The sequence below is a fragment of the Myotis daubentonii genome, chromosome 6 (assembly GCF_963259705.1).
Source record: "Myotis daubentonii chromosome 6, mMyoDau2.1, whole genome shotgun sequence".
Classification (NCBI taxonomy): domain Eukaryota; kingdom Metazoa; phylum Chordata; class Mammalia; order Chiroptera; family Vespertilionidae; genus Myotis; species Myotis daubentonii.
In genome coordinates, this window is record NC_081845.1 from 11,554,815 (window position 1) to 11,612,579 (window position 57,765).

General features: G+C 38.7%; 3 protein-coding genes across 10 annotated transcripts; 2 read left to right on the forward strand and 1 right to left on the reverse strand.

The window, feature by feature from the left end:
* Positions 1-9,996: 9,996 nt before the first annotated feature.
* LOC132236815 (amine sulfotransferase-like) lies at positions 9,997-24,376 on the forward strand. 3 transcript variants are annotated; one of them, XM_059700126.1, is made up of 7 exons: positions 9,997-10,118; positions 12,841-12,992; positions 14,821-15,029; positions 15,922-16,048; positions 16,847-16,941; positions 19,523-19,709; positions 22,198-24,370. In XM_059700126.1, the coding sequence occupies exons 2-7, from the start codon at positions 12,851-12,853 to the stop codon at positions 22,317-22,319; spliced, it is 882 nt and encodes a 293-aa protein (XP_059556109.1). In that variant the 5' UTR covers positions 9,997-10,118; positions 12,841-12,850; the 3' UTR covers positions 22,320-24,370. The 3 variants fall into 3 exon arrangements, with proteins under 3 accessions (XP_059556109.1, XP_059556111.1, XP_059556110.1); XM_059700128.1 differs by having other exon boundaries at positions 10,048-10,118; positions 12,912-12,992; positions 22,198-24,376; XM_059700127.1 differs by having other exon boundaries at positions 10,055-10,133; positions 22,198-24,373.
* A 3,414-nt stretch (positions 24,377-27,790) lies between these two features.
* On the forward strand, positions 27,791-39,390 carry RSPH4A (radial spoke head component 4A). 2 transcript variants are annotated; one of them, XM_059700140.1, is made up of 6 exons: positions 27,791-28,527; positions 29,724-29,958; positions 33,951-34,688; positions 35,841-35,988; positions 37,285-37,402; positions 39,043-39,390. In XM_059700140.1, the coding sequence occupies exons 1-6, from the start codon at positions 27,791-27,793 to the stop codon at positions 39,269-39,271; spliced, it is 2,205 nt and encodes a 734-aa protein (XP_059556123.1). In that variant the 3' UTR covers positions 39,272-39,390. The 2 variants fall into 2 exon arrangements, with proteins under 2 accessions (XP_059556123.1, XP_059556124.1); XM_059700141.1 differs by lacking the exon at positions 35,841-35,988 and having other exon boundaries at positions 39,043-39,065.
* On the reverse strand, positions 39,133-56,320 carry ZUP1 (zinc finger containing ubiquitin peptidase 1). Of its 5 annotated transcripts, none has more exons than XM_059700135.1 (10): positions 54,207-54,782; positions 52,462-52,572; positions 50,367-50,485; positions 48,870-49,038; positions 46,800-46,988; positions 46,218-46,383; positions 43,170-43,321; positions 41,907-42,127; positions 41,628-41,691; positions 39,133-39,242 (listed from the first exon to the last, which is right to left on the reverse strand). In XM_059700135.1, exons 1-9 carry the CDS (start codon positions 54,766-54,768, stop codon positions 41,644-41,646), a joined length of 1,737 nt encoding a protein of 578 aa, XP_059556118.1. In that variant the 5' UTR covers positions 54,769-54,782; the 3' UTR covers positions 39,133-39,242; positions 41,628-41,643. The 5 variants fall into 5 exon arrangements, with proteins under 5 accessions (XP_059556118.1, XP_059556117.1, XP_059556121.1 ...); XM_059700134.1 differs by lacking the exon at positions 39,133-39,242 and adding an exon at positions 39,818-40,945; XM_059700138.1 differs by lacking the exon at positions 39,133-39,242 and adding an exon at positions 56,167-56,320 and having other exon boundaries at positions 41,118-41,691; positions 50,367-50,458; positions 52,450-52,572.
* Between the last annotated feature and the right edge of the window lie 1,445 nt (positions 56,321-57,765).

Sequence of the window (57,765 nt, forward strand, 5' to 3'; positions counted from 1 at the left end):
AGTCCTGGGCTCTCCTGATCTGCACACTGGAGTCTCATGGTCACCTGCCCCTCAAGATTCTCTCTCTCTCTCTCTCTCTCTCTCTCTCTCTCTCTCTCTCTCACACACACACACACACACACACACACACACACACACACACACACACTCCGTAAAGCTCTGTAAATGCAGTTCCTCTACTAAGGCACAACTCGCCCCTCACCTCCCTCCTGGAATCAACCTATCAGACTTGGAAATCCTAGGCGCTGGGTCCTGGCTCCCCTCCTTTGTGCTCAGGGGCCCTACCCTTTCTCGGGTTTCCAACCACGACTGGTCGGCTGCAGGTCGGATTGGCTGAGCTAGGAAGAGGAGCAGAGGCTTCGCCAAATCACAAATCTAGGATTTTCCTTTCCTGGTCTACTCCCTAGAATCCTGGCAACAGATGTGCGCCATTGCTTCTCCCAGGGAAACCCTGCCCGGGGTTGCTATGGAGACAGGACGCTGCAACTTGCAGAGCAAGTAGGACCCAGAAATCGCTTAGCAGCCCTCAGCAAAGCGACTGTCCTGTGCTGACTCTCCACATCTGCAAAATCCCTTTCATCCAGAAGTTGTTTTTGTTGTTTTTTTTTTGATTCCCTCTATGGAAGACTCCACTGCCCTGGAGCCAGAAAAAGAAAACGAGGAATCGCGGGAAGAAGGGAGGCCCTGGGACGAAATGACAGCAGCTTCTACCCAAGATCCTCAGCCTGGATTATCTGAGCACCCGGAGTCAGAGCAGGGGCCTGACACTGGACCCCAGCCAGAGAGCAGCCCACCTCGGGCCCGCCGTCCAGAGGCAGCCCACCTGTGCATGACCTCCAGGGACCAGGTGCATCGCCATGTGTGCCTCCTCGGGAGCCCTCCCCTCCTCCTCAGGCTCTGTCGGGACAGCACTTGGCTGCACAGTGAAGCTCAGACAAGACCGCGAGCGGGATTCCTGAAGCCAGGACACCTCACCCTGACCACTTGCAACAATCATCTGATGAAGGAGAATCAATGCCTCATCAAACAGGCCAGTCAAAGGGGAACACCTTTCAACAGCTTCAGCAAACCGAGGGTCACCTGTGTGAGCTGAGGGACGCGAACGGTAACTCTAAACAGGAAGACCTGAGATGTGACATTTCTCAGGAGGGAGACTCAGACAGTAAACGTCACCTGGATGAGCCTGAGCCTGAGCCTGAGCCTGAGCCTGAGCCTGAGCCTGAAGCGGCCCCCAGCATGCTTGAGCTTGCCGTTCAGAGCGCTAAGGCTTACCTACTGAAGACCAGTAGCAAGTTAGGCTTAAATCTGTAAGTCCTGGAGGGAAAAAGAGAGGAAAGTATGGCAAAGAAAAGGGGGTGTGAGTATCTCTGGGTGAGAGTGTGTTTCTTTGGGGAAATATCTTTGAAAAGTCTGTATTAGTATGAGTTGGTGGCTTAATAACTCTTTGCACCACAGGCCTCAAAATAGGTCATTGGTGGGGATTCTTCTAGTTTCTTTAGAGACCCTTGGCGCAGAGAAACAGAGCCTAGGAATTATGGAATCTTGGGTGTGAAAGAGACCAAAGAGATGGTGAAGTCCCAGCGTTCCTTCAAGAAGCTTGTAACAGTAGCTTTCTGGCAGTGATGGGGAGCACCTGGCTCTACTGTCAGCATCAGCTCCCATGGCTTGGTTTTGAATTCTCACCAGGCCAGTTCTGGGTGACCCGTTATCTGTTTTTCTGAAACTATCCTGATGTGAGCGCTGAAAGCTCTGCATCTGAAGAAACTCCTAGTCTAGGCAAACCAGGGGAATTAGCCACCATAATTTAAGGTCTAAAGAATAAAAAACGTTCATATTTAATGTGTGCAATCTTTCACAAAACTCAAGATTGACCATTTAAAATGTTACTTACAAATTACTGTCTTAAACTACAATTTCCTTAAGCTTTAGGGATGTGATCTGCTGCTCAGTATTGGACTCTACTTGAATTTCTCATATAAACTCTCATCATAATGCTCTGGGTTAAATAACAAGCAGAAATTTACAAACTTTGTGAAAAGTCCAAAAGAGCTCCTTATACATACTCGAGATCTCATTAACTATTTAAAACCTAATACAAAAACAAAAAAATGGGAAAGGTTTTTTTACTGATTTTTTATAGTGGACATTGTTTAAGTATCTAACTTTTATTTTATTTCCAAATGCTCAGTCTCTGAGGTAATAAATGAATATCTTAATATTCACTGTTTTCTTCTAAGTACTTTAGAGCCAGTAGTTAAAAACTCCTTTCTAAAAATAAACTCCACGCTCCTGTATGCGGACCCTATTTAACATACATTGAGATAACAATAAACAAAAGCAAAAACCTAATTTTGACGATGTAAGAAGCAAGTGCAGTTGCTGATTGGGAGGTATATCATTTACACAAATACAAAGCAGCATATTTGTGATCTCAGAAAGGCCCACTCTACACTGAGGAAGAATGATTTTCAGGGCCGACCTGAGGACAAAGTGGTTGCAAATAATTTCTTGAGAGAAATGATGTATATGGGACACATCAAGCAAAGGTTCTCAGGTAGGACTTAGCAATTATATTAAAGTGATTTGCAGTAGATTTACCTCACTGGGGCAGAAATTATCATTGAACTAATTATTAGAAATGAAATTGGAGAGATTAAATGCTTAACTGTCAAAGAGAAAATTTATGCAAGTTTCCTTATTGGTCAGAGGATTTTCTATCTAACCTGAGAGCACATTGACAGACAATTCAGTTCTTAAATTCACATTGTAAGTCTGGTATTTGAAAAGGCACACTTGTATAAAACTACAGGCCCAGTGCATGAAATTTGTGCATGGAGGACAGTGGTGTCCCTCAGCCCCGCCTGCACCCTCTCCAATCTGGGACCCCTTAGGGGATGTCTGACTTTCTTAACAGATATGTTCTCTTCTGTTTCATTTCCTAAGCCAATTATCTACTTCAGTGTACTTTAAACCTATTAGAAATACATTTCATATTGCAACTCCGGCCCACATGCAACTGAAAAAGAAGTGTCATAAAATATTATTCACCTTTATTAGAATGTAACACATCTAATACAGTATTTTTGTTCTATTAAAAACACTGTCCTAGCTTTTTATTTCATAACTGTATTAGTGAAGCTGCCTCTGACCTCCCATTAATTCATTACATCCTATATAATAAAAGCCTAGGTGGTGTGTGCGTGATGTTGTCACATGATGGCCGCCACAAGATGGCCAGCAGGGGAGGGCAGTTGCGGGGGGGACCAGGCCTGCACAGGAGGACAGTTAGGGGTGACCAGGCTGCCAGGGGAGGGGAGTTCGGGGCAATGGGGCCTGCAGGGAGCAGTTAGGCACTGAGCAGGCTGGCAGGGGAGTGGTTAGGGGGTGAGCAGGCTGGCAGGCAGAAGCAGTTAGGGGCAATCAGGCAGGCAGGCAAGCGGTTGGGAGCTATCAGTCCTGGATTGTGAGAGGGATGTCCAACTGCCGGCAGTCGGACATCTGAGGGGTCCCAGATTGGAGAGGGTGCAGGCTGGTCTGAGGGACACTCCCCACTCACCCCCCTAGTGCATGAATTTGTGCACCAGGCCTCTAGTTATTTCATAAAGTCTAATTCAGGAAAAAACAAAAGATTACTTAGCAATGCAGGTAGCAACTTCCTTCAACTACAGTTGTACAAATGCTGCCCAGCATTTGCATCTGTAGCAGCAAAACTGCTTCAATTAGAACAATTCTGATGGGCATCTTAGCTCCTTAGCTGTGTGTGTGTGTGTGTGTGTGTGTGTGTGTGTGTGTGTGTTTGTGTTTGGTTACTGCTTTGCGGTCCAACTTTTCCCTCTGCCCATTCATGCTTCCTTCACTCTGGCACAGGTATTGTTCCTGAGAGCATTTTGCATGTCTGCATACAAATCTGTCTGTTTCTTGAGAGAATCTAACTTAAAATATTTCACAAAATGATTTTAATGAAAGCAGCATGGTGACCCAATGGCAGAACAGCAATGGTGCAGAACTGTCTGAGAGCAGAGTTTGGTGGGATAGCTCTTGACTCATGCCCTTGGCTATTCATAGACTCCAAGTGTTGGCTAGGGAAGTGGTTCTGGGTGGGAGTTGGAAATGTGTAGGAGCATTTTTTGCTTGCACAATATCAGGGTGGGCAGAAAACAGAGACACTAGGCATTTTCTAGTGTAAGAACAGTTCATGAAAAACTTCTGACTCCTGCTTGCATTTCTAATGTTTCTCTGGACATTCCTGGCTGTCAAAACCCCATATAGCTACATTAGAAAACAGTGTTGTGGGAAAACAGAGGTGTGGTGGGTATGATAAGGTTTAGAACTTTTTCCAGAATATAAAGAAACTAGAGGCCTGTTGCACAAAAAGATTTGTGCAATAGGCCTTCCCTTCCCCTGGCTGCTGGCACCTGTTCTCCTCTGGCACCCTGCACCCAGGCCTTTACTCTGGCCAGAGCCGCCTTCAGCCTTCGCTGCTCTGGCCGGAGCCGCCTTCAGCGCCTTTGCTGCTCTGCTTCGTGCCTGTATGCAAATTAACCATCTTTGTTGGCGGTTAATTTGCATATCTCACTGATTAGCCAATGGGAGGCATAGTGAAGGTACGGTTAATTACCCTGTTTGTCTATTATTAGATTAGATTCTATTAAGCTCCTGTAACAGGTGAAGTGCTGAGAGAATCTGAGAAGAGACCTCGGGTTGGGTTAAGGAGGCTCCTGAATAGGAAGAACTTGAGACACTTGGGAAAGCAAGACCCACATCACCAGCAGCAGTTGCCAGTTTCATGCAACAGACACCCGTGCTAGAGTCCAGGGGGAATGAGAGGCATCTTGGTGGAGGTCTGCAAAGCTCAAGGAAACAGAACATCAGCCAGATGAGAAGAGCCTCCCCTCACCAACATGTGGACACTGAACTTCCCTGTCATAGGCCCATTTGGGAAGGAGAAATTAGAAGATCTGTTGAGTGCTATAATGTAAATCAGTGAGCTAAATATAGATGCCTTAACAAGCCAAATTAATTAGGAGTCTTTATTATGCCAGCAGGTGTGGGGCGCGGTTACGGTGTTTTGGCCAGGTTCCAGCCTCAGACTAATGAAAGGACAGGGTCCTCTCATTGACACGTGCCTGTCCCAGCTGGAGGGCAGGGCCCTCCCAGCACAATTATAGCCAACAGCTGTGGTTGTAAGCTTGAAACTATGGTCCAAACATGTAGCCCCATGTGCCTTGTGATAGAGTTCAGGTGCATGTAGTTGAGTGAGGTTGAAACTTACGAGAATGCTGTAAACAACGTGATCACACCCCTACTTTGCCTCGTGGCATCTGCTATAAAATAAAGACACGGCTTGTGGGCGCTGTCATTGTCTCCTCATCAGGGAGCAGCGCCCCACCGAGACCCAGCTATTATTCTCTTGTCTGTCTTTCCTTAATCCTTTCACCCCCCGACTCGGGATCACCCATGGTCTTGTTGGTGTGGCACAAGTGGGCTTAGAGGAATATTGCTTCTCAAATTCTGAGCAAAATATGGCGGAAGTTTTCCCTCTTAATGTCTTTCTAGCCCTTTGTCTCCCAAATAAGGGTTTTTCCGGACCTTCTGCAGACTTTACAAAGAGCTCTGTGTAAGTTATTTTTGCGGGCAGCTTGTAACCTTAAGCATAGTACATTTCAGATAACTAATAAATACATGGCATGAGACTATGGGAGTATTATTATCCCCTTATGTTAGATGGAAGATCAGACAGCGAAGTTTATCTTCCCTATTATTCAATCAAGCTAAAAAGCAACTTTAATTTACAGTATAAGGGACCGTCTCAAAATAACAGAGTTGACTCATAGAACAAGGGATCATCTACAAATAGCAGAGAATTTTAAACAGTAATTTTACAAAATAGAGATTATTATGCTTCAGAGAGGGGAGAAACAGCCCTGACAGGAAGTTTCAATTGTCATTAAATTTACTCGTCACTGTTTAACACTGAAAGAGACATGTAATCTTTCATCTATAGGCTTAAATTATTTTTATAGTTGGAAGGAGGATTTGAGAATAAGATGAGATTGGTTATAGATAATAGCATATAATCTCCCCCCGCCCCCCCCCCACACACAAACTGCTGAGCAATAGAGTGTAATCCTTTTACTAGATTGCAGAAGAATTAAGACAGTATAATTAAAACCTTGGCTTGAGTTTGAATCAGTGCTAGGATGTGGCTTCTAGGGAACAAATCCTTTAGTTAATGGATAAGCATAGAGAATACCCTATGAAAGATACCTGAGAATATGGAAATCACGTAGGTCCTGCAGTTACACTTCAAGAATATTAAGTGATAGTTAAATATAAAAAAGATAGTGTTGAAGCAAGTATGATTTTTTCTTTTTCCCATTCCATATTTTTTATGATGCAAAATTCAGCACATGCTCAAAGCTTGTGTTGTGGTTGTGAATGGGAGAAATGAGATTTATGTGAATTTTATTCTGAATTACCATATGATACAAACACATTTTTCCCATTTAATAAGAATTTTTTGTTCCTATGGAGTTAGTCCATTTTGCTAAAGACAGCGTGTATTTCTCAGATTGTTTTTTCTAATGAATCCTATGTAATAAAAGGCTAATATGCAAATCAAATAGCAGAATGACTGGTGGCTATGATGCACACTGACCACCAGGGGGCAGACGCTCAACACAGGAGCTGCCCCCTGGTGGTCAGTGTGCTCCCACAGGGGGAGGACCCCTCAACCAGAAGCTGGGCTCACAGCTGGCAAGTGCAACAGCAATGGTGGATTGCGGGAGCCTCTCCAACCTCCATAGCATTGCTAAGGATCCCCTGGGGGATGTCCCCCTGCCAGCTTAGCAGGGAGCGGGCCTAAATTGGCAGTCAGACATCCTTCATTGGGTCCCGGACTGTGAGAGGGTGCAGGCAGAGCTGAGGGACACCGCCCCCCCAATCCCCAAGTGCATGAATGTCGTGCACTGGGCCTCTGGTATCTAAATAGTATTAAATTTCCATACCTCTTTTAATCATGAAAAGGACACCATTGCCATCTATCAACCAAATTCAGTAAATTGTCTTGAAAATATACTCACGAGTGCCATCTAGTGGTTAAAGGATCGGTTGCATTTTTAACTGTCACTATTGTTCTGCAGCTGAGCCCAGCTCCAGAGAGAGACAAAGAGGGCAAAAAAACTAAAACAAACAAAAAACAGAAAAACTTACCTCCCATTCTGGCCACCTCTTCAAATTTTGTCTCCCCTCTACAAAACGCCTGCCTTTGTTTACTCTGCGTGTCAGCGAGTTGTGGGGTTTGTTGTTGTTGTTTTGGTGTTGATCCAGACTTTGTAGATGTTTCCAAAAATGCCAGAACTTCAGTGACAGAGTTTGGTGTTCGCTGTGGCAGGCAGCAGAATCTGGATTTTCAGTTACAATTTTTGGCGACTCTTCTGGGACTGTGTGGACCCCGGTAAGGTCCCCAGGGCCTGGGCTGAGGGTCCCAGCTGCTTGTGGTGGGCTGACCCCAGGACAGGGTCTACAGGGATTTCCCAGCAGCTGTTGAGAGTTCTTTATCTCGAGACTCTCCCTGCTCTCCCTCTCAAGGCATCAGCGGCCTGAAACACTCAGCTGGTGGAAGGAAACAGGTCTCTGTGGAGTCTGTGGACTCCAAGTCTGACTGGGTTAGTCAACCTGGGGGCACAGGAGGGGTCCTGTATCACTGCGCTCTGGTCTGTTTAGCCATCCAGGACTCAGCAAGGAGTCACCTCTGGTATCACTTAGGCAGGGGTAAGACTCTATGACTTTAATCCCAGTTCCTCCATGGGAGGGAATCAGTTTCTGTCTGAGAGCTCTGCTCTGTCTGTCTGAGCGCCCTCATCTGCCTGCAATGAATCTTTGCTTACAATTGTTCTTTGCTTGTTTTCTTCTCCTTTGGGGACTTGCTTTGATCTTTGCTGTTTTGTACCTCATTTGTTTTGACCTTGTATTTCTTTAGATTTTTTTTTCTGTTTTGAAACAGGAGACTTGGTCTTGGTTCCATCTGAAAGTCCATTAGGTTGTATTTTAACCAACTGGTCGATTAAAGTCAATGACAAATCAGAATTGTTTGCGAAAGGTCTGGTTAATAGGATAAGATCTCTTATGTGCAAGATTTCATGTTGTTACATGATTAAAATTCTACTCTGAAAGAATCTACTTTGGTGGTTCAAAGAGTTGGGGGAAAGGTCTCACCCCTACCCCCAACAGTAAAATTCAAAATCATTAAAATAAAGAATGAAATGGTGGTTTCTGAGGGGCTGGGAGGTGAAGAAAATGGGGAAATGTTGGTCAAGGGGTACAGACTTTCAGTTAAACAATGAGAAGTTCTGATGATTTAATACATAGCATGGTTACTATAGCTAATACTCTATTGTGTAATTGAAATTTGCTGTAAGTGAAAAAGATAGTATTGCATCTGTGACAAAGGAATTGTTTTAGCTTTCTCATTTCCATACCAAGCAATGATATGGTACATGCAGCAATTAAAAATATTACTAACCTTTTCACTTCCATGGAACTTTCCACTGCTTGGTGAAATCTTATTTTCTAAGATTTTGGAGGTTGTGTCCTATTCCAATAATGGTCTGTCCAAACTACTAACTAAAGACAAAATAGAAAAAGGGATTTGAAAAAGCCCTGTATAACTGTGATACAATAACTTCTTCTACATCCTCAACCCACATACTCAATTCATCTTGTCTTTTTATATATTTTAAGAACTTGAAGATTTCACTTAGAGTTATTGCCAACTGGCCTACTGAAGGACAACAGGAAAAAACATCTCAAAAGGCCCCTATACCATTTAGTTCAATAAAAATTTGGGATATAAAATCAGAGCTTCTTGGCTGAGCTATTCATTTTAATAAGTAGTCTACTCCCTTTGATTTCTACACTTTAGGCGATGCCACTCTCACAAAAGTGATTATTGTCTTAATTTATGAACATTATGAGAAACAAAAGAAGGCTGAACCTTTTATAAGCTTAAATTCTCTTCAGCTTAAACCTTATATTTTCCCAGTGAAGACTTGTTCATTGAAAGGATTAAAAACCTCCCCTAGAATCAAATTCTATTGCTAGTGGGAACCTGAGAATTATTATCAAAGAGTAGTGTATGTAGGTAACAGATGACTAACAAATGGGAGAAAGGTTCCAGGGAGATGTCAGGGCAGGTGTGAGTCATAGTTTAATTATTGTAGAATGTAAAAGAGATAGGCTGCATCTTCTGTAATGTGTCCTGAAAAAATGCAATATAAAACAGGAGTGGAGCCCTAACCAGTTTGGCTCAGGGGATAGAGCGTCAGCCTGTGGACTGAAAGGTCCCAGGTTAGATTCGGTCAAGGGCAAGTTACTTGGTTTTGGGCACATCCCCAAATAAGGAAAACACATGACATTTTTTCTTTATACAAGTACTTTCTCCTATATTCACTAAGCATAGGCGGTGTGCAGGAGGCATCTTTCATCAATCTTTCTAACTCTCTATCCCTCTCCCTTCCTTTCTATAAAAAATCAATAACATGTATTTAAACAAACAAACAAACAAACAAACAAACAAACAGGAGTGGAAGGCCATCACTTAGGAGGGACAACCCTGAACGTTATTGAAAATGAAATTAAATACACTTTGATTTTATAAAGTTCTCTGAACCTCCCATAGCCATAGCCAGTTTTACATAGGATGTTTGGAGTAAAAACCTGGAAAGGATCACCAGCCTTCTGAGATAGGTCTAAAAGATTCATGAGCCATCCTTCATGCCCAAGGAAGATGTTCCTATAGCTTTCAAATACCTGTTGTTGTTGTTGTATAGTTTCCAATTTAAGTAAATATGACGACTGGTTACATGCAGCTCTCTTTATTATCGCCACCAGTTTTGACTCCTGCTTTGTCTGGACTAATCAGATGTCTATTTCCTAATATCAGTAAAGTATTACCTAATTTATTTATTCAAACTGAGCTATCTGTTGACTCCCTAGAGCACTACTCATTGGCCAAAATACACTTGTAGGGAGTATTTATTTCTCAGCAACACAGCATTCCCTGTGATCCATGCAGTTATATCAGAAGTGGATTTTGCTTCATCAGTTGACGTGTAACAGTGAGTAGTGAAAACGTAGACATAGAGCCTCTTTCAAGTCTTACACTCTCTTCAGCATACAATGTATTTATTTCTTTCTCCTCAATTTTCTGTTTTTCTTCTTTTTCTTTTGAATGCAGGGCAAGAATAAGGAAAACACATGACATTTTTTCTTTATACAAGTACTTTATCCTATATTTACTAAGGAGATACAAACAATATATGACTCGCCAGTCCCGAGATCCTATATAAAAATGCATTCCACATTCCACTCTTTGCTCCTTGTTTCTGTGACAAAATAGCTTGTTCTCTCTTAAGACTGTGTAAGACATACTAAATATAATAAGTAGTTAAACGGAGTGATTTTAGAATGTTTTTGTGGGCTGCCTGACACTCTTTGCTCTGAATCAAGAATTCCTGGAATTGGTGCTTTTTGGTGTGTGTGTCCATGTGATACAGTATAAATTCTTCCTCGCCACACTCCAAAGGTTGAGTTATCCAAGGTTTTTCCTGGAAAATTTCATAATAGCAAAGTCATAACAGCACTCCATCTATCTCCTGAAAGCATTCGTTGTGATTTACCAGCCAGTCTTCTCTATCCTCACTTTTCAATAGGTGAGGTTGCCTGGACTTCACCTTGAGACAGGAAAGCTCTAGCAACTTAGTAGGGCCTGAACTGGATCTTTTAATTGGAGATAAAATAATACCCACAAAGCCTTCTCTGGAGGTTGAGATAACCATTCATTGAAACAGTATTTTGTGCCCCCCCCCAGCCCTTTTTAAAGAATGATCAGCAGGATTGTTAAAATGCACACATTCCAGAAATTCTAATCCTATCGGTCTGTTATAGGCCTAGAATATGAACATTTACCAAAACCCAGGAAATTGTAATGCAAGTGATGTTTCTACTCTTACTCAGCAAAATTATAACATCTGACTTTCCTCTATTGATAAAATGATTTAGATTGTTTGTAAAAGTAATAAAGTTTTTTGACATGCAATTTAGACAAAGCCATATATGCAACTTTAACAAATTCATTTTCTAGGTGTGCACAAAAATTTTTTTACATATATTTTATTGATTTTTTTACAGAGAGGTAGGGAGAGGGATAGAGAGTTAGAAACATCCATCAGCTGCCTCCTGCACATCTCCTACTGGGGACGTGCCCAAAACCAAGGCACATGCCCTTGACCGGAATCAAACCTGGGACCCTTCAGTCCGCTGAGCCAAACCAGTTAGGGCTAAAAAAATTTTAAAAGTACACAACTAACATATGTGTTGGTTCTAAACCTAGTGTTATTAGAACTTCTGGGATTTCCTCATCTATTTAACATTCAAGAATAGATTTCTCATCCAGTTGGTGTGGTTCAGTGGTTGAGCATCAACCTATGAACCAGGGATTACAGTTTGATTCCTGGTCAGGGTACATGCCTGGGTAGCAGGCTCAATTCCCAGAAGGGGGCATGCAGAAGGCAGGTGATGGATAATTCTCTCTCATCATTGATGTTTCTATGTCTCTTTTTCCCTCTCCCTCTTTGAAATATATATATATATATATTTAGCAGGTAGAGCTAATAGAGAAATGCCTATCTGGTCCAATTTTTGAACAGATATGTCTTTAGACTGTCTACTTCCTATTTATATATTGACTTTCTTATTTAGATTTATTTAGGATTTCTGATAAAAATTCAATTGGAAAATGTCATAAAAACCTTATAATATCTTGCAACTATATCAGGGTGACATCTCCAAAGTAAAAGCAGTTGGTGTTACACACAGAGCATATTCCACAATTTATTTGAAATGCCAGACAGATCCCAAAGCCTCACAAGGTTCTTTTAGGGACAACAGAGTATTTCTGTTCCAGAAAAAAAAAAAGTACATTTATTGGAGAATTTCCTATTTCTATAATAGTAAAAATATGAAATACTAAGAAACTGTATTAGTAAAGTGATTGAAGGCATGGGCTCTGTGGCCAAATAGTCTGGCATCAAATCCTGCCAGGTCTGCCAGCTGGGCATCCTTGCACCTCCTTTACCTTATTTTCCTTGGTTCTGTGTTTGGAATCATGATAATACCTCCCTCATGGGGTTTTAGGAAAAGCTGTTTAACCTTTTAGTATCTTAGTTTCCTCCTCTTTAAAACAGTGACAAAACCTCTAGTAATGTTTGGTTGCTATTAAGAGTAAATATTTATATATGCACTAGAGTCCCAGTGCACGGATTTGTGCTCTGGTGGGAGGGAAGGGCCCTCAGCCCGGTCTGCGCCCTCTCCCAGTCCGGGACCCCTCAGGGGATGTCCGCCTGCTGGATCAGGCCTGAGCTGGCAGTCAGACATCCCTCTCACAGTCCGGAGCTCTCATAGTCTGGCACCCCTCACTCATTACCGCCCGCCTGCAGTGGAGGCAGGAGAGGCTGCCGCTCCCATTGCTGCACTCACTAGCCATGAGCCCGGCTTCTTGCTGAGCGGCCTTTCCCCTATGAAAGTGCACTGACCCCCAGGGGTCAGCTCCTGCATTGAGTGTCTGACCCCTGGTGGTTAGTGCGCTCATAAGTGACTGGTCCTTCTGCAGTTCAGTCAATTTGCATATTAGGGTTTTATTATATAGGAAGCTGTTTAGTATGGCATGGGTTGAGACACATGACATTTAAAAGGTGCTTGGCATATATTGAACACTCAGTGTTAGTAATTACTATAAAATACTATGAAATTGAAAAGAATTTTATTTGTTTTTACTTGTAGGTGAATAAGTATGGACAACAAAGACACATATTTGCTGAACTTTAAAGACTATAATTTTGAATCTTCTTTAGTTGATGCTGACTTTCTAGAAAATCTAGATGATTTTGAAATTAGAGATGATGATGTCTTCATAATTACATATCCAAAATCTGGTAAGTTTGAGGAGTGGACTACCTGCTATCAGTTTTCACTCTGGTTTGGTAATACATGTGTACAAATGAGCCCTTTTCCAGACATTAACAGTAGCCCAGCCTACATTTAGAGCACCATTAGGATTTTTAATAAGTTAAATAAATCTCAAAGTTTTACTATATGAGCTCATTTAAAATGCATATATTGTTGTTTTTTAAGGCACCTCAGAAGAAACCAAACATTGAGCCAAAGCAGATACTAGGTCAATGCTGACCTGTTGGCTTTCTCTGAGAATGGAAGAAAATATATTTAAAAAACCCAGCAGGCTTTTGGTTAGCAGCATCTCTCAAGTCAGAACTAATTCCTAATATGCTTTTCAATTGCTCTAATTGCTTTTATTTCCCTATAATAATGAAATAATTTTGAACTAAAGTAAATTGTCCTCAAATCTTACATTCCCCTTAAAAGCTTATCTTTTATATGTGCTTTTTAGAACACAGGGTGATTGGTGTTCTTGAATCAATGTTGTACGAAGTGGTTAATATTGCTCAGAGATACATTGGAGTCAAAGTCAATACAAAAAAGTCATTCCTGATTTTCATGAAAGTGCTCCAGTCCCTCCCTTTTACCATTGACTTTGAAATTCAGGACCCTGTTTACTTTCCCCAAATTAGTAATACAATGCCTTTTCCCTGGATGTTTCTACTCTGCAAAATGTGTCAGCACAATTGATATCAGGTGTTTTTTTTGTTTTGCTCCCTTAGATGTTGGTGGTGCCTGAGTTTGCTTAGTTTTAGGTTAAGCAGCCCATAAGAATTTTTCCTTTACCCTTAATCCAGCCTAAGTATTTGGCACACCACACACCAGTCTTTCGTCCAATCTGTTGGGTTCTTACTCTTCTTAGAGGGTAGATTAGTGCTCTCCAGATTTACCATAAATTTTATCAAATCTACTGTGTCTATTAAATCTACTCAATTGAGGCGCAATGGTTGATTGCAAGATTATTGACACCTCACATTCTTTTAGAACATTGATTATATATTCATGAACACAGGTGCAAAAATCCTAAACCAAATAAATATAAGCAAAACAAATCTAGTAATGTAAAAAAAACAAAAATACCACTGTGACCAAGGTGGCTTTATTTCAAGATTGGTTTAAACATATATGAATGCAGTTCACCCACATTACTAAAGCATAGAAGAAAGCCTGAATTTTCAGCTCAACAGGTGCAGAACAAGCATTTAATAGAATTCAGCATACATTCCTAAGGGAGACTATTAGCAAACTAGGGAGAAAGTCAACTTCTTTAACCCGATGAATAGACTCTAACAAAAACTACCATAGACATCAAATGCAATAGGGAAACATTTAAAATCAAGTATGAGACAAGAATGCCCATCAGTGCTTTCATTTAGCACTGTATTGGGAGACCTACACAATGTTTAAAAGAAAAGTTGAAAGGGGTCTTGAGCTCTTAAACTGTCTATATTTACAAAAGGTAAAGCTTTAAGAAAGACTAAGGAAGGAGAAACAGAGACAGCCGCAGAAAATCACCTGAACAGACGTACATGAATCACAGGGAACAAAAGAGCTGAAGGGTTAATCTAAATCACTACTATCACAACTCTTTTTGAGTGAAAACAGAACTTAGAACACCTAGTTTTATCTTTACTAATGTTAATGTAAAATACTTAGAAAAAAAGTTAGGCATATTTCCTTGGCATATTTGGAGTGGTTAAAAAGAAAGAAAAAGCTCCAAATAGTTTTGAGATAGATGGCATAATTATTGACATTGTTAATAAAACATTAATTCAGGGTTGGAAATGAAATTATTTCTTTTTACAGGTACCATCTGGACTCAGCAGATTCTCAGCTTGATTTATTTTGAGGGACATCGTAACAGAACTGAAGACTTGTCAACGCTTGATAGAGTCCCCTTCTTTGAATACAATATACGCAAAACAGACTTTCTCAACAGACCGTCTCCTCGCCTCTTCTGTTCCCACCTCCCATATTATTTAGTACCAAAAGGTCTCAAGAGCAAAAAAGCTAAAGTAAGTCATAGAAATAGCTTATGGACCTTTGGCACAAACAAAAATACTTTCTTCAAATATATTTTTCCAGCCCCACGCATTCACAGTCTTTCAAACATGATAATTATAATCTTTGATACTGTTTTAAACATTAAATATATATGGAATCATAAGTATATACATAAATTGGGTCATCCCACACATTGCTTGTAGTGTGATTATATAGTATACAGCAACATTTCTTTGATGACAGCACATAAAATTCTATTTTTTTAATAGTTCAGTAGAATTTATTGTATGGCTCTACAATGTTTAGTGTATTAGTGAATAGGTAAGTTGCAGCAAATGTATATATTACATTTCAATACATTTTTTTTTAATCCTCACCCAAGGATATTTTTCCATTGATTTTTAGGGAGAGTAGAAGAGAGAGGAAGACAGAGAGAAATATCGATGTGAGAGAAAGAACATCGATTGGTTGCCTCCTGCATAAGCCCAAACTGGGGATGTGCCTGCAACCAAGGTACATGCCCTTGACTGGAATCGAACAAGGGACCCCTCAGTCTGCAGGCTGATGCTCTCTCCACTGAACCACACCGGTTAGGGCTGAAACAGTTTTTATGCAGGGTAATTTGTAATATTAACCAACCTTAAAAATAAATAATTATACTTTTAGAAATAATTTCTATATGCTTGCGTACGTGAAATAAAAGTTATATGAATAAAGTTGATTACTTCAGCCTTTGTAATAGCAAAAAAAATAAAAGGTATAACCTAAATTTCCATGAGTAGTAGGCTAGATAAAACAAATTATTATGCTTTCATATAGTGACATATCTTGGTATGAAAAAACAACAACAACCTCTAAGGACAACCAAGAATTGTTAAAAATGTTTTCCTATACCCCCTGCAGATTATTTACGTCTACAGAAACCCCAAGGATGTTATGACTTCATACTTTCATTTTTCAAATCTGGTGGTCACGCTTGAAGCTGTGAATAATATGGAACATTTCATGAAAAGGTTTCTAGATGGAAATGGTAACTATGAATTTATGCATTCAACTTGTTTAGGAGGCCATGTTGCCATTTAGCCAAATTCTCAAACTTGGGGAACACATTTTAAGGAAAGAAAGAAGAGTAACGATAGAAGCGGGATGCACATAAGTGGTTACTGCTCCGTTAATTTAATTTGCCACCCAATGGCCTTTCTATTCTCACCAGGACCACTTTGGGGATTGCTATGGTTGCAAAGGCATATTGTTTAAGAAACAGTTTGACCAGATCGTAAGAGAACCACAATGGCGTACCCATCCAAAGTGGACGTAGTGTTTGTGTTCTGTCATGGACTTATGGTAGGCTTTATATGGCAGCGGTGCAATATTCATCTCAACACTGAGGAGGATAGGTTGATGGGAGAGGCTTGTGGAATGTGGAACTGGGGCTCTCACTTATTTAGAAGATTAGATTCAGGTTCTGTCTTATAGATATCTGAAGTTGCTATCCAGACATCTTAAAATAGATAAAAGGAGAAATAAAGACAGATTTTCAGGTGGAAGAAGTAAGAAAGTAAGGAGCTTCCCTTCAGTCTTCAGGATGAGTTGCTTGGGCTTCTTATTTTCTCCTCTGCTGCTTTCCCTACATGCACAGGAGAGGCAGGTTTCCATTAAAATCATGAAATTGTTTCCCAAAGCACCATTTTTACCAGGTAACATAGATGTCCAGTGGTGGGGGCTTTACTTACCTTTTGGGGGATTCCAGAACAGAAAAGAAAGACTCAGGTTTGCTGTTTGTTGAGTGCAGCACCTTTACCTTGTCACTTACTAATTTCCCCCCCAGTGGTAGGAAGCCGTTGGTTTGATCACCTCAGAGGCTGGTATGAGCACAGACATGACTTCAGTATTCTGTTTATGATGTATGAGGAAATGAAAAAGGTAAGAGGCGAAGGTTATTTTTAAAAATTATTTCTTTGAAACCCTTTTTGATTTTGGTTTAAATGAACCACATTTTCCTAGTTTTCTTGGTACCTAACTACTTCCCATGCTTTTTTAGGGGGTTCTCATTTCCTGCCCGTCCCTTAATTATTGGTTTCCTCAGGGGTCTCTTCTCTCTGTACACAGTCATCTTTTGTGGTTCCTTTTCATGCACCCATCTGTGTCTCTAAGGACAAACTCACATGACTAGTGATTGAAAAAAGAGAAAAGGCACTTCGAAACACTGGGGCCAGCCCTGGTCGGTGTGACTATTTGGTTAGTTGTCATCCTATGCACTGAAGGGTTGCTGGTTTGATGCCTAGGCAGGGCCTGGGTTGCAGGCTTGATCCCTGGTAGAAGAGCAATGTTTCTCTCCCTCTCTATTCCTCTCACTCTAAAAATAAACAAAAATATTAAACAAGCAAAAGAAACAAACAAAAATAACCACTAAGATTTGGCCAATTAGTCAGAGGTAATTGTGTGCCCAGTGATGAAAGTTTTTTGTGTTTTGTTATTGTTGTTTTTATTAAAGAGAATCTTGAAATGTAGTTTTCATGGAAATCACATAATATTTACATGTTGGCATCCAATGAAAACTGTCTTAATACATTGTGTAAACCCAACCAAACACATTTGAAGTTCACTATTTTGTGATCTATGGTTGATATGTTGACTACCTGCTACATATCTTACGTACCCTAAATCATAAGACAAAGACAACTGAACCCTTTATTTATAGAACTTAAAATCCAACAGGGAAGACAAGTATTCATTAAGTAGGTATATATACTTTAATCCTGTGATAACTGTTAGCAAGGAAAAGTGCAGGTATGATAAGATAGCACATGAAATATACTGATCTGGTATAGGTAATAGGCAATTGTTTCTGGAAAAGAAATATGACAACTTCAAGCTAATAGATATGAGTTGGCAGAGAAGTAAAAGACAAGTCTAAGCCAAGAAGAGAGAATGTGCAAATTATCTGAAGCCTCAGGTGCATGATATCTTGGAAGGAAGAAGTTAAAGAGCAAGGTGGAGGGAATGAAAGATTAAGATAGAGAGAGGTGTATACAGTAGGAGCCAGACCATGCAAGGTCTTTGTTAGTGATAATAATTTCTTCATCTTAAAAGCAATAATGAGCCCTTTAACAGGTATTAGAAGAGTAGCATATGATAGAATTAGTATCTTTATAATGTAATTCCCTCTAATGGCTTTAAAAGTGATAATAGTAAATATAGGCAAACTAGTTGGAGACCATTTTGGTAAACGACTGTTTATTGTTAGTGTAAATAAATGCAAATGATTTGGGGATGTTGGTTTTGTATCTTACAACTTTGCTGAGTTTGTTTAATAGTTCTAACAGGGTTTTTGTTTGTTTTTTGTAGATCTTTAGTGTTTTCTATGTATAAAATCATATTGTATGTGAACGCATAATTTTACGTCTTTCTTTAAATTTGGATGCCTTTTTCTTGTCTATTGACTCTGGTTAGGACTTACAGTACTAGGCTGAATATAAATGGTGAGAATTGGCATCCTTGCCTTGTTCCTGATCTTTTGTTGTTGTTATAGGTGATAAACCTCACCAGAAGATATTTTCCCATTGATTTTTAGGGAGAGTGAAAGACAGAGAAAGGGAAAGACAGAGAGAAATATTGATGTGAGAGAAACACATTGATTGGTGGCCTACTACATGTGCCCTGACCAGGGCCTGGGTTGGGGAGGAGCCTATAATCATAGTACATGCCCTTGACTGGAATCAAACCCTGGACCCTTCAGTTTGTAAGCAAAGGCTCTATCCACTGACCCAAACCAACAAGGGCTGTTCATCTCTGCATTCCAGGAGTAAATGTCACTTGTTCATAGTGTATAGTCCTTTTAATGCATTACTGAATTTGTTTTGCTAATGATTTGTTGAGGATTTTTGTATCTTATCTTACATAAACAATATTGGTTTTTAGTGTTCTTTTCCTGTAGTGTTCTCATTTGGCTTTGGTATCAGGGTAATGCTGGCCTTATAAAATGAGTTTGGAAGTATTTCCTCCTCTTTGATTTTTTTGAAGAGTGTGTGGATTGGTGTTAAGTCTTCTTTAGTTTGTGTTTGGTAGAATAACCAATGAAGCCACCAAACTTGGACTTTCCTTTTCTGTAGCCATTGTATTTAATTACTTGCTTTACTCTTTCCCTCATGAAATTATAAACTCTTAACAAGCACAGATAGCATATTATTGTTCTCTTAAACTTCTCCAGCACCTATCACAGTTTTTGAAACATAACATTACTAAAAGTGCCAGTTGAATGAATGAATGAGTGAATGAAGGTGAGTTGTCCTTATAAAATCAAACAGCAGGAAGCTCTAACAAAGCTGACAAGCAGAGCACTCATTTTCATAGAAGGAATAGGAAAGTAATGTATCTTTGTCAAACTTTAGACTTACAATAAGTCCATTCACCTTCAGTTTTCCAAAATGTGATAAAGGTGTTGGGATGTAACTTGTGCATTGTTTGTAAGCTGAATAGTTTCTCATACCCACAATTCTTTCAGGATCTCAGAAGTTCTGTGCTTAAAATCAGCCATTTTCTTGAGAAAGAACTGAGTGAAGAGGATGTGGAAGCTATTGTGAAACAGGCTACATTTCAGAATATGAAGTCTGATCCCAAAGCCAATTATGATGAGATTCTAAAATATGAAGTTGGGAAAAGAACAGATGAGGGACATTTTCTTCGCAAAGGTGATGCTCAGGGGTTTTTAGAAGCAAAAGTGTTGAGAGTTCCGTGATTGCTTGGTCCCTACACTAATTAAGGCGTGTTTTTACCATGTCTTTCTAAGTACTGTCATTTGGAACCTGGAGAGAATCAAAGAACTTAACTGCCAATGGGCCTGAAAAGTATCCCAGGAAACTACACAATTTTTTAGTACATAGTCTAACACTTGAACCTAATTAATCAATATTACATTCCTTCCTTTTAGTCTACATGTCCCTACTCTTTAAAATTGGTTAGCAAGTCTTACCTCAAGGTGATGTATATATGTAACCAGGACAGCTCCAATTATTGTTTTGTTTTGTTTTTTATTTCTCCTAGAACATTCTAGAGGTAAACCCAACATGTTTTTTGTTGTGGGGGAGGGAGTTTGAGTTAGTGATTTCCTCATGTGTCATATTTCTTCAATGTAAAAAGTAGATTGCTACTTCTTGAAACCAATATGCTATGAATTGAAATATTCAATAACATGCAATTAATATTTTTTAAAATATATTTTATTGATGTTTTACAGAGAGGAAGGGAGAGGGATAGAGAGTCAGAAACATTGATGAGAGAGAAACATTGATCAGCTGCCTCCTGCACACTCCCCACTTGGGATGTGCCTGCAACCAAGGTACATGCCCTTGACCGGAATTGAACCTTGGACCCCTGAGTCTGTTCTATCCACTGAACCAAACCAGTTAGGGCAATGCAATTTTTATTTTGCGTCTATGACATGCCAGGAATTAAGAATGAAGATATTTTCCCCCTGATACTTCTTAATTTCAATTCAAAAAAATTTTTTTGATCTTTTAATGTACATTTTTCTAGAACAAAATTTGTTCTTCTTTTATTCATATGTTATTCACTAATTTATCCATAACTTAGCATTTTGATGATGGATATTTATTTTTAATTAATGAAGATCTTCTTGAAATTGCTCTTGATATTGTTATTTTTTAAAAAGTGTTTCTTTTTTGTCCCATTTATTATCAGCTTCTAAGTCTCATTGCTTAAATAGACCAAATACAAAGTAATTCTCATGTCCATAAATAGCTGGCTAACTGTTCCAAATGCCAATGATAATGTTTAAATAAGAAAATTTGATAGTTGAAGATGCCAAATAATCTTCATTTAAAAATTGGCTTAATGACAGTTTCTAACTTCCATCAAATAAACCTGAAGCAATGACAGCTCTGAACACACACTCTGACCTTGATTTCATTACTTGAAAATCTTTGGGTTTCATATTTTTAAACTTTTAAAATGTTTTTATTGATTTCAGAGAGGAAGGGAGATGGAGGGAGAGATAGAAACATCAATGGTAAGAGAGAATCATTGGTTGGTTGCCTCCTGCATGCCCCACACTGGGGATTGAGCCCGCAACCCGGGCATGTGACCTGACCAGGAATCAAACTGTGACCTCCTGGTTCATAGGTCAACACTCAAGTACTGAGCCCAGCTGGCCGGGCTTTTTTTTCAATTTCATTTATTTTATCTTTAGCTTTTTATTTATGTAGTTTTACTTTTTAAATTATAGTTGAGATTCAAGATTATTTTATATTAGTTTCAAGTATGCAGCATAGTGTTTAGACATTTATATAACTTATGAAGTGATCCCTCCAATAATTATAATACAAACCTGGAACCATACATAGTTATTACAATATTATTGGCCATATTTCCTATACTGTATTTTAAATTCCATGACTGTTTTGTAATTACAAGTTTGTACTTCTTAATCCCTTCAGTTTTTCAATTTTAAAAATGAAGAAATACTGATATTGTGGTGTTGTGTTAAGAATTAAATTACATGCTAGATATAGTTTCCCAAGTATGGTGCCTGGCATTTTTTTTTTTTAATTTTTGTATATATATTTTCTCTTTATTTTATTCTTTCCCCATCCCATTTATTCCCCTATCCCATCTTCCACCTCTACCCACCTCTCTTTCACTCTCAATCACCACACTGTTGTCCATGTCCATGAGTTCTCTTTTTTTTCTTAATCTCTCCACCCTACACTCCCAATAGTTACTCCATACCAGAGTTGTCTGTCTGCTCTCTATCTATGAATCTATCTATTTTGCTTGTTCGTTCAGTTTGTTCATTAAATTCCGCATATGAGTGAAATGATATGGTACTTGTATTTCTTTGGTGTCTGGTATTTAGTAAAATATATGAAAAAATTCTAACCTAGTCATCTATTTTACTTTTGTTATACCATCTCAATAAAGGTTATAATTTAATGGTAGGGGTTCGTGAAAGAATAATAGCTAAGGAAAGTGAACTTTAGAAGTGTTTTTCAGTTTGTTTCTTAGTTCATTTCTGTATAAGGAAACATGAAGTATCAAACGCAGGGAGAACTACCAGATATTTAGCGTGGCTTGAAGAGGAGATGAAAGTGGGTGGGAAGAAACTCTTGCCCTGATAGTGCCACTTACTCACCCAGGTGCCGATCATGTGCTTATTTCTAGGTACCGTTGGAGACTGGAAACATCACTTGTCAGTGGAGCAAAATGAAAGATTTGACAAAATATTCCAAAGGAATATGAAAAATGTGCCTTTGAAGTTCATCTGGGATTTAAATGAGGAGTAAAATCAGTGTAAAAGAATTCTTAAAAAATCTAACTAGAGAGGCTATTTTAATATACGCATTAATTTGTGCTTCTTATGCAAATGTTAATTATAAAACTTTATTAATAAAAAATTAGTAAACTGTGCTTAGATTAGTTGCCAGGAGTTTGATAAACACTTTGAAATTTCAAAAATTAAAATGGTTTAGGAGATAGACTGCATTGATATCCTGTATTATAAATTGAAAAACAGGCAGCATGTAATAGGAATTATAAATGTTCTGAGTTTTCTGTAGTGTGTATTTTTTCTTTACCTACAATTAAATTGAGGATCAATGAAACATTAAAATTTATTGTATTATTGTCATTAAATATTAATGACAATAATAAAATAAATAAGGTCAATAGTGTAAACTTTAGTCCAGAGGTGAATGTTACCTCATAGACAAAGAGTATCATAGCATCATCGTATAGAGAAGATATTAAAAATCCAAGCATTGTTTTAATTCCAGACATGGTATACATAGTGTGTATGCTAACTTTACATTTTTAGTTAACCAGGTCACATCTCTGTCAACTCTTACTGAATTATAAATTAGATATATTTTGCTTTATTTTTTATATTCAAAGTTTAGACCAATTTGCTAGAGCATCCTTTTGAAACAATTAGGTTTCCAAACAGTGCCTGACAGTTGTCAAATCACAGTTGACTGGCTCACCAAGGCAAGTCACAAGAAATTCTGGGAGAGAGAGAGACTTCAGCAAAACCCACCTACAGGGAGAAGAATATTTCAAAGACCGCTCTGATACCTTATTGAGAAAACGTTTGTTTTTCTGTCCTTCCTAGAGTGTAGGTAACCATGTCATATTTTGCTTTAGGGTCTTCATTCATGTTTTTAAAAGTAGCCATTTCACTATGGTTTCCACAACCTCATTAGTCATCTGCGTTTCAAGAAACTTGCTGATTTTTAGTTCAGTGCTTCTGGGGTTCTGAAGTGGTTTAAGGTGATCACAGAGAATCCCATGATGAAGAGAAGGCAATGTACATACCAGAGTAAAGGTCCACAATGTAACAACTGTGTGAATAAGGACTCTATCAGGCAGGTACTGCTCAAAGATATAGGAGTGTTTCTAGTTATAGTTTAAACAAGTTGGGGAAGATGTTCAGGAATCCAGTAGAAACATGAGATAAGATTCTTTTCACTACACAGTCTGTTCATTTCTGCCTACCACTGTGTTCATGAGGCCTACCCTGACTACCCTATTTAATAATGCAACCTCCCCAGCATGCCTTCAGACACTTCCTCTAATTACCAGTTTTCTATATTACCTTTTTATTTCCAGAACATTTATCACCTTTCAATACACTAAGCAATGTGATTATGTACTATATATATTGTTTAGTGTCTGTCTTTTCCCACTAGTATGTTAGTCTAGGAAAACAGGGATTTTTAAAAAAATCTATTTTGTGCCCTAACCAGTTTGGCTCAGTGGATAGAGCATTGGCCTGTGGATTGAGGGGCCCCAGGTTTGATTCCGGTCAAGGGCATGTACCTTGGTTGTGGGCACATCCCCAGTAGGGGGTGTGCAGGAGGCAGCTGATCTATGTTTCTCGCTCATTGATGTTTCTAACTCTATATCCCTCTCCCTTCCTCTCTTTAAAAAAATCAATAAAATGTATTTTTAAAAAATCTATTTTGTTCAGTGCTGAAAACGCTATCTGGAATGTAACAGTCACTGGGTAAATTTGTGGATGAAAGAATAAATAAATTGTTGCCTAACTTAAAGAGAAAAGTGAACGCCTAAGAGCAAATCAAACCTATGTACTAAAAAAGAGAGACTCATGGACACAGACAACAGTATGGTGATTGCCAGAGGGAGGGGGGAGGTAGAAGGTAAAGGCGGAATAAATGATGATGGAAGGAGACTTGACTTGGGGTGGTAAACACACAATACAATGTACAGAGGATGTATTATATAATTGTATACCTGAAACCTGTATAATTTTATTAACCAACACCACCCCAATAAATTCAACAAAAATAAAACAAAAACAAAATAAAGGACTTTCTAATCATTTCACTCATTGATAACCTAAAAAAGAACTTATATCTAAAAAGTCCTTAGGTAAGTATATTTTAAAAGTATGTTCTTGGTCAGTCTCAAATGGTCATATACTATGTGATTACATTTATTTAACATTAGAGGCCTGGTGCACAAAACTTTGTGCACTGGGGGGTGGGGGGGTCCCTCAGCCTGGCCTATGCCCTCTTGCAGTCTGGGACCCCTTGGAGGATGTCCACCTGCTGGCTTAGGCCCGCTCTTTTAGGGATTGGACCCAAGTGGCAGTCAGACATCATTCTGGCAGCTCAGCAGCCCTCCGGGAATGTCCACTTGCCAGCCGAGAGCAGGCCTAAGCTGCAGTCAGGCATCCTCAGTGCTGCTGAGGAGGCGGGAGAGGCTCCCACCACCACCACTGTACTGGCATCCATCAGCCTGGCTTGTGGCTGAGCAGAGCTCCCCCTGTGGGAGCGCACTGACCACCAGGGGGCAACTCCTGCATTGAGCGTCTGCCCCCTGGTGGTCAGTCTGTGTCATAGGGACCAGTCATTTCCAGTCATTTTGCTGCTAGGGTCAGTTTGCATATTACCCTTTTATTATATAGGATAGAGGCCTGGTGCATGGGTGGGTGCCTGCTGGTTTGCCCTGAAGGGGGTCCCGGATCAGGGTGTGAGTCCACTGGGGTGCCGAGCCAGCCTGGGTGAGGGACTTATGGGTGTTTGCAGGCTAGTCACACCCCCTTCAGGGTGGGGGTTTCCACTGGGGTGCCTGGCCAGCCTGGGTGAGGGGCTGATGGCTGTTTGCAGGCTATTCAATCCCCCCATGGGAACCCTCACCCTATGGAGGTTTGGCCAGCCTGGGTGAGGGGCTGATGGCTGTTTGCAGGCTATTCAATCCCCCCATGGGAACCCTCACCCTATGGAGGTTTGGCCAGCCTGGGTGAGGGGCTAATGGCTGTTTTCAGGCTGGCCACACCCCCTTTAGGGTGGGGGGGGTCCCCACTGGGGTGCCTGTCCAGTCTGGGTGAGGGACTGAGGGCCATTATCAGGTTGGCCAAGCCCTCTGGCGATGGAAGCTCCCAGCCTTTATTTTTTCTTTTCTTTTTTTTTTATTCTTGGATTTATTTACCTTCTATAATTGAAACTTTGTAGCCTTGAGAGGAGCTCAGAGCTGGCCAGGCAGGTGGGAGGGACGCTTGGCTTCCTCCATCACCAGGGGCAACCCACTCCTGCTTGCTCCAGCTCAGAGGCCACAGCTGGCTGAAAGCAGGTATCTGGGGTTTATTTACCTTCTATAATTGAAACTTTGTTGCTTTGAGTGGAGCTCAGAGCCTAGCTGCGGCAGGTGGGAAGCTTGGCTTCCTGCATCATTGGGGCAACCAAACCTCCTGCTTGCTCCAGCTCCGTGTCTGCCAACCGCCATCTTGGTTGGGTTAATTTGCATATATCGCTCTGATTGGCTGATGGGAGTGGCTTAAGGCATAGTGAAGGTATGGTCAATTTGCATGTTTGTCTTTTATTAGTGTAGATTCTTGAAATAAAATTGAAGAGATGGAGAACAGATTACTAGTTGCCAGAATTGTGGTGGTGATTACTATACATGTGATAAAATTGCATTGAACTATACACACAGACACACACATACACGAGTGCTTGTAAAACTGGTGAACTCTGAATAAGCTCTGGGAACCATGAATGTCAATTTCCTGATAGGGATCATGTATTGTAGTTATGCAAAATGTTACCATGAGGAAGGGAGTGGGAGAGAGAAACATCAGTGATGAGAGAGAATCATCTGTTGGCTGCCTCTTGCATGCCCCTACCGGAGACTGATCCTAGAATCCAGGCATGTGCCCTGACTGGGAATTGAACCATGACCTCCTGGTTCATAGGTCGATGCTCAACCACTGAGCCACACTGGCAGGGCTAGTATAGGGATTTTAAGAGTATTCTCAATTCCCCTCTTTTGTCTCTTATTACATTACTGTCATCATTTAATTTGTCTATAAGCTATATTCATCCAATACATTGTAATTCTAGTTTATCTTTTATTTTGTTTTTGCATGAATTTCAAGAGTTCTAATCCGGGCAATCTGACTTCAAGGAATCCCTGAACCAGCAGACAGTATTTGCAACATCTTGCCTGTATGCACCCATGTGTATTTTGGGGAAGAATAAAGGTCCCCAGCTTTTATGAATTATTGAAGGGTTCTGTGCTTCTCCCACCCAGTTGGGTGTGAGGGGAGATAAATATTGTATTCTTCCATGAAGTTAGAATTTATGACCAACGTGCTGCTAATTGGAAATCATATCAATGTAGTGTCAAATACCAACTGTTAATTGGTTTATTTTTTTAAAAGAGATACAGTACAAATTAACATTAAAGTATTTAATTAATTTACAGTTTATAGTCAAGGCCAGATATGGTCCAATCCTATGTACCTTCTTCATGTTGGAGACTGTATAACATGAGTTAACAGCCATACTCATGACCTTAAATATTGCAAAACTATGAATTCACATTTATATTCTCAACAAGGATTATACTATAAAAGTATGTTTAAGGTTAATTTGGACTTCAATTATTACAAAACAGGTAACCCATGAACTCTCTTATTCACATAGTGTAACCTTCTGCATTGCCTTCTCCTTGAAGGTAATACTCTGCCTATTCATCTGGCAGATTCCATATGAGGGGAAAGAGCAAAAGTAGGATTTCCTTGCTTATTCTCCAAAAATGTCCCGAGTTTTGGTTGTTTGATTCGCTCAATGAGACACCTTTGTCTTCTAAGTGTTAGTCCTGGGCTCTCCTGATCTGCACACTGGAGTCTCATGGTCACCTGCCCCTCAAGATTCTCTCTCTCTCTCTCTCTCTCTCTCTCTCTCTCTCTCTCTCTCACACACACACACACACACACACACACACACACACACACACACACTCACACACACACACACACTCCCTAAAGCTCTGTAAATGCAGTCCCTCTACTAAGGCACAACTCGCCCCTCACCTCCCTCCTGGAATCAACCTATCAGACTTGGAAATCCTAGGCGCTGGGTGCTGGCTCCCCTCCTTTGTGCTCAGGGGCCCTACCCTTTCTCGGGTTTCCAACCACGACTGGTCGGCTGCAGGTCGGATTGGCTGAGCTAGGAAGAGGAGCAGAGGCTTCGCCAAATCACAAATCTAGGATTTTCCTTTTCCTGGTCTACTCCCTAGAATCCTGGCAACAGATGTGCGCCATTGATTCTCCCAGGGAAACCCTGCCCGGGGTTGCTATGGAGACAGGACGCTGCAACTTGCAGAGCAAGTAGGACCCAGAAATCGCTTAGCAGACCTCAGCAAAGCGACTGTCTTGCGCTGACTTTCCACATCTACACAATCCCTTTCATCCAGAAGTTTTTTTTGTGTGTTTTTTTTCTTGATTCGCTCTATGGAAGACTCCACTGCCCTGGAGCCAGAAAAAGAAAACCAGGAATCGCGGGAAGAAGGGAGGCCCTGGGACGAAATGACAGCAGCTTCTACCCAAGATCCTCAGCCTGGATTATCTGAGCACCCGGAGTCAGAGCAGGGGCCTGACACTGGACCCCAGCCCGGGAGCAGCCCACCTTGGGGCGCGCTCGGGACCAGCCCACCTGGGAGCCCGCCCGGGACCAGCGCACCTCGGGACCCGCAGTCCAGAGGCAGCCCACCTGTGCATGACCTCCAGGGACCAGGTGCATCTCCATCTGCCCCTCCTCGAGGGCCCTCCTCCCCTCCTCCTCTGGCTCTGTCGGGACAGCACCTCGCTGCACAGTGGCGCTCAGACAAGACCGCGAGGGGGATTCCTGAAGCCGGGACACCTCACCCTGACCATTTGCAACAATCATCTGATGAAGGAGAATCAATGCCTCATCAAACAGGCCAGTCAAAGGGGAACGCCTTTCAACAGCTTCAGCAATCCGAAGGTCACCTGTATGAGCCGTGGGACGCGAACTGTAACAACTCTAAACAGGAAGACCTGAGATGTGACATTTCTCAGGAGGAAGACACAGACAGTAAACGTCACCTGGATGAGGCTGAGCCTGAGCCTGAGCCTGAGCCTGAAGCGGCCCCCAGCATGCTTGATATTGCCGTTCAGAACGCTAAGGCTTACCTACTGAAGACCAGTAGCAAGTCAGGCTTAAATCTGTAAGTCCTGGAGGGAAAAAGAGAGGAAAGTATGGCAAAGAAAAGGGGGTGTGAGTATCTCTGGGTGAGAGTGTGTTTCTTTGGGGAAATATCTTTGAAAAGTCTGTATTAGTATGAGTTAGTGGCTTAATAACTCTTTGCACCACAGGCCTCAAAATAGGTCATTGGTGGGGATCTTCTAGTTTCTTTAGAGACCCTTGGCACAGAGAAACAAAGCCTAGGAATTATGGAATCTTGGGTGTGAAAGAGACCAAAGAGATGGTGAAGTCCCAGCGTTCCTTCAAGAAGCTTGTAACAGTAGCTTCTGCCAGTGATGGGGAGCACCTGGCTCTACTGTCAGCATCAGCTCCCATGGCTTGGTTTTGAATTCTCACCAGGCCAGTCCTGGGTGACCCGTTATCTGTTTTTCTGGAAGTGTCCTGATGTGAGCGCTGAAAGCTCTGCATCTGAAGAAACTCCTATTCTAGGCAAACCGGGGGAATTAGCCACCATAATTGGTCTAAAGAATAAAAAACGTTCATATTTAATGTGTGCAATCTCACAAAACTCAAGATTGACTATTTAAAATGTTATTTACAAATTACTGTCTTAAACTACAATTTACTTAAGCTTTAGGGATGTGATCTGCTGCTCAGTTAAGGTAAAACAAAGAAAAAATGTTAATCACTTTAAAATTTATAACTAAGAGATTTCAATCTCAAATAAAATGTTAAATGTTCCCGATATAAAATATGTATCTTTCTATGTTTTTCTTTAATATTTTATTTATTTATTTATTTAAAATGTATTTTATCGATTTTTTACAGAGAGGAAGGGAGAGGGATAGAGAGTTAGAAACATCGATCAGCTGCCTCCTGCACGCCCCCTACTGGGGATGTGTCCGCAACCAAGGTACATGCACTTGACCAGAATCAAACCTGGGACCTTTCAGTCCACAGGACGATATCCACTGAGCCAAACGGGTCAGAGCTTTCTTTAATATTTGAAATATTCATATCATATTGGAGATATTTTTGAAGGAAAATTCTAGAATAGGTTTTCCTGGCAGTGGAAGTTACCATGTTTATTCACTTAAAATTTCTGAAGGTTTTGAGTTGTTGAAGTTTCCTAAACACCAGCTCCCTGAGTCTGCATGAAATGCTTCTTCAAACGCTTTTGACGTGGGTTAACACCTGGAATTTTCTCTTTTCGGATAGATATGACCATCTTTCTAATATGCTGACCAGGATCTTAGATGAGCGTCCTGAAAATGCTGTGGACATCATTGAAAATATTAGCCAAGATGTAAAGATGGCACATTTTAATAAAAAACTAGATACACTCCAAAACGAGAATGAGATGCTTCCAACATATGAAATAGCAGAGAAGCAAAAGGCTCTTTTTCTCCAAGGAAATTTGGAAGGAGCTGACCAAGAACTGGAAGATGAAATGGTAAGTCACTACTGTATATCTGAATAGTGCAATCCTGGGGTTTGATTGGAGGTGAGTGGGTGTGGCTCTAAATTCATATCAATAGTTTCTTCTGGCTTGCTAAATAGTACTTTCAACCTCATTTCACATCACTCATTTCCTTGTTTAGTTTTTTTTTTTTCACACTTGTGGTTTAGTATCGCACAGGCTTAGCAATTACATGTTTGTGGGGCTGAGGTATTCATGTCAGAGAAAATGGTTTCTTCATCTTTTAAATTCCAAAGTGCCTGGTACAGACCTGGGTCTACAGCTGTTTCTTATTAACTCCTCGTTGAATGAATGAATTACTGTCAGATCATTTAAAATCAGGCTTTAAATCAATATGCACATTTCCCTTTAGTTTATTAGACAAAGTGGAAATACTTCAAATGTCATTTTCATTCTCTTCCAAGGCAACTTCCTCATATTATGTCTTGATATTATGCATATTATGCCAATGAACTATAATAGAAAATGAGAGAGATCAAATGTCTTTTAATCCCCAGAGACAAATTGTTGAAAATATTTAGAGAACATTGGTGACAGAATTAAAAAGCTATCATTAGAGAATAAAATCTGTTTTATCACAGATATTCTAGCTGCAAATATTTCAAAATAGTATCCAGTATTGTGTTTCCTAAATGCCTACATGACTGTAATTTATACCACCAAGGAATGTATATACCTACTGAGCTTTCATGTTTTGTTACCAGTAGACTGTTTAAAAATATGTCTATATATTTGCAAAATAAATGTTTAGAGTGAGATGGTTTCAGAAAAGGGCAAAGAGTTTGATTAGGGAAAAGACAGGAGGGTTGAGAATCTGGGCCCACAGGGCTCAGCAACCTTGGTGGGGAGACCCAACTTGACACAGTGGGCCCAGGGTACCCAGAGGGAACAAGTGATCGGTGTTATGGAACTGACATCAACTCTTTTTTTCTGAAAATACCTTACTCCAACCATTTAGTTATATGGCCACATCCAGAGAAGACGAGTCTCGTGGCAAACAGCATTTAGGGATCAAGCAGAAGGCAGATACTCCCATGGAGGGATTTATCAAAGGTCAAACTCCAGTATGGGAACGGGACACTGGGGTATCTATAGGCACAACACTGTCAATTAGGGATCTGCATCCTAAAATTAGGATAAGGAATGAGAATACAGTAAGATGTTTAATTCTGGAACCTGAGCCTCTCATTCAGATTCCATAAATTCTTCCTCAATTATGTCTTCAAATGTAGTCATGATTGAGTACTTCTACATTCCTTTTATTTATCCTATAAATTACCATATATATATATGTATATATGTATATTACTATATTGATTTTTATTGACTCCATATATTACCATATGTATATAATAATTATTTATTTTTTATAAAATATATGGTTTTATATAAAAACATATACAACATACCTCAGAGATATTGCAGGTTTGGTTCCAGACCACTGCAATAAAGTGAATATTTCAATAAAGCAAATCACACAAATCTTTTGTTTTCTGTTTACACATAAGTTATGTTTACACTATACTGTATTCTATTAAAGGTGTAATAGCATCATATCTAAAAAACAATGTACAATAGTAACATCAAAGACCACTGATCATCTATATATATAAAAGGCTAATATGCTAAGTGTCCAAATGTCTGACCAGTTGCTATAACGTGCACTGAATACCATGGGGAGATGCTCCATGCAGGAGCTGCAGTGACGTGCACTGGCCATTTACAAAGAAATGGCACCACAGACTTGGCGCCCACAAAGCAACACTTGGCTTCCCCCAAGTGGGACACAGGCCCTGCCATCACCCCGGAGCAATAGCCCACCAAATTGCAGCTGATGTTGTCAAGACCCCATGGCACAAAATGTGGCCCACAGCCCAGCCCGGAGATGGTGGCTGTGGGTGTGGGGTGATGATGTCACAAAGCAATGCCGGGCTTCCTCTCCCTAGCGACTAGCCTCCTTGCAGTTTCTTCAGCCCAGGAACATGACTTTATAGCCAGGTGAAAACATTTTACACTTTAAATGTCTATGAAGCTTTTTCCCATGCCTCATCTCATTTGATCCTCACAGAAGTCCTGGAGTAGGTAGATAGGAGACTGGGTCGAATCCTATTGTCTTTTCATTAGCTGGAAAATGGAGTTTTAGAAAGCTTAGAAACTTGACCCGACTGAAAAGAAGGAAGAAATAATATGCCGGGGTCCAACCCCAGCGGGTCCAGGGGTCCCCAAAGGCGTGGACGGAGTCGGCGAAGAAGGAATGACACGGAGACAGCGTGCAGTTGATCAGCAACCTAGCCAGGATCTCTAGCCCGGATCTCCAGAGAGGTTCTGCTTCGGATCTCCAGCGAAGTTCTGTAGCCATGTTCCCTCGCTAGGTTCTCCAGCCAGGTTCTGTCCAGGCTCTCCAGTCAGGTTCAGTGTCCAGGTTCCAGTCAGGTTCTCCTGCCAATCTCTGTAGTCAGGTTCAGTCCAGGATCCCTTGCCATGTTCTCCCGCTAGGCTCTGTCTCTAGGCTCCGAGGCCAGTCCCTCTCCAGGATCCTCCGGCATGCTCTCTCCAGCGAAGTTCTTCTGTTTCTAGGCTCCGTGTAGGCTCTGTCTTCTTGATTCTGTTCTAAGTTCTGAGTCTTTCTGTCTTGTTACAACTGTATTTATACCAGTTGATTCAGTCCTATCAATCTCTATTACAAAGGTTAGGGCGTTTCTTATCTCCATTCCAGGGAGAAAAGATTATGTAGTTTAAGCATGATGGTTCGTAGTTAAAGGGATTAATTACCCGCCTGGCACTTAGTTGAGGGGTTTTATTCCCTCCCTAACTTCAGGGAAAAATCCCTACCTGGGGAAACAACCTTTCTCGGAGAGGTGACCTTGGTTAAAACACAGTGCCAAGAAGGTGAGCAAACATATTAAGAACCGTATGCCATATATGCCAGGTCCCTTGAAACAGCAAGGATGGACCAGCTCCCGGCAATAATAGACCTTGAAAATGACTTCAGGTTTTGTCACTGCACAGAATATACTAAAACACTGCTGCAGTTAAATATTTTACCCTTTATTCTCTCTGTGTGATCTACAATAATAATCTGCTTTGTGTTGATATTTACTGCTGTGTTGCTGACTGACAATTACCTGAAAGAGAAGTTGGGGTGCTTCACTGGCCTGGAAAGTGTTTAGCTAAATCAGAAAGCAGGTCTAACTAAGCAAGTTTATTCTATATCTATAAAAGGCTAAGTTGACTCGCACATGCGTGATACATATAAAGTTCTCGCTGGTGCCAATCGCATGCATGAGTTTTGATCTGTCATTGCCGATTGTGAATTTGGTTGACACTTCTATTATAGAGAAAGGGCGAATAATGATATTAAAATATGTCTTCTAATTAATTTCCTTTCAATGTGTACGAATTTGTGTACTGGGCCACTAATAAAAATATAATGAAAAAGTTTGAATATTGTTAGAATTTCCAAAATATGACACAGAGACATGAACTGAGCAAATGCTGTTGATTAGTAAAATATGCAGCATCTGCAGAGTACAATAAAGCAAAGTACAATAAAATGAGATATACCTCATTTGCATAAGTAAACATTTTCTAAAAATATGTGTGTAGATAGGTCATAGCATATTTTATTATTTCAAGATAGTAAAGGGGCCACTTAAACATTTTTTTTTATAAACAGGGGATGTTCAATATTTATTTTTCATGATTATTACATTTTCTCTGCCTAAGATACATACATGCAATAAGATTATTATAATGGTGAGTGTAAAACACAATGGCAGAAACTACATTTATAAGTGAGATGAATGAAATTTGCAAATTAATGAAGTGATCTAAATCTTTAAAGAAATGTCAAAGACATGGTGTAGACAGAAAGTAGAGCTAATATCAAGATGTTTAAAAGGGAAACAGGAAGCAAGCAGGTCTCTTTATAGATAGCATGTTAACCACAGCATTTGTATTCGCAGGCAGAATACTCTCTCCCAAATGTAATGGAGTCAGCATTTTATTTTGAACAAGCTGGAGTTGGTTTGGGCACTGATGAGATTTATCGCATATGTCTTGCCCTCAAGCAGCTTACTGACACCCACCCAATCCAAAGATGCCGTTTCTGGGGCAAGATCTTGGGTCTGGAAAGGAATTATATTGTAGCTGAAGTGGAATTTCATGAAGGAGAAGATGAAGAGGAGGTGGAGGAGGAAGATGTAACTGAAGAGAGGGACAGTGGAGAGAGTGAAGGTGAAGAAGATGAGGATGAATTACCAAGGTCCCTTTACAAGGCCCCACAGCCTATACCAAAAGAAGAAAGCAGAACAGGTGCCAACAGATACATTTATTTTGTTTGCAATGAACCAGGAAGACCATGGGTGAAGTTACCATCAGTTACACCTGCACAAATTGTTATTGCAAGAAAAATCAAGAAATTTTTCACTGGGCGATTGGATTCTCCCATCATCAGCTACCCACCTTTCCCAGGAAATGAGAGTAATTACCTACGAGCACAAATTGCCAGAATTTCAGCAGGGACCCATGTCAGCCCTTTAGGATTCTATCAGTTTGGTGAAGAGGAAGGAGAGGAGGAGGAAGAAGTAGAAAGTGGGCGAGATAACTTTGAAGAAAACCCTGATTTTGAAGGCATCCAAGTGGTTGATCTAGTGGAATCCCTATCCAATTGGGTTCATCATGTACAACATATACTCCCTCAGGTAGGGGCTTTGCAGTTCTCAATCTATCAGCCAATCAGCACATATGTATTAAATTCAGCATACAATGCATACATATATTCAGACTCTAGACAGAGAAAGAGGTCATTAAAAATCAAGTAAAAGCACAGAGTACTATATAATTGGCAAGTAATATAGACCTGGGATCTTCAAACAGATTTTTATTTCCAAACAGAAATAAGATAATCATTTCTATGGAGTATTGGACAAGTTATTTAAGGATTAAGATTTATTTGTGTTGTGAAACTAATTTTGGGAACCATTTTTTAAAAATTCTATTTCTATAATACATGGAGATTTTATGCCAAGAACAATAAAAATATATAATAAAAATAAAAACAAGCAAACAGTGCTAAATAGCAGTTATATAGCACATATTCTACTAGGTGCTCTTAATAGCCTTTTATATGCATTACATCATTTCATAACTATATAAAAAGCATCAGAGAATAGTGGGGTGAAGACCTGTGGGGGTGGGGGTGGTGTGGAAGGGGTCAATGGGAAAAAAAGGGGGTATCTGTAATACTTTCGATAATAAAGATAAATTAAAAAATAATATTATCCTTATTATACAGATGAGGGAATTGAGGCAGAGTTGAGGAAATGTAAAATAAGTAATGTACTAATAAGCAATAGGGTCAGATGTGAGTAGGCATAATGGATCCAGAGTTCATCCTTTTAATCACTCTGCTCTATTACTGCAACTGCAGGTAGAAAATCTTTATACTTGGACCTACATATGAGATATTCTTATATCTTTAGACAAGAATTAATCAGATCAGAAATTTTAATCCAAACCTCCATACCTAATCTTATAATTTTTATTAATATTACATTATCTTTCTTATGTATTATTTATTACAAATAAGTGAAATGCATTTTTTTTTTTAACTAAGGCACTGCTAATTTTAAAATATACCTGTTCTGTAACTTCAAGTAGTTGGCAGATTCCTGAAATATATAGTACAATCTTTTGCTGGAAAAAAACCTAGATCATAATAGCACTTGGTAAATACATGTTGAATGAATGAATGATTAAATTCCCACACAGTGAAACCTTATGCAGATAATTTCATGAATCCAAATGAATACTCTGATATTTTAAGATCTTCATCTTGCAATATTCATACTCAGGGTCGCTGTAATTGGTTCAACCCCATACAAAAAAGTGAAGAGGAAGAAGAAGAAGATGATGAAGAAAAAGAAGAAGAGAAAGAAGAGCCTGACTACATAGAACAGGAAGTGGGGCCTCCTCTCCTGACACCAATCTCTGAAGATTTAGGTAATTTTATATAAACTTTATATGTTATTACTATGTATATTATACTATATATACCTATACTGTGCATATGTATACTATGTAATATTACCATACTATATACATAGCATACATATATGTATACCACATATACACATGCTATGTATATTTAATACTATATATGCATACTACATGTGTAATACTATATATACATATACTATGTAATATTACTAGTATATGTAGATAGTAGTATACCTAGTATATATAATGTTCTATATGGATGGCATATGTGTATATATTCTATGTGTATATAATATACTGTATCTACATATCTACACACACACACACACACACACACACTATAGTATATGTGTGGAATAAAGAATGTAGCTGGCCAAACCACCAACTTTCTCTGACAGAAGTTAAAGAAGTGCCACACAGGGAGGAAATAAGTTGGCTGTAGCTCTTACTGAAATGCTGACAGTTATCTTGTGTTATCATTCTTATCTTGCATTCTGCACACCATAGACAGATGACCATAAACACTTGACATTATTTATACTAATAAAAGGGTAATATGCTAATTAGACTGGGAGACCTTCCAGACGTTCTTCTGGACAAAGCCATGGTGGCGGGGCTGAGGTAGAGGCGGTTAGAGGCCAAGAAGGGAGGGCAGTTGTGGGTGATCAGGCTCATGGGGGGGCGGGGCCATTGGGGGTAAGCAGACCAGCAGGGGGCCAGTTGGGGGCAAGCAGGCCATCAGTGGGGGTCAGTTGGAGGTGATCAGGACAGTAGGGGTGGGGCAGTTTGGAGTGAGCAGGCCAGCAGGGGGGTAGTTGGGGGTGACCAGTCTGGCGGGGGGAGGGGGGTGGCATTTGGGGGCGAGCAGGCCGGCAGGCAGAGTGGTTAGGGGCAATCAGGCAGGAAGGCAGGCAGGCAGGTGAGCAGTTAGGAGCCAGCAGTCCCGGACTGCAAGAGGGATGTCCGACTGCCGGTTTAGGCCCGATCCCTGTAAACCGGCAGTAGGACATCCTTCAAGGGGTCCCAAATTGGAGAGGGTGCAGGCCGGGCTGAGGAACACCCCTTCCCCCTGCACAAATTCTGTGCACCGGGCCACTAGTATAGTGTATAAGTATTCAAATTTCATTGCTCCACAATGTTCATAAAATTCCCTCCTGGTTTTATGTTAAGTTGCTGATGTTTAACTTCTCTATGTCAAATGTTTTTGTGTTCTATTATTTACAAAAATAGCTTCTCTGTTACACAGTATATCCTTGTCTATGTAGGCATTAAGCTTTTGATTTTCTCATTGATTTACAGAGATCCAGAATACACCACCTTGGACAACACGACTATCTTCAAATCTCATTCCTCAATATGCTGTTGCTGTTCTCAGATCCAACCTTTGGCCTGGAGCATATGCCTTTTGCAATGGCAAGTAAGTATCTGACAACTTTCCAAGTTATTACTGTGATTATTTAAGTTCTGGAAAGTATAAGTTACCTCTGAAATCTTAGGTTATTATTTTAACTCATTTTTAGCAAGATTTATCAAACTTCTGTATTATACAGTGAAGCATCAAATTTAGAATATTAGAATAATTTAGACTTCTGCCTTTTCTGAATTATTTAATTAATGAAGCTAAAATATGGTTTTTCTTCTATAATTATTTGAATAATTGATATTCACTTAATTGAAGTAATTCTAAGCAGTGTTTAAATTAGTTTAAATCTCTCATTATTTTTTGTTGGGTACCCTGATAAAAGATACTTAAAAATATGTATTATTTAGGCTATCATTTTCAGGAGAATTAGAATGAAGAGGATACTAAATGCCCTCACTTCCTTGTGTGTTATACTCCCATTTCTTACCTAATAAATCCAGTGTTAAAAGCTGAGCTGAAGAGAGAGCTGAGCTGCTGAATGTCAGAGTAGTCATTAATGTAACAACCCAAAAATGAAAAAAAGAGAAAGCACTGTGACAGTATAAGCAAGAGAAAGCACTGGTTTCCTCCCCCACCTCCCGCCCCCATTCCATTTTCCCCATGGAATGGCACACTGGTGGAAGGTCAGGTGGATCAGCACAGATGTGGGTGTCATCTCACTGACAGGGGAGTCCCTGACATAAGGCTCTTGCAGTTTTATGGGCCAGGGGGCCCGGGAAAGTGGGGGAGAGCTAGAGAAAAGGACTGGATACTGAGAGTGGGGTAGAGTGTTTTTAAGGTTCCTCCTTCTCTCCTCTAACACCTACCCCCCCACCCCATAAGGAGGCCTTAGCAGAGGTACCCTTAGACCTCTACTGAAGGCCTCGATAGAGACCTAGGAGTGAAGGCATCTGAGCTAGAACGGAAATGTGTGAAGAGCATGACAGGCCAGAGGGACCACAGTCCTCGACTGCCACTCCCCTGAGACTGCGCTGACTGCACCGAATCTGGAGCTGGAGCGGAGCGGGCAACTGTCCTGTGAGGCATTTTGGGAAAAGCCTTTGTACTTGCCCGTGGTTGGGTGGGAAAATCACATAGGTCTTCAACCACAAGCCCACTCCTCCCCTGGCCAAAAGTTTGCTAGGTTGGAAACTTTTTAAAAAAATATTTTCTTTTATTGATTTCATATAGGAAGAGAGAGGGAAAGAGAGGAACATTGATAAGAGGGAATCATTGATCAGCTGCCTCCTGCACGCCCCCTATTGGTGACCAAGCCCACAACCAGTGCATGTGCCTTGACCAGACTAGGTTGGAAACTTTTAAATTCTTCCTAACTCTAATGATAGTAACCCCCCCCCCCACCCCCACCCCCCAAAAAATAAATGATCAAAGGCTATGGTTTTGGTGTAGGGTACATTTTGACAGGGTCAGACCCCATGGTTTTCTTAACCAGCTTAAGCTGTTCGGATCATAGAAATGCCCTGTGCTGGAAGAATCATTTAGGGGTAGTTCATCTCTAATGCATTTTAAATATATTGTTTTGAAATTATGGGACTATGCTATTTCAAGTACTTTATCGTTACAGAGAGGAAGGTCAACTTTTCTTACTGAAAAAAAAATGAATGATCATCTACGTTTTTGTTTTTAACTTATAGAAAGTTTGAAAATCTCTACATAGGCTGGGGTCATAAATATAGTCCAGACAGCTATGCACCTCCAGTTCCACCACCAGCTTGTCAAGAATACCCCAATGGACCAGAAATTACAGAAGCAGATGACCCCAGTGTAGAAGAGGAGCAGGCTTTCAGGACTGCACAGGAAGCTGCTGCGCTTCCAGCCGAGGAAAGCGAAGAAACTGAGGAAGATGAAGATGATTATGACTAACGAAAATAAAATGGGGTGCTCAATTCAGCAGCATATATACTAAATAAAACTGACCCCATTTTATGAGATTGATGCATACATACTACTTATGTGGTTCTAATTATATATATTCATGTGCAAAATGCCATTCCCTGAAATCAAATTTGGAATTTTATGTTTGGAATTATTAGTATGTACTTATACAAAGATGCTCAATGGATTTTGCAGAGGCTAAATGACATGTTCTACATTACTGTTCTGATAGCCACGACCAATGGAATATGTGCTTCTGTATTTTTTTCAAGTCTCAAGTTTAACTTCTAATATGGCAAACATGAAAATATATAACCCACAAAAGCTTCTTGGGCACTTCAATATTTTTTTTGAGCATCAAGGGGTATCAAGGTAAATATTAAGTTTATAATTTCATCACCTGCTCAAGCCTTTCGGAACACTCAAATTTTTAACCTTTTTACTTGTTACTTCTTTATTTATTTATTTTTTGTTTAAGGTATTACATGTCTCCATTTTCCTGACTGAACCCCCACCCCCACCTCCCTATTTCCCCCCAGGATACTTGTTACTTCTTAAAGTGTCTTCAGTGTCTTTCATCTTATAGAAATTGGTTTGCAGAGATGGCTTGCTGGGATATTCAGAAACTTCAGAGTAATGTTTTCTATCACTACTTCTCTGAAACTGTATTTTCATTCACTAAAAATGTATTTTTAAGTCCTGTATGTGCTAGGCACCCTAAGGCTACTGGCTGGCAGTCTGCAGATTACTTATCTACAGACACTGCTTATCAAATACTTTGAAGGTGCATTTATTCAGACTTGTGCAGTTCAGGAAGCACTTCCAAGAGGTGGAGAACTAAAGGTAAGAAGGTCCTAGGCAGCACAACTATATTTTGGTGAAGGACTTTGGGCTAAAAGGAGTGGAACTTTGAGAGTGGTAAGAGATGAGCCTGGAGAGGCAAGCAGGGCCCAGGTTGTTTGGGATGTTCGGATTTTATACATAAACAGGGAAAAGGACTCAACTAGGAAGTGACAAAATCATATTTGTAAGAAACATTTGGCTTCTGTGTAGAAGATGGATGACAGAGAATCAAGACAGGGAGTCCAGTTAGCAGGTTATCTAGGTAAGAAGTAATGATGGCATGAAAAAGGATAACTGCATGGGGATATGAGGGAGAAACCTGGTCACTAGTCTGAAGGACAAAATATTAGGATTATTTCTAGAATTTTCCAATTGGCAATATTATTCATTCTTGGAATGCAATTTTCAGTATTCAGTGGTGTAGTGAATATTTATAAAACTTCATTCAAGTACATTCTTGTTCATTTTTCATGGTATAACAGACAGTTGTTGTTTTTCTTTTTTGTTGTTTAAGATCCATTTCCTCATCTACTCCGATTTCCTTTCGAGAAATTGCCTCTGTCCAGGGCAGACATCATGGTATGAGATTCGTCTCGGGAATCTGAATTGTGAGCAGACATTCTGCCTTGGCTCTTGCTATGAATCAGACCACAGTCTAGGAGTTGCCTTGGTTCCAGCAAAGTGCCCTAGTTACCTATGGATTCTGTGAGCTCCTCTGATCATCTCTCAATGAATTTCTTTCTGCTTCAGTTGACCAGAGTAGGATTCTTTTTTGCAACCTTACACAGAACAGCCAACATGAGTCTGAAAGTTTCTTTCCTATAGGACACATTAAACACAAGACTTTAAATCTCAGTTGTATAGGTAAGAGTGTGAATATTGAACAAAAGCAAATCCCTCTTTTCAGAGTGACATCTGTTGTTAAATATTAAGTTATTTCTAGGAGGTAAGGAGGTAATTTCATGAAATGTTTTACAACAGAAGAAAACAATGTTTTTGATTAAATTTATTGGGGTGATATTAATATGATATAGATTTCAAGTGTAATTTCTATGATACATGATCTGTATATTACATTGTGTGCCCAACACCCAAACATTGGTAAGAATTTGAAAGTAAGACAGCCTGGGATTATAAAAATTTTTCCAGGCAAATTACTAATCTTACAGTTTCAGCTTCCTTACACACTAATAACGCTTGTCTCACAGAACTATTTTGAAGATTAAACTAATTAATACATAGAAAATACTAAGCATACCTAACATAAGAACGCAATAAATATTAAATATGACTATAATACAAAATCAGTTCTGAAATGGGTAAGAAATATAAAAGCCACAATGCAAACAAGGTATTTTTCTAAATTTCTAAACAGTGAATCACTAATGATATATTTAGACATTTTAGAAACTAAAAGTTGAGTATTCAGAGAATTCACAGGTTCATAAGTTGCATTAAGGAATTTAATATCTGAATTTGGGACATGAAGTTCCACACTCACTGAAATGCTTAATTCTTCAAGGAATCTTCTCGGCTGTAAACACTTGAGATGCTTGTCTCCTGGCCTTGAAACAAAATTTTTTAAAAAACTGTTAATTGTAAGCAGAAATCAATTAGTTAGAATACATATTATTCTAATATTTAAAAAAATCTAAAAATAATTTCAAGATACTGAAAATTTCTTAAGTAAAATTACAATCTTGAATTTAAGAAATGAAAAATAAACATTTAAAAACCAAGCCATAAAAAAAATTAAATAAAATTCCAGATAAAGACTTACAATTTTCTCCTCTGCAGTAAGAACGCCCTCTACTGCCACTATCTGGTACTGTTTATGCTTTAAATTTCCCACAAATTTCCGAAGTTGCTTGAGACTGTTAGCCTCCATGTCTTGCTTTAATAGTTTCTGCATTTCTCGAGAAGGACATCCAGGATCAAATACTAGTAAACATAACGTTTGGTTTTTTCTCTCTTCAATTCCAACAACTGTTCGACTATGACCTATCAAAAAATAAAATAACAGCTCTATATGATTTATCTATAGCCATACATACAAGATACAAATATGTATACACATACACACTGAATACTCTCTCTGCGTATAAGAAGTGTGTGCAAATGAATGTTTAGACAATAAATATAGTTAGTCCCTCTGACATAGTTATCTGACCTCTCTCATTCCTAAGACACAAGCATTCAGTTCTACTTCCTAACTTTTCAGTTTTCCTTTGTTCAATTTTAGTTTTCTAACGACTTCATTACAAACAATTTTCTACTGTGTCACACATTTTAGTTTTTCTTTCCCAATCCCTTGATCCTTCCTATTCAAAGATCTCAAATGAAAGGATTTGAAAATTATCTACCATAAAACAAAACTCTAATGGTTCTAAAAGGTAAACAGAAATAAATATATACTATATACTAGAATTTCAAAAGTTAAGCTTTACAGCTTGTATTCCTAAATGACGAAATTCCTAACAATTACTTTTCCTCATTCCTGTCAATCCAGATCACCCATTCAATATTTCTCAAACACGCCTGTGCCGGGCACTAGTTCAGGAATCAGTGATACAGAGCAAGCAAAACAAACTTTCCTGCCTTCATGGAACTCACATCACAGCAGAAAGAAATAGTCTATAAGCAAGATAAATAAGGAAAGTATATATGATACTATATCTAAAAAAAATAAAGCAGGGAAAAGGAGTAAGAAATGCCAGTGGTGGGAAGTTGGGATAATGAGATGAACTTTTAGGTAAGGTGGTCAGGGAAGCCTCACTGAAGTGAACATGGGTAAAGACCTGAAAAAAGTAAGGGATAAACAATAAGGGAAGAGTGAACCACACAGCCCTGAAGATACCAAGGGTATCATCTTTCATTACCCAGGAATAGACTGAAATGAAAATGTAACTATGAAAATCAGACAGGTTACTATCACCCTACTCCCCATGATCAGACTTTTAACCTGTCCTAAAGCAAAAGCTAACTCTTTGTCGTATAAAGACATGCTTGTAAGCTACAGTTATTGTTTCTGAGTTGCACTAACCTTGATGTTGCAGATAGATAGGAGGCTTAGATGTACACACTGCTTTTGGACCCCCTTCCCTCTCTGTAGAATAATAGTTCAGTATCCATTCAAACAGGCGAGGGTGCGTACCCAAAGGACCAGTTGACTTGTGAAAATCCACAATACGGCACCTAGAAAAAATGGACAGAATAAATTATTTAGAAAATATCTTAAAAATCATTTTCATCATGGAGTTAATAATACAAAAACATTCTTAGTTTAAAACTAATTCTATCTCATTTTCCTAAGAAGAAAAAATGCGAATTTTATTATTTATATAAAAAACTGTCATTTTATGAGAAAATATTTAAATAACTTCATAATAAAGTTGATGACTTATAATTAAAGTTAAAAAGATTTTCTGATATATAAAATCTCCATGAATAAGTGAGATTTTAAAAAATCACCTACATAAAACCCGAGACACAGCTTTTATTCTAAAGCCTCTGAACCTGATAATCAATTGGAAGCCAACTTTTAATTTTAATTCCTTGACAACCATTCACATTTATCAAAAATATCCTGAGTATTTTTCCTGTCAGCTCTCTCAAATTCCAATAATAAATAAGAAAAGAATACCTGTAGAAATCAGAAAAACCTGTGTACCCCATCTACCTATCTATCGATCTCCTATTTGGCACCAGACACCGGTTGTGGTATTGTTTCCTCAAGAGGAAGTCAACCTTGAATAAACAAAATTATTTTAACCAGTGTGTATACTTTTCAACAACTGTTTTAAAAAGGTCAGGTATAAACAAAAGCACTTTAAATACTTCATTTTCACTTTAAAGTATAGCATAGATATCCTGTCCTTGTGTCTGTTGGCAATAAAATCTCCAACTGTAATGGTTGTCATTTTAACTTCAGTAAGTTTAATGTTGGTAACTTTCAAACTGATTAGTACTGAGTTTTAAAGGTTGAAATCAAGTTTTGGATAGTTGTTAAAAAGTAGAAACGACTTTTGGGTTAGCAGTTGACTGCATGTCTGTATTTAAGAATGTAAATAGTACCAAACAGAGTATAATTCATGGAGTGCAAAAGGAAGACATTTAAAAAACTAGCAAATAAATTCAGGTTCATTAATAAAAAGGTTTTATTCGAAGGAAGACTAAACTATTTCAGGTACCAAGAAAAAGCTGGATACATCAGGTATTTTAGATGGAAATTTTCCTTTCCTTAAAATTTTTATAAAAGCTCAAACATGATGAAGTACATATAATATGAATGTGTGAACAGATTGGCAAAAAGAAAAAAAAATTTAGAGGACATAAAACTAGTCCCTTCAATTTAAATTATTCAAGTAAGTTATACACACATTCGTTATTTAAAATTTTAAAAATATTTTTAGCAATAAATATATCAACTAATATGGTAGAAATAGTGTAAAACACTGGATAAATTACCTAGGAACAAACATAAAAAGAAACTATGGAGTCATGAAGCTTAAGGCAAATTTTCCATTAAAGATGATCAAAGGCAGCTCTTCCCTCTCGAAAGCCCAACAACAAAATACTGAAGAAGGAAATGACTTAAACACCCAGGACAAAGAGAATGGGGACAGAAAAATGGTCACACCATTCTGAAAAATGGAAAACTGAAAGCTTAGAGGCATAAGGTATTGGGGAGAGTAGTAATGGGGACAATATGAGATTAACTGGAAGTTTGCATAAAGAAGACAAATCACTTTTCACTTCCCCCAACACACACACACACACACACACACACACACACACACACGCAGGAGCTGTAGCAGAAAAGTGGAGAACTCTTCTCTGAATGGCCTCTGAGAAAAGATCTCTCTCTATACTGATATTTGAGAGTTCCCCAACCAAATAGCAAGTTTCCACCTAAGACTCCTTAAATGAAGTCTGTTACTCTGCAAATCCCATGCAATCCCACAAAACTTCCAATCAGCTTTTTAGTGCCTTGTTCCTCACTGTAGGAATACACAATTAAGGATTTACAAAAGGTAGAATGCCTTCAAAATGAAAAAGACTAAAATAAATAGATATGGGAAAAAATTAACGTGGAGGAAACAAAAGTGCAAGGAACAGAAAGATACAAGTGTTGGAAAAAAATTTTGCAACCATAAAAGAATAGGAGTCTATGAAACTTTACCCCTTAGAATTAAAAACATGATTGCTAAAATAACATTTCAATAGAGTAGTTGGGAAATAAAGTTGAGTGAATCTAGACAGTAAAACAAAAAGCAAATATTAAAAAAAAAGACATGACCAATAAATTCAAAGTTAACCACTGAGCTCTTTCTACATTCCAATCACAGTTCCAAGCACTTTATTATTATCTCATTTAATTATCACTATAACTCTACGAAGAAGTTACTATTTATATGTTCTTTTATCAATGGTAGAACTAGGATAGAAATACTCTATAAATAAGATAAATAAGGGTACAGACAAATTAAATCACAGAGCAGGTAGATAGGAAAGCTGGAAGCAATTACAGGTATCTGACTCGAAAGTCCAAGCTTTTAAACACTATACTGAGATCTTACAATTCACCATTCCAGGTTAGAAAAGAAAAACAAATCTCCACACAATATATCAAAATCCCACATTCCAGGTGAAATTTCATAATATCAGGGCTAACAAAAGATGCAAAAAATTTCCAAATAAAATAAAATCAGCAATAATAATATTTATACAGTCCTGATGTAAACTCTAACTTCAAAAAAGCTGAGATTTAACCATGTTAGAAGGATTGAGAGTGAACAGGTGGGAAATATAACGGGAATGCAGTAGACAATGTCTAACACTGATAAACCAAGAACAAAAGCCATGAAAGCATATTATTTAAAAACGGGAATGACAGCTGCTTCCGATAAAGACTAGAGAATGGAAAGGAGCATGAGATAGGAAATGAATTTATTATTTCATATAAACCTTTTAGTGCTATTTAAACTTTAATTTTTAACTACTGCTTTGATAGAAAAACAAACAAAAAAACAGCAACCATAAAACCTCCCAGATGTGACAATAGTATCACCTTGGCTTTTTAGGTACATACTTTACCCTTAGGGAGGTCAGAAGTGTATATATTTCACATGCTCCAATCCAGGCCTTTGTTCCCTGTAGCCTGTCATTAAGTTGAGAGGCACCCTGAGGATCAAAACCTTCCCTCCATGCATCTTCAATCATAGACTGAATTTTTGGAATACAAGGAACTGACATACCTAAAATCATACAAGCAAACATGTTACATAGCAGTTATAAAAGTGTTGAATAGTATCATTTAGCAGTACACCATTTACTCTAGAGGAGTCTAAGAGAGATATTGCTGACATCTGATATTGTATCAGTTTTGCTTCCGCCAACCAGAATTCAGGTTTTTAATGTAAATATCCTAAAGTATTTCTTCCTCAAAGCCATTAAGAGTCCCTACTATATATATTTCATGTACAGCATGTATTCTAGAGGAGCCTACAACACAGTTTCTAAGAGTTATTCTTGATATTTTCTATTGTATCAGTTTCTCTAAATGTAAATATCCAAAATACTTCTTCATTAAAGCTATTAACTGTGCCCACTATATTTTAATTCCCCCCATATCATATAAGGTGTTAAGTTCAAAGTACTATACTTCCCATACCTTTCAAGCAATCATCGTAAGTATCATTTTGTAATAATGATGACAGTAGCATTTGGAAATTTCTGTAACCACAACCCCAACCTTTGTCACCAAAAGAGGAATGAAAGTGATCCACTGCGGCAGAAAGCCACACACGCCTGACATCTGTGGCAGCATTCTGGTAATACCGGTAAAGCGCTTCAATAATCCCTAAAGTAGAAGAGAGAGTGAGAAGATTTAGAAGAATTAGTTACTTTCCTATGGCTGCCTAATATATTTCTAATATCAATCTGTCCCTCAAATGCCACATTTAAATTTTGTCAATTCCATCTTTTTTATTTTTTTACTGATATAACCTTAGTTCATTAAATCAATGACTTTGCCATTAAATCAATCACTTCTAAACTTCAAGACAGCTTATCAAAAGGCCATAGTATATTTTAGGGCTGTGCTCTGTAATCTTTTACATTTGTATTTATTTTAAATTACATATAAATCAGTGGTTCTTTAGTAACTCTTAAGTATATGAACACTTAGAAATTAAAGAATGACACAAATTAAAAACAAATAGACATTTTAATATTTTCTTACTGTATACCCTAATGAATCATATTATACATTTCCTAGGATCCCCTACTTCACATACTTCTTTTTACATGAAGACCCTTAGAGAAGTATAAGGGGAGAAAGTACAGATTCATTAAATGGTACTAAGATAAATAAGCAATAAGAAATTAAAGTATTGTTATAAAGGGAAAATATTTGATCCATCCTTTTCTTTCTCTTCTCCCTCTTTCCTCTCACATACACATATGTACAAATAAATTCCAACAGGATTAAAGTCAAAATATGAAAAGCAATCTTTCATAAAATATATAAATTAAAAAAACAACCATGATCTCAAAGATGGGGGAATTTCTTAAAAATGACACTTTTACAATAATTCGAAAGAATATATGTAAGATATGGAAGCAACCCAAGTGCCCATCAACAGATCAGTGGATAAAAAGCTGTGGTACAAATATACAATGGAATATTACTCAGCCATAAAAAAGAATGAAATCTTACCACTTGTGATAACATGAATGGGCCTGGAGGGTATTATGCTAAGTGAAATAAGTCAGTCAGAGAAAGATAAATACCAGATGACTTCACTTGTATGTGGAATCTAAAGAGTAAAATAATTGAACAAAATTGACACAGACTCATGGATACAGAGAACAGACTAATGATAGTCAGAGGGAAGCAGGGTTGGACTCAGTGAAGAAGTTGAAGGGATTGAGAAGTACAAATTGGTAGTTATAAAACAGTCATGGGGATGTAAAGTACATCATAGGAAATATGCTAGTAGTCAATAAGATTATAATAGGTAGATACTTCAAATATTTGGGAGACCACTTTGTAAAGTATGATTGTCTAACCACTATGCTGTAAACCTAAAACTAATACAAAGTAACATTGAGTATAAACTGTAATTGAAAAATAAAATTTAAAAAATAAACATACCACATATGAAATTTAAAGACAAAATTATAGACTTGAAGATATTTATACCTCAGAAAATCAACAAAGAATTAGAATCCTGATGTACTTAAAGGACTTGAACAAATTAGTAAGAAAAAGAAAAACAATCCAACAGAGAAAGGACAAATGAATGGAATAGGTTATTTCTTGAAGAAACTACCTCAGGAATAAACAAAGAAATGCAAATTAAGACATACATCATTTCGTGCCCTAATGGCCAAAATTATATAGTGCCACCATACAAGTGTGAGTGAGAATACAGATGCAAATATGGATTTTGACCAATTTGGCAAACAATTCCATAATAACCTTAACGAAGTCAAAAAGCTCATTTTCCAAATACAAAGTAAATTAACACAATATAAAAGTGAATTATTTTTAGGTGAACTATTTAAGAAGTTTAGACGTTTCAAAACAACACATTTAAAAAAATTATTTGAACACAGTCTCACCTAAACCTATATAAACTGTAGATTATGAAAATTAGGCAAAATTCAAGTAATTCTGATGATTACTTCGGTGATACACAGAATATTAAAACCATGATTTTGATGTTTAAGAACTCACCAGAAGTTTTTGTTTTCCCATCATCAATACCAATAGCTAGTGATTCCATCATATCAGCTTTTCTTCTGTGAAATTCAGATGGATGCATTCTTCCACTATTTACTTCTCTCTCCATACTTCGTAGTAGCTGCTGTTTGTACCCTCCAGAATTATCTAAACCATATTGTCGCTATTAAATATAAAACAAATAACTTAATTTTTATGTCCCTTTACCTTGGTGAGGAAGGAAACTTACCATAATTTCATTTATCTGGAATGCATTTTGAAACATTTTGGTTTACAGACTTTTATAAAAGTCAATTTAAAGATTTTTATGAGAAATAAATCACACGCATACAAAATCCCTGAATTAGTAAAAGCCTTCTCTATAAACAACCATCATGGCAAGAGACTTGCTTTTCTTGTGGTAGAGAATCCTGTTTTCCTACTAAAAGTACAAGGCAGACGAGTTCTGAACACACTGATGATTTTTGCAAGGAAACCTGTCAGTACTTGTTATTTGGTTCCCAAGCTAGTCTACAAAGGCCTACTTAATTCATAATTCATTCAGGCATTCATTCTACCTAGTAAATGAACTATGTTTTTGCACAGGGAACAGAGAATCTCAAATAATATGTATAAAAAGATCTTCTTGGAAAAAGTTCCTGAGATCTAAACAACTAATTTGCAGAGGGAATAACAAATTCCTTTTAATATTGGAAGCTTTTTGTATTTATAATGTGCAAAATTACATAAGGCAAGAAGAGTTGTGAAAAGCCAACTTTCTTTTCTCTTCTGAATCCTGGTGGGAAAATATTTTGCAAGTAAATAAATCACCAATGAGAAAAATAGCCAAAATCAGATATTCTAAGGTGAGAATTAAATTTTCTCCCATATTGCCATGTGTGAGATGCCTGAGAAAAAAGTGAGAGGTCATATAAGTTTGGGAAAATTATGATATGCACAATGCACAATAAAAGGATTTGCTATGTCCTAAGTATATAACCTGTTCTTTTATTTTTCAATTGCAGCTTACATTCAATATTATTCTGTATTAGTTTCAGGTGTATAGCATAGTGGTTAGACAACGTATACTTTACAAAGTATTCCCTCTGATATTTCAAGTACCCACATGGCACCATATATTATGAATCTTGGTTTCTTAATTTGCCCCATCAACTTAACCATGGGTTTGAATCCAAGCTTTTCATTTAATACTGCCTGATCCTGAGCAAGTTAAGCTACTAAAAAAAAAAAAAAAAATGGTTTAAAATAATTTCTCCAGAGAGATGAGTTGTTGTGAAGATTTTGGGATATGATGTGAGGTGCTTACCCTAGTACATGACCAGAATGAGTACTTACAAATGGTGGCTGTTAGGAACTATAAAATACATGTTAAAAAATATTCAGTATAATAACAAGGACAAAAGCAATAGGCTGAAGTCTTGACAGCATATCTTAAAATTAAGAATTCTACCAAACCAAAATATCAAAATATAATAGTTATAATTTATGTACCTGCAGCTTCTGAAATTCTTCCCTTTCTTGTCTTGATTCTTCAGCTCTCTTTCTGTCTTCTTCTTCTTGAAGGTGATGAGCCAATTCTAGGTCTCTAGAACATTGGACTCTATCCATGCCTATCAGATATTTTTAGTGTTTAGAATAAAATAATTACTGAAATCAAAGCTCATTTATTACATGTTTATATATATATATATATATATATATATATATATATATATATATATATATATTTTAAAAAGGAGTAATTGCTATATTTTGCCATTTGTTCATGCCTATGATGTCACAGAAATCAAAAGTACAAAGTTAGCAGAACTTAAACTACTTTTGTAAGAGAATAGCCTCCATTTAAATCACTAACATTCACTGAGTGTTTAGGTTGAGACAAGGACTTTCCATTTATTATCTCATTTGGAACCTTATAACAACTTTAGGAAGATAGGTATTATTATCTTCTGAAGAAACCCAAACTTAGAGAAATTAGCCACATCATTCATTGGTGTGCTTTATTAACACAAATCAAATAGATTGGTTTAAAAAAAATCTGGGAAGGAAACAATAAAGAGCATAAAAATATGTTTGCAAAATACAGTTATTAGATTACACAGATATTAATTATAGTACAACTTCTTGCCCTGTCTTCCCTCTATCCAGTGTTCCACAGATCCATTAGCCATTGGCTTTTAGCCAGTATCTTATCTTCTTGATCCCCCAATTTGGTGGTTTAATAATGTATCTGACTATTCTTTCTTTCCTTTCCAATCTCTCAAGCCTCCACTACATCTTCCTATTTGGTTCCCACTTCTATTATTGGAGATAGGCAATTTACAACGGACTTCTAGTGTACTGCTAAGGCTATTTACAGTGATATACTCAGACCATATCTTTCTCTCATTACCCATTACAGGCTGACAGGATAATTTATGCACCAATACAAAGCCTATTCATAAACAAAGTAAGAATTATCAGATACTCAGCTCCAGAGGGTTAGTCTTCCATGACAGTTAGTAAAGAACAGAGTAGAAAACTGTTCCATCTTTTCTACACTCATTCTCATCTTGGGATTAGTCTGAGTGAGCAGGTAATGCTGTCTGTCCATGGAGATAACTGACTGGTACTAGGATCAATGACACTGGATACTGAGGCCCCGGCATCAACAGGTGGTATCTATGTATCTTAAAAAACTAAAATTCATTAAAATACAGTTGGTAGGGTTTATGTTATATTTTGTTTCAGTAGGACTGTGCAAGTCATATAGGATATTTCCACTTCTAAGTCACCATAGTGATTCCTAAATAATACCACATTAAAAAAAAAATAGGGCACAGAGGAAAACTTTCATGTCACTTATAAAACTAGTAAGTGGTAATGTAAAAAGCTGGGCTAGCAGCTAGAAAGGCACTTGAAAAACTTTTTAGTCACATAGCTCACATTCTTTTTAAAATGTGTGCTATATGACAGCATCCTAGTTCACCAACAATTTTGGCTGACCAAATGTTAAATTCAGTTACTTCTAAGCTGCTGAAAAATTGGCCTCAACTTACAAATCAGCTGCCTAACATTTCACTGTCTTCTAAATATTGGTACTCTGAGGCAAAACCCTGGATGCACACCTCTAGCTCAGTTGGTCACAACAGTTTATTCTTCACAATTTTTCTGTTAAAAATAAACAACAACAAAAAACCTTTTTAGCCCAGCCAGCATGGCTCAGTGGTTGAGCATCGACCTATGAACGAGGAGGTCACGGTTCAATACCTGGTCAGGGTACATGCCCAGGTTGCGGGCTCAGTCCCCAGTGTGGGGGTGCGCAGGAGGCACCAATCAATGATTCTTTCTCATCGTTGATGTTTCTATCTCTCTCTCCTCCCTCTCCCTTCCTCCCTGAAATCAATAAAAATATATTTAAAACAAATAAAAAACCACCCCAACCTCTTTTAAAAAGTTGGAACTAGATTTGAATTCTTTAAAGGGACAGACTTATTTTTGACCAGTATGCTTTTTTTCTCTCTGTATCACTAATCTAAAAATTAGATGTGTCCTAGGAAGTGGAAATTAAATAATGACATTCTTATTTTTAAACATATAAACATACCTTGTCTAAAGCTGCTTTCTTCCAAATGCAAGTCAACATGTTCCTGGAGAATATGGTAATTTGTACAGGTGAGCCCACACATAGGGCAGTGGTACAATGGTTGATCACAGTCTGTATTAGAGATATAATTCAATTGGTTTTATTTAGAAAACTTTTAGATCTTCACCCCAAGTCAAAGACTGTTTGGTTTCTTGACAAAAAATTTCTACAACTTGAAATGTCAAGTGTTTGAAGCCACATTTTAAATGATATAAATTTACAGACATGCTCCAGCATACTCTCTTTTCCTACTTCCATCTTCTTTTAACCAGCACATAAGAGAAAATTTAAAAACAAAAGGGAAAAATTTGATGCAGCATATGCACACTCAGTTTAGGAAAGAACTTGGAAATGTTTAATTATATTATCTGTATGATAATAAAGCTACAGAGCCTACCAAGATAAGCTAGAACACTAAGTATTTTTCTTTCAGTTTTGAGATATAACTGACATACCGTACTGTATAAGTTTAAGGTGTACAACATAATGACTTGAATTACACATATTGTAAAATGATTACCAAAATAAGTTTAGTTAGTATCCATATCATATAGAAATGAGAAAAAAATTTTTCCCCCAGATGATGCGAACTTTCAGGATTTACGCTTACCCTTTAGCAACTTTTAAATATACAGACATGTTAGCTCTAGTCATCATATTGTGTATCACATCCTCAGAGCTCATTAAATATTTTATAACTGAAAGTTTGTACCTTTGGCCACCTACATCCAATTTCCCCACCATTCACCTCTGCCTCTAGTAATCACAAATTGAGTATCTTTTCCTATGAGTTTGGTGTTTTATTTTTTAGATTCCATATATAAGTGAGACTGTACAGTATTTGTTTTTTATGTCTGACTTATTTCACTTAGCATAATGCCATCAAGGTCCACTCAGGTAGATACAAACGGCAGGGTTTCCTTTTCATGGCTAATATCCTACTGTATATATAGGGTGTCCATAAAAAATGTATACACACTCTTTGAATAATTATAAAGGCAGTGTTTATTAAAATACAACTCATGCCCTAGCTGGTTTGGCTCAGTGGCGACAGCGTCGGCCCTCAGACTTAAGGGTCCTGGAGTTTGATTCCAATCAAGGAACATACAGGCTCGATCCTCGGTCAGAGAGCACGTGTGGAGGCAACCAATCAATATGTCTCTCTCACAGAGATGTTTCTTTCTGTCTCTCCCCCTCCCTTCTAACTCTCTCTAAAAATCCATGGGAAAATATCCTCAGGTGAGGATTAACAATAAGTAAAAGATGTTCATCACATGTTATTAGGGACTTGCAAATTAAAGATACTACTACACACATTAGAATGGTCAAAATCTGGAACATGGAAAACAAACGCCAAATGCTGGCAAGAACTGAAATCATAGAGTTTTCTGACCATAACTAAATCAAACTAGAACTCAATAACAAAAAGTCAAGAGTCTGAAGCAGTCCAGATGCCGTTCAGTTGATGATGTCTTTCTCTTCAGAAAGGTAATAAAAGGACTCTCAATGTAGCTGAAACATCTGTTACCTGCATGTATCTTCTTTCCCATTTTGTATTGTATTGCAACAATTGCAAATAAACAATGCTATAGATATAGACTGATTTTTAAAACACACTTGTAGTAATCTGATTTACAAATCAACTTTCAGGGCACCACATGTTAACTGGAACTAACAGTTGTTATTATATGAAATGAACACTTTACCTTCTACTGGAGTGTCTAAAAGATTGGCATGATTTGTTTTCACATGATTTTCCATATCTTGAGTACAATCTTCTATTTTTCCACAGAATGGGCATTCAGGAGGACTATACACTGTGTCATAAATTGATCCTTTTATTTTGGATAGGTCACACTGTTTTTCCTTACTTTCCAAGAATTTTCTAGATTCAGTCAAGTTCTCTGAATAAAAGGCTTTATGTTCTAAAGTACCATCCTTAGGCAGGCTTTGAGCTGAAATTTTCGGATGATTAGATGCACAGGGTGAATGAATACTTGAATTAACTTCCATTCTGCTCTGCTGGGTGTTGTCCTTCCTGTTATCTGAAGTTCCACAGTGTATGGTATTGATCCTCTCAAAGTTTCTGCCCAATTCATTTCGTTCAAAATGAGCAGTTTCAATATGAAAACACATTTCATCATAATTCACACCCGACAATTTGCAAAATGGACATATGACTTCATTTTCCATGTGGACAATTAGGAGATGAGCCTTCATGTCCGGTTCTGAGGTCACTGTTTCACCACAAATATCACAGGAAAGCATGGTACATCCAGCAGCTAGAAAAGAACACAATGTTATTTTAAGTTAGAGAATAAGAGTTGAAAACAAAATGCATTTTATAAAATGATTTGGAACAATTAAGTTTACCCAAAACTGGACTATTTAGGTGAAGACATTTTCAATGTACTTACTGTTCCTCAAATACACAAACTTATTAATAAATCTCAACCAAATTGTCCCTGTGTTTCAATTTAATGAGTCTAACAAAACAAAGGCAATAATAATAATGAACATTAAAATAATTTTTCAGCTATTTCAGAAAGTGCGGTCTGAGGTAGAGAGAAAGTAACATTTATAAAATTGTCCAGGGAAGATAAATCAGGTAAGAGACAACAAGGAAGCCTCATCAACTGATGTATCTGAATACAGAAACTTAAAGTTGTCAACAATGGGGAGGGTAAATAAACACATCTTAACAATGGCAGCTAATGGTGAATGAGCTCAATATATCTCAAACTAGTTTAAGTATCATTATTATTCCCCACGGAGTAAACCCTAGCTCGGACATGTCACCACACCAGGAAATGGTTAGCTACAGTGCCAACCCAGTCAGTACTCTCAACCCGAAGAACAGAAGCCCATTGAGCAGAGTATCAAAGAGCACCGATTCCAGAGCCTAGAGAACTGGAGTACAATCTCTGGTTTCATAGTTTCAGGGAAAGCATCCCACCGCTTGGAGATTCGGCTCATAAAACGAGCTGTGCTAAATCAGCAGTCACTTTTGAGGTCTGTGGACTAATAAAGTACTAGCTACCGACAAGTGGTGATTTTGTTAAGAAATCACTTTTTAAAAAAGCAGTCACCGCCACAACCTTCCTACCACAGACTATTATTCAGCTGCGAGCTATTTAAAGGGAAACAGGAAAAGAAGATCAACTGTTCCCACCATTTAAATAAACTTAGTTTTATAAGAACTCCCTACGCTGTCCTTGTTTTTCTCATTTCCCTTCAGACGGGTGAAAACAGTTCCTGGTTTTAGAAGAACCCCCCCCCCCATTCCCTGGGGGGTTAAGAAAGTCAAACCCAGCGAGTTTCTCTTCCCGTGGCCGGGACTCGGCTGGACCAGGAGGCGCGGAACTCCCTGCCACTCGGGGTGGGAGCGGGAAGGGCGGGGGGCAGTGCTGGTGGACAAGGGCCGAGCGGGGCGGCAAGGGCCACGTCTGCCCCGGTTCGCGCCGGCGTCCCGAGCCAGGACTCGAAACCAGCTCCGACACCGACTGGGTCAACGCTGCGGGCCTGGGAAATGAAAGCTGGGGCCATCAGGACCTACCTCCGGCCCCGCGACCCGGCCGTGGCCACGCTACCCTCGGCTGGGCTTCCTCTTCGGGTCCCGCAGGTGAAACCGGCTGCGCGCAGAGGAGCGTGCGCGGCGTCGATTACCTTTCCTGGCCCGAGAGACGAAGGCAGGTCCTCTCTCCACCCAGAGATTCGCAGTTAACCGGGGGAAGGACCTGCGACTCCGAAAGGATTCAGTTTCCAGCATCACATTCAAAAAAGCATTTCCTCTGGTCCCCGGAAGGGAAGGACTCCCAGAATGCACCGCTCCACGCCCGGCTGAGTTGCAGTGCATTCTGGAAGTCGTAGTCTTTTTCCACCTCCCAGCAGGGTCCGGACTGCTAACCAAGTAGGAGAGACTAGGCTCTGACGTCTTTCTGAATGAAGGGGCGGGTCCTAGAGCACGGCAGGAGTCCACAGAGTGAGCATTAAAATGCTACCAGATGTCACACTCTCAACTACGCTCTGCTGATGGAGGGTGGCTAAGACAAGTTCTTGCCTCAAGGTTACAAGATCCCACGTATCTTTTTTCTATAGTACAGTCCTTATTTCATTGGACAAATATTTAATGAACGTCTTTTAGCAAAGCATTCTGCTTGGAACTGGAGCTGCAGTAGAAATCAAAATACACAAAATCCAGGCCCTTTGAATCTTACATTCTGAGGTAGAGAGAAAATAAACAAATAAACTTATCATGACAAGTGCTATAAGGGAAATAAAACTGGGTTAGTTATAGAAAGGACAAATGTAGGTAGCAAAGGTCTTTCTGAAGAGGTGAGTGTGCTTATGAACAACCTTGCGCCAACAGCAGGAAGAGCATTCCAGGCAGAGAAAATGATAAGAAGAAGAAAGCCTCCCAGACTGGAGCAAAAAGAACATCTTGTGAGCTGAGCGTAATGTTCTAGAAGTGGTTACAACATGAAGTCAGAGTTGTAGGCAGGGGTCAAATCATGTAGGGTCTTGTAGAAAACTATTGGAGTAATTAAATAGGACAGTGGCATGACCTGATGACGTACAATATATATTTTAGAAATCATTCTAGGTGTTGAGTAGTTAAACATGGCAAACCGAACATGTACATTTATATACCTTGCCTCTCAAAATCTACTAAAATGACAGTAGAGTAATAAAAAATAAAAATAAATGCTTAATAAGATTTTAACAAAATCTGGAAGCTAAAACAAAGGATGAGTGAGTAGTAACTAGCTTAGCTAAGCACAGAAATTCACTAAAAACAAATCACTTCATACGCCAGAAGTCTGGAGATGTTCAGAAATTAAAGCCCAGATACTTCTAAGAAAGATGTTAAATTTGGGCCTGAAAAGAGGAAAATTTTGCTGAAATTCTGTATCGGGAGCAAGTAGAAGCCTACCTCCAGATGTCCTCTATCACGAGGTTGCTAAGTGGCTCCTCTTTCCCTCCCAGACAGAACACTACAGGTTTAGCTTATGAGGAAAATGAACCAGAGAGGCTATTAAGTTAAAAGGATGAGGGTCAAGGTATTGAACTGAAAATGGGAAATAATGAAAGCTAAAAACTGAATTATGAGGCCCCTCGCCATTTCCTCCCATCACATTCTGATGTCTGATTTGTGGTTCCAAGTCAGGAGATTGGAACATTATTCTCCAGGAAAACCATTGGTCCAAGACAAAAGACTTAAAGATAATGGCTTTTAGAAAATCCTCCAATGAAATACCGAGATCT

Bases quoted from the DNA above. Each gene is read 5' to 3' on its own strand.
- LOC132236815 (XM_059700126.1), top strand. From the start codon at position 12,851: ATGGACAACAAAGACACATATTTGCTGAACTTTAAAGACTATAATTTT. The intron at 12,993-14,820 runs GTAAGTTTGAGG...TTCTTTTTACAG, and splicing joins AATTACATATCCAAAATCTG to GTACCATCTGGACTCAGCAG. The intron at 16,942-19,522 runs GTAAGAGGCGAA...CAATTCTTTCAG, and splicing joins TGTATGAGGAAATGAAAAAG to GATCTCAGAAGTTCTGTGCT.
- ZUP1 (XM_059700136.1), bottom strand. From the start codon at position 56,269: ATGCTGGAAACTGAATCCTTTCGGAGTCGCAGGTCCTTCCCCCGGTTA. The intron at 52,573-54,206 runs GTAAAGTGTTCA...TCTCTAATACAG, and splicing joins TTTAGACACTCCAGTAGAAG to ACTGTGATCAACCATTGTAC. The intron at 42,128-43,169 runs GTTAGTGCAACT...ATTTTTTGATAG, and splicing joins TATCTATCTGCAACATCAAG to GTCATAGTCGAACAGTTGTT.
- RSPH4A (XM_059700140.1), top strand. From the start codon at position 27,791: ATGGAAGACTCCACTGCCCTGGAGCCAGAAAAAGAAAACCAGGAATCG. The intron at 35,989-37,284 runs GTAATTTTATAT...ATTGATTTACAG, and splicing joins ACCAATCTCTGAAGATTTAG to AGATCCAGAATACACCACCT. The intron at 37,403-39,042 runs GTAAGTATCTGA...TTTAACTTATAG, and splicing joins TATGCCTTTTGCAATGGCAA to AAAGTTTGAAAATCTCTACA.